We start from the raw sequence: 69,748 nt of genomic DNA on the forward strand, positions 1-69,748 counted from the left end.
CAGAGACACCTGTTTGCCCTTCATCTCCCTGACCCCTCACTCTTCCTCAGAGTTTGGCTTCTGATCAGAGTCAAAGCATCAAAAATCTGATTTAGATGATCAAAGAAGCTGCTGGGGATGATTCTCCTGAGTCAACACAAACTCTACATACACGGGGTGTGTGCCAGTGTGTCTGCGCGTCCGTGCGTGTGCGTTCTTACTGGATTAATGAATGTCATGGTCATATTGTGCTTTAAATTATTTCTTTGAGCATTTTATTTTTGAGTGTACAACATACATCTTTAATCAACAAAAACCCCAGTAATCCTTTGCACATGGTTTGATTTATTTGGGGTTTTCTGACATCAACATAGGCTCTAACACATACACACACTGTCAAAGCCTCACTGCACACTTAACATGGTTGGCTAAATGTCCCTCAGCAGGATTCACCTTTAGCAGATGGTTTTGTTACAATTAACAAGCTTCTGCCAGAACTCTGGTTGAATATTTGCCCACATCAGCAGGACAAAGTTTTGAATAGCTTGTTTTATTTTGCTTTCTGAGTTTATTTTATATTTCATGAAGTCTTTTAGCTGCTGCCAAAATGCTGATCTGAGCCATTTGAACATGTTTTTTTCACAGTTTGTTACAATTCGTTATCACATTTTTGTATATAATAAGCTTTGTTTACAAAAATGACTTCAAACCACAATAAACTGTTATTTTCTATTTTATATTGATAAATAAGTTAATGAGAATGATATCTTATTTTAAATTGTCTACGAATTAGATTTTCAGCTCTCTCTTCCAGAGTAAATGTTTCTCCTTGGTTGTTGCTTTCTGGCTCCCCCACATTTTCATTTTCAATCATTTTAATCTGACAGCAACAAAAGACTTGAAGCCAAATGGTTTGCTTTAATCCTTACATCTTAGTACTTTTGAATTTTAAATCAATATTTACTCAGATACAGCTGCTAGCACTAAGTAACAATCACATCCTTCAATTGTGTGCTATTCAACAAACAAGGAATCTGATCTGAACACTGCAGAGATAACAGAAAACAATTAAAACAGTACGACAGAAACCATTTGCTGTAAGCTTGATCAGACTTTTTGTGTAACACAGTATGAGCTCCAGTACCCTTCAGTAAAGTGTTGAAACTTGGGGCTTCCTGACCAACCTGCTAGTGGCATGAGCAACAAGTGCAGTCATATGATACATGGAGTCACACCTCTCTTCTTTTAATGAAAGCCAACCTCCTTCACATACCTCCAAACAGGACCAGTGATGATGAAAAGCAGGGTGAAGACACAAGCCCTTGAAAGTGTTGCATTTAATTATCAGTTGTGCTCTGTGCAACAAGTTGTCATTCTAGGCAGATGGCATTAAACAAAAGCCTTTGACACTTACGGAGCACATGTAAAAAATAACATCTGAATTTTACTTTGAAAGTTTACTTGAAGAAAACTAGTGTTTCACACAAAATTACACAGTAATGTTCAGACTACTTAAGTTAAATACTTTAGGACCAAAGAAATGCTGAAATTAAACTAATAAAATAAACTTTAACTCAGCAAACAAGATGACCCCAAAATATGTAAAAATAACAGAATTTCACTGGGTCTTGTAACGACTAGTCAGAGAATTTCAAATTGTAGTTATGCATTACTCACTTCCCCTTCGATCTCCCCATGTAACACTTGACCCCACTGAGGTATAAGTAAGCCTGAGAGAGACAGCTGACACACAAACTCCACATCACACACTCATCCCATCAGATTTCATGTCACATCCATAAAACCAGTCTTCATGGCTGCATGAAAAAGTGGGACACCTTTCTGACTCGAGAGGAAGGGATGAAATTCCACATCAAATTGACTGAACTGAATCCAAGAGCAGCTGCCACAAGCTGTTAATCTTGTGCTATATCCATGCCACAAATTTAAGCAATAACTTCACCGGTATGAACTCTTTTCTTTTCTTACAGGCATCTCCTCCCTCTGTGTTTTTCCATTTACAGTATTTTCATCTTCAGAGGAAATGTACTGTATATAAAGTGCTGTTTCTTGAGTAGCTGGTTAATCTGACAGGATGAGTTATTTAAATAGGAAGCATGAGGAAGTCAGGCCTTACTGTGTCAGCTTCATGTTAAAAGGTAGTGGGAGGAAAAAGAAGATTTGGGTTCAAGAGAACCCAAAGAATCTCACCAGCTCCTCAGAAATGAGAAGCTGCACTCAGAGGGATTTATTAATATTAATACCTTTGGCTTTCTACTTGGACATGACAGCAATGCTACAGCTAGAGTTATTAATGACTGTGCAGCTCTCTAATGAGAATTTCATTGTTTGATGTGTTTTGGAGGTTGATGGATGAGTACTGTTACACACAGTGAAGTCCATCGCTCCACTCGAGGTACAGAGTCTAGAGATCAGTTGTTCGGGTATAATTTATGCTGTCTTTGTTTCTGGCAACATCATCAGCGAAGAATGTGAAAGCGATTCGTTGACGTTCCTGTTAAGAGGAACTCAAGCCAAACATTATAAGGCATGTATCATTTTGAAAAATCTCAGCTGTTAATTTGTCATCAGTTGACCTCTTATTTTTATCATTTTGAAGTTAAGTTAAATTTATTCCTACAGCTTTTCAAAAAGACAACGTTAAACCTAGGACACCAGAAAAAAATGGACACAAGGAAAACATAAGTGAAGGGCAGGAACATACGGCATAGTTAATGTAGTTGACCTTGCAAGAAAAACTATTCAAGGAAATTAAAATAACATTGAAAGTAATAGCATGTATTTCTTATAGGTCTCTGTGACAGCTTAGAACTGGAAGATTTACTTAACTGACTTAAGGTTAAAAAGAAGGTGGTAAGAATATGGTTAGATGTGTGAAAAAAGTGTCAAAAAGTGTTCGGCAGTATCAGGCAAAATTCAAAAACAGCCAAGCGTTGCAGGTAAGCTAGAAGGAAGAGGCAGGGGTCAGGTGATGGCAGAGACAGGAATCAGGCTTACTTGAAGCAGGAGAAAAAAAAAAACAGCTGAGAGGAATCAAGCAGCAGCAGATTGTTCTAGACCACACATATGGTCTTCTTACATGTTATTTTCATGTTACTGGCTTCTTATTCACTGTCAGCATTTTCTTTCCACATCCACAAACATCTATACAGTTCACAAATAAACACACCACTCAAAATTACATGTAAATGCTCTGGAAAAGGTTTATTCTGACTGATTGTGGAGCTTTCCCAGTGAAGCTTCTGGGCTCTGCAGAATGAAAATGATGTGGACCTTACAGATGTCACGCACATCTGCACGTATGGAACGTCAACACAACACAAATGCATGCACACAAAAGACAGCAGAACTAATGTGACTCAGCCTGCCAGGATGTAAGCGATGAGTAAAGGAGAGACCAGGAAACAACACACGAAGGAAAATATGCTTGGATCCTGCACATCAGCCTGAGGTTTTCAAAACTGAAACCAAATTAAATTCTCATTACAAATCAAATCAAAGCATGAGAGTTAAATAGTTGGATTGGGGGGAACGAAGTTGAATTCAAGATTTCCCTGGTGTCACACCAGCACAAGCCGTCTGGAGCCTGGAGTTGAGAGCTGAGTCGTGTGTAATCGGCAGTCACTCAGGGAAACAGGGACATCAGGCATTTGTAGCCCATGAAGCCAAATGTCCTCAATAAAGCAAATAAAGTAAACATATATTTTAAAATTACATTTTGGCTGGTTTACAGATCATATCTTTACGGGTTTTTTGTTTAATTGGAAAAGGTTTAAATAAAGATCACTTTTGTGCGTTATGATGTATATTTTAATTGTATTTTTCTATTTATGAATCTAAAAAATCATCTTCCAGCTCATTGAGTTTTCCGGCAGCAACGTTAGTGTTTTGGTTGATAACACAGTTTTTTCCAAATAAATATTCAATCTTGCAGTAAAACATCAAGTTTAGCCACATAATAAAATCACAGTCTTACTCTAATCAAACTTTTTAGCATGTTTTTAGCATCATGACATTCCGGCATTTTATTCCCCTGCCATCCTTCCCAAACTTGTTGTTGCAACTTTCTTCTATTACTAAATGAAGCACTTCATTAATTTAAAAAAATGCGTTGCATCAGAACGTAATCATCCTGTAATTAGGTTTTTGTAATCATAATCACCTTTGCAGTTTGGTTGTATATGCAAGGTTGTATTTTTAGGAGCAGCTTTTTTCTGTGTAAATTTCTAAAGATTGTACACATTCAGCCAAGCTTCAAATATATAGTCAAGTTATAGTGAAGACACACTGGAGCATTTAGAGACATAAAAGCCAAACATTTCTTTCAGGACTTGGTCCAGACCAGAGTTGAAATAGAGCAGAGTTGCTCGATGTGTTAACAGGCAAATGTTTGAACGTAAAAAATTTGTTTTTAAGTTAGTTTAAGGTGAGCAAAGTTCATGTGGAACAGAGGATCTTAATAAATACTGTAAAACTCAAGCTTTTTAAAGGAGTACACAAAGTGCTCTTGTCACAAGGAGTACTACTCAACCTATTGTATGTAAGCAGCTGTAATGTATTCTGTAGCTGTGGGAGAAGCTTTGCTGAAATGGTTTCATAAAATAATCTTACTGATTTCATCAAGCCTGTCCAGTGCTCCAAACTGAAGGATTTTAAAAGAAACAGGCATTCAGTATTGATAAAAGACTGTACGCAGTTGCATTGTGAATATTGTGCCATTATTGTTGGAATATTGTAGATTTTGGGAGTTTAGTGCATAGGACTGTTCAGCTGTCATGACCTCTGCTGCAGGAAAAACAGGTGGAACTAATAACAGCGATGGCTCTGTTCCAGCATTTATTCCAATGCAAAAAATGCCAATAAAAAGTTATTAGAAACACATGTTTGGCAGGTGAATGCACCATCTAAGGTGTAAAGGAACTCTGCTGACAGTACTCACTGAGCTATTTGTTTCATAAGAACACTGGTATCAGTTTCCATTGTTTGTTCAGTAATAATGAGCTGTTGTTAATTTTTCAATACCACATCCTTTAATAATAATAATAATAATAATAATACAAGGATAATATGCTTCCCTTTAATTTAATGTGAGACAACTTCTTAAATGATGTTCAAGAGGTAAGTTTTAAAAACCAACAAGCATCAACCAACTGTGTGTTGCGGATGTTTCCAAAAGTGCTTTGACAAGCACGCACAGACACACACACAGCCTCAGGGCTTGGCTAGGTCATTACTTATGATCACCCTGCTTGCATCATCAATACGTGAATGAGAATGAACATGTGTGCAAATGCATCAGATTACAATGGGGGTGTTTAGGAGATAATGATTCAAACAAAGCTGTTGTTTCAAATAATCACTTCAATATTGATGGCTTTAATGGGTTTATAAGCATACACTCACTACTACACCCCTCACACACACACAAACACACACAATGCATTGGGTCTAATTAATTAGTGTGTAATGAGTCTTTCACTCTGACCTCTTTTTGGAGAAAAATCGATGTAATGGAACACCTTAATTTACATTTCTGCCTTTTCCACTTATGTGTCGATGTATTTCCAACACTTTCAGACGTCATGTGAAATGAGTCGGGGGTTAATGTGACAGGTAGAAAGGAGCCAATTATGGCAGCTCATTGTTAGCACAGTGATTTGTGTAGCAAATTATTAATGGTAAATTACAAGAGGTACACAGTCTTACGAACACCATATACACTTCAAAATAAATACATGCAAATGTGAGACATTTCAAATTGAATGGCAATCAGCAGCATTTGTCAGCTACAGCAGAGGTTTTACAATCAGCCATTTGATAATCACCTCTTTAGGGGCAATGTAAGAAAACTAAGAGGCTGAAGAATCGAAACAGCAGGTAACTGTAGAGAAAAAAAATCTCAGGTGTTTGCTGTTCTAACAATTCACAGAGAAGAGTTTTTATAACAGGAAATAATGGCAACTGATACAGAAACAATATAACTGTTTCTTACATCAATATAATTGGAAGCATGTCATTGACTTACTTTAATCTCTTATATCATGTAATTTTGTGGAAACACAAAATAATTAAATAATTCAAGCTTATCTTTATTTTCTGCACAGTATTTCCACTCAAAAGATGAAGACTGTGTGTTATTAACTGCGGGTTATTTCATTTTAACAATCATCTGAGAACTGATAAATTATCCAGCTTACATGTACATATATGGGCACAATGAGTCTAAAGACAACTCCGTCAAGCCCCACCCCCATGAAGCCTGAGGATGTGTTGAATTCACCCAGATTAAAACCACAGGCTGTTTGAATCCACTGTGCACAACATGAGTTATCACCTCAGAGAAGATAAAGACAGTTGGGGTGTTGATGGAAAGTGAGTGAGTGTAAACTTGCAAACGGTATACGAGAACAAATCCTTTGTTGCTTTACAGAGTGTATCAGTCTGCTATTGTTCCGAACTACAATAACAATGCTGTATTCTTAAGACTAATTGCACAGATCCAAGAATGCAACAGCCTTTCTTAAAGTTGCAAATATTTATATTTACAGCCTGTCTGAATGTATGACTGCTCAGGTTTAACACAGGTACACTTGCACACGCTTTTGTTTTTTTTGTTTTTTTGCTCACTTGGGAAACAAAGCTATCTGTTAACACAACACAGACATATTAAAGTGTTTTAAAGTTGTAACAGCAAGAACGCTTGCAAATAATTGGTTATTTATACCTCTGGCAAGCCTCACTCAATATTAGCATTCAACTTTAGTCATCTCCATGTGATGGATCTAAATTCAATATTTTAGCTCTGTTTTTGGTCACCAAGTCCTGAAAGAAGATGGTACCTGGTGTTGAAGTGTTTGCCATTTGTTGCTCAGTTCTAGGGCCTTATTTGTTAGTTTGTTTTCTAGCAGTTAGAATTAACCATAACATTAAGTTTGGAGTTCTTAAAACTAAAAGAATCAGCTGAACGATGCTAAAATGCTTCATAAAGCAGAGGAGAAACAACAGCTTTGGCCCATAATTAAAAACCTGTTGGTTTATCACTACACGCATAACACAATCCATTTTAATTATGTTAAAATTGATTATTATTTGTTACTGCAGCTAAGTACAGCATCACCAATGTTAGAAGATTGCTAAAAACATGAAATTATGGCAAAGGTTATAATAAACTAATATCCTGTAATTCTTTGTCCAAACTGGTGTTTGCATGCTGAATCCCTTTAAATCGTATGGAAAATGTATGACAAGTGTTGAACATATACATTTCGTGTCAGTACATTTTTTCCAGCCTGTGTCTGTGTGTACTGTATCTGGCAATTGTCATTCAGACTCACACGTCTGACAAGTCAAATAAGGAACAGACAAAGTTACACAACCTCAGCCTTACAGTATATTCAATTTGCTCTTTTTCTGTTTTCCTCATCTTTCTGTGTCTTCCCACACACACCTAACTAAAAAACACACATCTACACACATCACAGAGATCAGAAGTGTGGGAAGTCTTTTTAAAACAGAGCTTCTCATTACTCAACTGGGCCTTTGAAAGAGGGATCTGGTGAATCCTGTGTTTTCGGCCGCCTCAGTTTTACACGCGTCAGCCAATCTAGGGAGGCACAGGCCTCGTTAGCCAGGTGTTAAATATTTAATACTCCCCAAACACCAGGGAAAGAGAACGTCACACTGAACAAAAACGATAGAGATATGAACAGCAAATCTGACAGAAACCCATGATGGTAGGCAGTCTGTGTTAGCCTCTGAACACGTACAGAGCAGGTAACATGGTTGAAGTATGTGTGCTTTATAACATTATGTGAGTATATGTAGACACTGATCTTGTTTCTGTTCTCATTCCATCTAGTTTGTTTTATATAATGCTACGAATGGCCCATAGAGAGAGAACCTCCTCAGTATTAGCTTTAATGTATTCAGTGTGTTCTTTCTCCTAGTCAACTCAGTAAGTCGGCATAAATCTATATGCATTAAGAAAGGTTTTGTTGGGTGAATCTTAATAAATGTAGCTGATTTAGCTCATCTCACATGCACCGATAACTATGCACTAACACAGTCTAAAGAATGCATATTTTTGAGTTTTTTTCTTAAATCTTTTCAATCAGAAGGTTTGTGAAGTCACATTTCCGCATTTCCAGCAGTTTTGCTCTTACTATGGAAAAAGCAAGTGGAAAAAGTTACTCCTCTTGTTTTCCAATATGTTGTGAAGCAATGGCCTGAAGGCCAGCTTTGTTAGTGGGACATCATGGGAGTGTCATGTCCCCCCTCTAATATAATCAGTTTCAATAAATTACAACAGCGCCTAATAGGATTAAGACCTGGTGACACTCATTTAGTCCACTTAAGTTTCTGTGTGTCTCCATCTTAGGGAAACTGGAGCAGACAGAGTGACAGCTGTCTAAACAGCATCTCTTCCTGGTGAGACCGAGGAATTACAGTGAGGACTTTTCATATCAAAGAAGCTGTCAAAAACATTCAATGAGATCTCTTCCGTTCACTTGTTGTGCTCTCTGTTTTTGTGCTATAGTAATCTGTCTGTAGGTGATTTTTCAGGAGTTTAGCAAAATGTTGCTATATTCAGCATTTAATCGTTGTCCATAATGCTAATCTAAATATTACAAAACATGAATAGTCTTGTTCTTGTCCTGTTTTCATTAGACCAGTTAACAAGGCAATTTTATTTTTATTAATCACAAAAAATATATAAAACCATCACAGTTTTAAATGATACTTTGAGATTTTTTTTTCAAGGGTTTAAAATCCGAATATTCAAAATAGAGGTCCATAAATTTTGTTGAATAGGATATAAGTTATCTTAATGTGAAGATGCTGTCAAAGCCTCTAGTAACACAGACCTATAGAATGGTGCTGGCAGCAATATTATATTCAGTCCCGTATAAGGGTTTTTGGACAGGATTCAGCCTTCTTAACAATCATCACATGCCAGCATGAAAGGTACCATGCCAGAATGTATGGGACACCACATGTTTTGACACAGCATTCATATTTTGAGCTTAAACAGCACGAAGGCTGAGGCCATGTTGGCAGCTCAGTGAGGCTGCAATGAGGCACATTGTTGGTTTGAGATAGGAAATTACGCACGGCATCTGCTCATAAACCATAAACAATTTCACTTGCAAAGATATACATTCAAACATACCTCTTGGAGTCACTTCAGTAGAAGTCAGGTGTTCATGAGAAGTCAGTCATCCTCTGTGAACAGTGAATGTTTAGCATCTGTCCTTCTGGTACAGTAGGTGTTGGGATATTTTGCTAGATAAGTGACATGTTCTACCTGCTGGTGGTGCTAAATGAAATTTATTTTTAATCATTCTGTTCTGACCATGAACATGAACAGCATCTCTTCGGTAGTTGTTAAGATATTTCAGTCTGCACCAAGTGGAGACACCCCCCAAACTGCTCCAAATGGTCGATAATCAGAAGCTACAGCAGATTCGTATTTTGCAGAAGAACTATAACCAGTTGTTGGATTGTTGTTTTTCACGGTCACAAAAATAATAAAAAAGAAATATCGTCTCCACATCTTTAGCACAAGTTAGTGTTGACCATCCACTACTTGCAAGGTTGGTGGTTTGATATCGGAAACCTTGTTCGCGTTTCAAAGTGTATAAGTGAAAGACGCTGGACCCTAAGTTACACTGACTTCTTGTTACACAGTCACATGGGGAAAGTCTGCCAAATGACTAAATGTAACAATACACTGTTAAAAGTCTTCAGAAAGATCAAGAAAACCAAATAAAAGAAGCCAAAATCAGGGTTTTACTTTAATCAAACACACTTTCTGTTTTAGAAGCCCAGTCAATCCCCATCATTGTTGATTCATACCTGCCTCCAGCCTCTGTCACGGTTCTTTGATAGTTTACAAGGTGTTCACAATTACCATGTTAAACACAGAGTTAACAGTGGTAAAACCTTTGAAGTTGTTCCGCATGTGATTGTGCAACTAATGAGACTGAGCTATAGTACAAGAGTCTGTTGTGTGATGTCAATACTGAAATGATACAGTGAGCTCAAAGCTCCCATAATCCACACACACACATTATTCTTTTACACATTCTGTCAATTGCAGCTACTCACAGGACTTCTGATGAGAAAAGACAAGATTTTACATCTTTAGCAGAATATCTAAAGCCCTTAATGTTTTTGAAAAGAAGTAAAACTGCTTTAATGAGTTTTTGGTGTATAGTCATGAGGAAAACAGTGGACAATTGTAAATTGTTTAAAGCCTATATTAAGACTCAGAGAGCACTCCCTCCCCCCGTTTGCCGTTTTAAGAAAAAATATGAGAACATTTAAACAGTTGAGCCGCTGGAATCAAACAAGAACGTGAAAGTGTTTTTTTTTTTTTGTTTTCTCAGTAAAACAATGAAATGTTGTCTTTGTGCTGTCTTAATGAAACATAGGTTTTTACATTATTTATTACTTTTTACATGGCAATCCAATATTTTATAGATCATAATAGTATATTATATTTTTTATCACTAACATCTCACATCTCAATCTGCAATAAATAAAGCTGGTAAATAAATGTAATGGATTAAAAAGCACAGTATGTGCTCTGCTTTTGTAGTGATTTAGAAATAAAAAAGCCGAATATAAATTTAAAGTAACTCAAAGTGTTCAAAGCAGTGAACTGTTTCACTGCTAAACGAAGGCTTCACACACTATATGAAATGACCTGACAGCCCTGTGAACTATCAGGTCTAAATATTTGACCTTGTTCAAGAACCACAACAGATTTGAGCTTCATCTTCTCTGTCAAGATCTGATGCAGCTGGCGAGGATGAAGTAAGAGAGACAGAAAAGTGATTCTGCCACTTGTGTACTTCTGAAGATTGGCACTGGTGTTAACTGTTCCACTTACTTAACCTCACAGTTCTGAGATCAATAATCTCCCCCAATCAATGTTGTGCAAGCTCTCTGTCTCACAGCATGCAGCCTTAGACTGGTGGCACTTGCTCATTATTGCTGCTTTCCTGTAAAGCCTGTGTCCAGGTCTTGTGCTGGTAGTGGCCAGCTTTTGTATGATCTGTTATTCAGAGACGTTTCTCTAGGTACGTCTAGTTCCCAGTATGTTGAACAGCAATTCTGCACCACATTATTGTTGTAGTGAGCCCATTATCACTGAATATGTACTGTATTTGTCTGATGTCATTTGCAATGGCAATTCAAGGTGCTTCACAACAACCTAAAAGCAACCTGCAATAAAATTAAATCAACATCACATAATGTGAAGGTGAAATTCTGCCTCAATGGGCCAGTGGGCTTTATAATGACACCCTATTATCTTTAGAGCATCAAATCAGGTAAAAAAAAAATCCCCAAAAAACAATAGAGGGATCTTTTCCCAGGACAGACGGCTTAATGCCTGTCGATTGGGCACAATTTGTCCAAGAAACAAAGGCCACATAAAGAAATCAGGTGGACTGGACTGGACTGTAGTCAGTGAGCAGATCGCTAAAGGGGGAGCCAAACCATTACGTGCTTTATTGACCAGCAGTAGAAGCAGTGGACCTGCATCTGGGAAGCACCTGATTCACAAGCACATTGCTGTGAAATGTGCAGAGAAACACCAGGCTGTGCTCCTCTCTCATGCACATCTGTGCTCTTGATGATTTGGCTTTCAACTCTGCAACCTGTCCTGGATGCAGTTTTTAACAAAACAGTTCTTCAGGACTTTTCAGAGTCTTGAATGTGTAGGCTTTCAACTGCTCCACTGTACCACTTAGCGTTTTCTCAGCATATCTATACTGAAATCGCGCTTGTTGCCCACTCTGTCACTTCCCAGCATGATCCTTCCGTGGTGCAGCTCATATGAAAGGTGAAATTATTTGTACAGTATTTATTGACTAGACTAAGATAAGAGGAACAATATGAGTAAAGTGTTTTAAATTAGATCCACCTAACCGTATGCTCTTTGGCACTGACTTTCATACACACTTATTTATTCTCAGAGGTATTTCTTTAATTGCCTGTTGATTCATTTTAATATCCTGTGTTAAAGCAGCTGAGAGAAAGAAGATGAATAAGAGGAGATTGGTTTCCTCAGTATTCTCATGGGATTAATATAATATCTTAAAATCCTGTTTTATTACCTGGCAGGAGGAAGATGTCAATGAGACTCCACACATGGAGGCCCTGCAGGGACTTTTGCAGTGCTCTCTATGGTTTTTGGGGGTGTTAGCGGGACAGAGCTACCCACTGAACAATCCTCCAAGCTAAAGATGGAGGTGAAAAGGAAAAAGGAAACTACATGCTTATGGCTTCTTTGTTTAGAGTTAGATAAGAAGATCACTACCAATTCTCAGGCCTGTACAATAGACAATGCTTCAGGCAGCAAGCAATATCCTTTTTTGAATAATTTAACAAAATTGATATAACATGTTAATTTAAGGGCTTTAGAGGGGCCGTTTCAAGATGTTTCAAACTTTTCCTTTAGTCTTTTTTCACTTTCAACTGTTCCCTTTCAGGGGTCACCACGGTGAATCCTGTGCCTTCATCTAGCCTTATCCTCTGCATCCTCTTCTCTCAGACCCACTAACTTCATGTTCTCTTATGTCCTGCACCACTCTAACATACTTCTCTGCCACTCCAGACGTCCTCATACAATACCACAGCTCCTCTCTCAGCACCGTCATACGCTTTCTCTAAATCTACGAAGACACAATGCAACTTCCAAGACTTTCTTTGTACTTCTCCATCAGCATCCTCAAAACAAGTACTGCATTTGTTTGACTCTTTCTAGGCATGAAACCATATTGCTGCTCAAAAAATGCTCACCTCTGTCCTTAGCCTAGCTTCTACTACTCTTTCCCACGACTTTATTGCTGATCAGCTTTATTCTGCTTTATTATGTAGTTGCCACAGCTCCACACATCTCCCCTCGTTGTTAAAAATGATCACGAGTACCTTCTACGTTCTTGAAGACCAAATCTGTCCATCACATTCTCTTCACCTCTGTTCCCGTCACCAACATGTCCATTAAAATCTGCACCAGTCACCACACTCTCACCTCTGGGGATGCTCTGCATCACTATATCTAACTCTCTCCAGATTTTCTCTTTCTCCTCTAACTCACATCCTACCTTTGGGACCACTAACCACTAACAACATTGAACATCACACCTTCAATTTCCAGCTTCAGACTCATCACCCTGTCTGATACTCTTTTCACCTCCAGAACATTCCTGACAAAGTCCACATTCAGGATAACTCCTGCTCTATTTCTCTTCCTATCCAAAACAACTTGAACCCTGCTCCTAAGCGTCGAGTCCTTCTACCTTTCTACCTAGTCTCCTGAACACAGTATATCCACCTCCCTTCTCCGCATCATGTCAACCAACTCTCTAGCCTTCCCTGTCATAGTCCCAACATTCAAAGTCCCCACTGTCAGTCCTACACTCATGGCTTTCCCCTTCTCCCTCTGCCTACGAACATGCCTTTCTCCTCTCCTTCTTCCACCAACAGTAACCCAATTTCCACTGTCCGCCTGTAGGTCAGGAGCACTGATGGCGGTCGTTGTTAACCCGGGCCTCAACTGATCCGGTATGGAGGTCATTGTCACGATTTGCATGTTTAATTTGTGTATGTGTTTTACATCCGATGCCCTTCCTCTGCACAAGAACAAGGCTGTGGTGGCAGGCTGTGGTGGCAGATGTGTGTGTGTGTGTGTGTGTGTATATATACACCTCATAATTCATGTATATGTGCTTTATACCGTATGATGAGGACTATGCCCATTACTATGCCAATGACTATGAGTTTCCTGCAGCCCAGCATCCAACCACTTCAGTTCTGCAATAAGTATGGAACCTGGAGGGTTTTTACTTCTGAATTAGTTCCTGTTTAAGAATGATTTGCAATTCCACCTTCGTGTTATTTAATACTGATCCTGCATAGTGCACAAAGTAATTACCAAAGAAAAAACAAAAAACTGTTCTGTTACGTATCTTAAATTGATACAAAATAAGATATTGCTAAAATGTTAATGCGTTTACAATAGCAAAATCATCTTTTGTGGTATATGTGTTTTTAATGGTTTAAGAATATACTACACATATCAGATACAAAAAGCCTTGATATATTCTCTCTACCATAAATCCTAGTAATGAGGGAGGTTTAATAGGACATTAACTTCATCAGAAAATTATAAGGTGATGATGTTATAATGCTTCTAAAACTCACCTAACTGAGCACAAGCAGGGGAGATATAAATGTGTGCATGATTACACGCGTGAACTCACACTCACAGACACACAGACACACACACACACACACACAAGTGAAATAATGTCTTTGTTAGGAAAAGATTTTAACTGAGTGTTATCAGTGATAGTGTGAGGGAACAATGTATTACAAACCAATCAAAAATAATGTTTATGGCACCACTTCTTCTGTGGTGTTGTCAAACTCAGTTGTACTCAGAATGAATAAATTTAACACTTAAGTTGCACAAACACCAAAAACAGGTTTTATTTACAAAGCACTTGTAAAGCAGGATATTTGTCTTTACTCTGAGTTCAAGACTAGTCCAGAACGGTTATTTAGACACAGAATAACCCAGGCAATGTGATGGTGTCACAAGGGAAAAACATGGACATGTTTGTGGAACCTTTAAAAAGAGAGAAAACCAAAAATAATCTTGTGTCCATGCTAACTCTTGTCCAAAAACCCACATTTTAGGTAATTAATTTGTTTGCCATTGCCAAACTTTCTTGCCCAGCATCATCTACTCAGGCCCATCTCTCCTTCCAATTGCCTTCTGTTCCATACTATTCCAAGAGTATTTTCTGCTATTGGCTGTTTTATCTTCTACCTGTTCCACGTCAATCTTTTTTGTCATCGCTGCTGTCCTGCAGTCCACAAACACTCTCCAAATGCTTGGCTCTAATAGGAGGCAACTGATCATACATATCGAAGCCAAACTTTGAGTGCAGATTTGGCAGACGGAAGAGCAACAAATGGTTCCTCAACACCTGGAAATGAAGAAAAGAGATAGGACAGAGGTGAGTAGAGCAGCAGAAGTAGATGTGTAAACCAGTAATTCCCAGCCAAGTGTGTTCGCACTACAGGGAAATTTCTGAAGTTGCCAGGGGTTTATGGAGAGACTGTGGGGCAGCTCAACTAAGTTCACACACACACAAAAAAAGATTGGGATTCCATGAAAGCTAAATGATATTATAATAAAACCAGGTAATACATGATAATAATAATAATTTGTTCATTTGTTTTAAATCTCACTTAACATGAGAGAGAGGCATATTGATAGCGACACAGGTCTTAAAGTTGGGGATGTAGTAACAGTCCAAAACGCATGCGCTTGTAGGGCAGATTGAGATCAGGAGTCTGTGACGAATGGAGAAGCAAATGACCAATGCAAGTCTAATGCCAGTGAGGTAAACTAATAAATAACAATTTGTACTTGATGTTCATGATATACAGTAGTAGCTTCCTACATCTCACAGTGAACAAGCCATGATACATCATGAATATCACATTTACAAAAACCTGACCCTGGCTCTCACCAGCTTGGAGGTGTAAAACTTGTTTGTGTGTAAAACAAATTACATAGGAAAGCCAAAGATGAAATACATACAAGAACAGGATGGTACCGAACTTTCCTAAAAAATGAACAACGAAATAGCAACCACAGATACTACAGATGATAGGGACAAACAGTCCTGACTTGGGACAGTGGTCCACAAGATAAAACACAGCAAGAAACTAACTGGTTTATCAGATAAATTTGGAGAAAAGAGAACAAGCAGAAAGTCCTGTGTGGATTGAGAAGAACATTGGGCACAATCAATAAAGATCTCACAGACTATACAGAGAGGGGAGAGAGGTAGAAAAAAGCAGTGGATACAAAGAGGAGAGGAGTACCTTGTCAGTCATGTAGTAGATTTTCCTCAGCATACTGTGTCGAGCTGCTTCAACCTCCTGAAAATGACGAGAGGATTAAAGATCAAAAACCTCACTTATGTACTAACACGCTGTGTGTCTCAGTGTTTACTAAAAACTCTCCACCTGCAGGTGTATATGTTTTGAGCTTCACTGCTCTGAAATTATATTTCAAGATGTTTCTTCTATTGTAGAACATGAACTCAAATCTCACATGAATAAAAAAATTTATAAATATAAGGGAACCAAGCTGAATTTGAAAGAGCTTGGTTAAGTCAATCAACGACATGACAAATGGATTGGTAGGAATTTCAGAATCTTGACCATTTTTAATCCAATGAGCTCATATATAAAGCAAAACATGTGAATAAATAGCTGTAAAACCACTGAGTGTTTTCCACAAATGCACCCTCTTTGTCAGTGCGGCTTCAGCATCTTCTGAATTTGGTAATTTGTTACACATATGGCTCTTTGCCCTTGGGTTTCATTGTGGCTGAAGAAAAAAAAGCCACAAAGCACAGACATGAATACATAGTCAGAAAATGAATGGACATGAGGAACAACTGATTTTATAGTGAGGTTTGACTTGTTTTATTTTATGTAGCCTTTGGGAGCAGTTTTTCAAATTAGGAAAACAATTTCCTGCACTGAGAGAAAACACAGACGGTCGCAAGAAAATGTAATGGAGCTGTTTACAATTTATTGGCTTTAACTAAAATTGGTAATGAAAAAATGCGATCTTCTCTTCTCTCAGGTCAAATATCAACAAACACACAACTTCTTAACTGCTAAAACACAAATGAGCATGATCATTTATGTTTTTACTGAACACATGCAATAAACATAAAAAAAAGTAATAGCAAAACTAGGCTTTTGATGTCATAACATGCCAGATGGAATCCAATCAATAAAACAAGAATAGAGGTGTGGTTTAGTACATCCTTAAATTATAAAAACACTCAAACAGTGTCAGTGTGCTATTCAAAAACAGCATCTGGCTGATATGAATCATGCCTCAATACCTATGATCAATAATTGTTCATTTACATGAAGCTGGAAAGGGTTACAGAGTAATTTTAAAGCCTTTAGATATTAGTCAGTCCGCGTCTATAAATGAAAACGATTTGGTACACTCCAAGTGGGCACCCAGCTAAATCACTCCAAAAGTGCAAGGCAGAATGCTCAATGAGAGTAACAGCTAAAGGCTTGAAGGGTTCATTGGAGGTGGTTAACATCACTGTTCACGAGTCAACCATATGCAAAATACTGAAGAGGCAGGTCTAATCCACAGCTCCAGGAAGAACCTGCTTGAGGTTCTTTCTGTCAAAGGTGTTTCAACCAATTATACAGTTGTTGCATTACATTTTCCACCATTACATTGTATGTCCAACGACTACTGTATTTTCAATAAAGATACTAAAGAACCTGACTGTTTGTGTTTTATCAGCTTAGAAATATTGTGTTTGTTGATATTTGAGACTATGGTGAAGATCAGATCACATATGATCAATTTATGTGGAAACCAGGAAATTACAAAGAGTGCTGCTGCTTTCTCTTGTGACTTTAAGGAATCTTTCCCACACAGTTTGTGTGCCATGAAGTGATACCTGTGCTGCAGCATCCTGAGAGAAGATGAAGGAGTTGACATGAGACAAGGCAACCACATACAGAACTGGACACCAGCAGTGCTTCAGGGTCCCCATTACCAAGGAGCGGAAGTAAAGATGGAGGAGAGGGAGGGAGTCTTCAGGGGGAGAGGTGTACCTCTCGATGGGGATGCACAACTTCAGATGACAAAGACAGTAAATACATCTAACTCTTGTATTATTTAGTCATATTTTCCACTCTAAAACTACTCAACGTTACCTGTTCCAGAGTGACTCCCAATGACCTGAGCATCCCCACGTGTTCTCCAAACACAGCCAGTCTCAAAGCAACACTGTACCTCTTCTGCAGGGGTAAGAGGATCCAACAGCCAAAGAGCTGGTCTCCAAACGACACAGCTTCATATTGTGCTAAAAGAGCTGAATATAAATCCTGGAAGGAAGCTAAACCCGGAGGAGGGAAGTTCAGGTCCAAAGAATCCAGTCTGGATGGCCTAAAAATGAAGACAAATAGTTTTATAGGATCTTTGCTACCCTTCTCCGTGGTCAATTTAGATTTTACACTGTAAGAACAAGGGTATTAACACATTGTATAGCTGTTATATCAGACCTCGTCAGCAGTCTAAACAGACCCCAGGTCAGTTTCTGAACAGGTCTTTCCAGGAACAAGTCACTGGAACACAGGAACACACAGGATAGACGGGCGAACTTGGCGACAGGAGGGATCACCTAAATATAACAAAATGTTCAGGAAGTCAAATTAACACATTAATTAGTTTGTAAATCAGACAAACTACAGCCAAAGAATCAATTACTTGACAAAAATATGCATTTATTATGGATTAACTTGGTAAATATTAAGTTATGCTTAACGTCATTCTTGCTCAAACATAAATATTTGTTGCAATTTGTTGCAGACACTTTAAGATTTGTTTTATGCTGTAAAGAGTATCTACCTTTTGAGAAAATGTTCTGATTTCAGAAAATACTTCAATACTAAAAAACACAATTTCACTTGTTAATTCACCTTTAGAGCCTCTTCTCTCCACATCTCCAACAGCAGCAACCACTGCAGAGAGTGGGTCACAGTCTGCAGAGACCCCACAGGAAGCTCCTCCACCGCTAACCCTCCACTATCAGACACCCCTGTTCTTTCATACAGACTGACAAGTGGCAGGAAAGGCCAATCAGATGGCAGGATGGGCCCCCTGAGCTCTGGGAGTAAATGGGAATTAATCCAAGGGTTGCGGCCAAGGAAAGAATCTCGGGACACCAGTACGGATGACTCCAGATGGGCCAGGTGAGTGAGGAAGCAGCCTCGTATGGATGGCAGCTGGACACAGGCTTCTCTCAGGAGAGTGCCAGCAATCTGGAGTGAAGGAGATCTATGTTGTTTTGTTTCCTCGTGAAGCTTAAGCTCTTCCAGCTCTATAGCCTCAGGTCCTCCGCTGTGGCCCTCTCTGTAAAGTAAACAAGCCTAAATTGTCTAATACTGTGATAAATAGAAAGCAAGGACGTCACTTTCAGTGGAAATGGCTCTTTGGTTAATATGATCCTAATTCAAAGAAATCCACTTTTAAAAATAATTTAATGTAATAAATTACATTACAATTATAAGCTAATTTATCGAGCAGTGTTCTGAACAAAGTGAGCAAAACAAAAACAAATGACAAAATTTTTGGCCCCTCTGCCCTTGTTGGAACTTTCTGAAACTCAATCCAAAAATAAATGTAGTATAATGGTTTAAACATACGATATAAAGTTTTTGCTAAAGATGATGGAGGAGAGCAGTTCATGTGCCAGGTATTCGCTGCCTGGTAATAACCATGGAAGCAGAACCAGTGCCACCTGGTGGTACAGCGATGCATGTTTGGCCACTTTTGGGTTGGTGGGAACCTGAAAAAAGTAAAAATTTAACTTAATGATAATGAAATATATCAGGTTATTCTAAATGAAACCTGAGCTTACACCAAGACAGAGTAAGATCAGACTGTTAGTAAGTGGGGGTCTGATTTGAGTTGGAACGTACCAGTCTGTGTGCCAGGCGGAGCAGCAGGTAGAGGAGGTTGTGTTCATGTCGGAGAATCCAGGCCCTGGTGTGAGACAGGGGGGGTGTAGCCTGACTGCAGCTACGCAGGTAGCCAATCACATGCTCTGACAGGAGGAGGCCGGTGAACTAGGAAGTAAGAAGGGAAAATATCAATATAATAAGAGAATATAAATATAATAAGAGAAATGGGGAAAAAAATGTAATATACATGATTTTGTTCATGTCATCACAAGATGGCAGCAAAGTATATGTTCCTAGCTCAGTGTCTGCACTAGACTGCCTAGAGGCTACACCTAACGACTACCCTGGAAGATTGTTACTGATGTGTGGTTTGCAGAGTTGTAAATCTGATCAAAAGAAGTGGCCGATATATTAAATGGATTCAAAGGTGACTGTACCTTGGAGCTGAGACCTTTGTGGATGCCTGTGATTGTTTCCAAGAGTAGCCCTAGTCCTGTGAGAAGAGGAAAGGGGGAGCTGGCAACAACCAGCCCAGGTAGACCACTCCGGTTTGGGCGGGCCAAACCAGGTAGGCTAGGTGTGGTCTCTGGGCCCAGATGAGTAGACTGGACATTACACACTACTGAAGAAGGCCTGAAAATGTAAAATAGGTTTACGCACAGTACAGTTAAATGTACATTTGATAAAGACTCTGATGAGTCTTTTTGCTTATAAAACATCAAAGTCTCATTTTTATATGGCTTTATTGTTTTTATCTGGTAGTAAAGGAAGGAATAAGATCCTAAACTGAAATTACTATTTCTCTCACAGCAAGTTGCACTTACTTGATGTTCTTTATAAGGCCTTGCACAAAAGGGTGAGACATTAGAGGGAGGAGGACCTCAGATGTCAGTTGCTCCAGCTCTTGAAGAGTCTCCACTGGCTTAAAACAACTCTACAGAAAAAACAATTCATGATTTAATTTTATTATTAATTATTTAATACAGTATTATGTCTACATTTTGTTAGTGTTGGTGGAGCTAATGCATGCCAAAAATCTTTCCTAGTTGACTGTATTAAATGTCCTAGGATTCCTCAGTTCACCAAGCACTGAGTTCAACCACATTGACATCTTGAGGGTTCCTCATATATTTTCCATTATCTGAATTTAAAGAATCTAAATCACCCATACAACTATGATTTACAATGTAGGAAATGGTACCTGTTTGGAGATCTGATGGTAGTAAGCTTCCAGGTAGACCAGGTAAGCAGGTATCAGAGTCAGACTGCTGTCTTTCTGAACTGGATTGTCAAGACTCTTCACAAAGCCCTTCAAATGTCCCAACAAGGATGCCTGCAACCCTGTGACGTGACCCCATGACACAACAGGAGGTGGAGGGCATTCTTTTCCCATAGAGCTGAGAGTGGTGAGAAACAAATGTCACAACAGTGATACAAAGGAGTGCTCTGTGATGGTAGCATGCGGTAGCATGGTTTATTGAGCCCCTTTCAGTCTTCATCTATTGCATTTATGTGTACCTGACCATGTCAGCCTGTAGCTCCTGGTGGCATCCAGCAGTGTGTGTAACCTGTGTGAGCAGAGAAAGCAGTGCCAGGACTCGCTGGAGCTGCAGAGGCAACAGAGGATCTGAAGGGATCAGTGCTCGGTGAACAGACTGCAATGTTTTCACTAAGGCTGGATACAGGTTTCTGAGGAAAAATGACAACAGTACAGGAATCAAATATGAGCACTGTGAGAAAACAAAATACAAAATAAGCATCTATGGAGTAACAAGCAGGACAATTATGTTTGGGACTTAAGTTAAAAATGAGCTAAAGAGAGTTTTAAAATGATTATTTTCATAATGTTACATTAGATATCACTGAATTAATTAATGTGTGCTTCTGCAAGTTTGTTCTATAGAATTTCTAACAGTAGCTGTCCAGGTGTCCAAACATAAAAACTAAAAGACATGAAATTACATGTATAAATTGCAGGCCTGTCCGTAGCCGGCCGCTACAGCCCACAACCTGTAGGCCTCTGTGGTGATCCTGAGGGCCTCAGTGGGGTCCAGCAACAGCTCACTAGGTTCAGCGCTCAGCAGACATGACAGACGCTCACTAACCCCCAGAGAGTTTAACTGGGGGGAAGAAAGATTGATGTTAGGAAACTATTGCCATTATCCAAAATGTTGAACGGATGCACATAATTTGAAACAACTTTGTACGTCCAGATTTGACTAAAGATTTATATAAAGCGCTGCAGGGTGTACCGCTGAGCTGTTCTCGTTTGTTAGTGTCATGGTTCACTGTTCTGCTCTGCTAAGATTAGTAGGATGTCAGAGTATTCACAAAATCCTACACAACTGTCTTGCAAATAGCCTCAATCTATCTATGACTTAATATAAAGTCACTTAAATGTGCTAAAATATATCACATTTAATGTTTCACTGTTTAATGCTTTGTATTTTATAGCATACATAAGGGAAGCTGTCTGTAACTTCCACACACAAGTGCACACCTTTATGACGACGTAATCAGTTTTTCATGAAATCTCAAAATCATAGGGTTAATCAATGATAATCTCCTGTTCATTCGAAGCAGCCGATTGCAGAATCATTGTAACAATAAAAGTCTGTAACAATTACCAGTCTGGCACAGGCATGTCTGCCAGAAGCAGCCAAAACTCTTAATAACTTCATGGCGCTGGCTAGTGGGAGTCCATGAACAGACTGAGGATTGGGTGAAGTTGGTGGAGGCCAGGAGGTGGGAAGGAAGCTGGACATTACTGTTTCCATCAATCGAGGACAGTCCAGCACCTGAGAGTTAAATATAGACAATAGTAGCTCAGTGGCTGAGTAAATGATTTAAGTGTGACTAAACCGGTTAATGTACTTACCTGGGTGGCTGATGAAGATGAGTGCCTAGTGATGCGAGTCAGGACATCTAGGACATCCTGGACAACTCGAGACGATGGTATTACTACTTCAAGAATGTAACGTAGCCTGGGGAGTAGTTTCATCTTTAACAGACCCTAAAACACACAGTAAAAAAGGCTGTAATTTCGCTACAGAAAATCAATTGGTTAAAAGGGATGAGATAAAAGATATAAGAGATAAAAGAGATAAAAAAGGAATTTTGCTCATTCACCTTAATGACATCCTGCCTGGCCACTTCATGATCACTCTTCCTCTCTTCCTTCTCTCTGTTGGTCTCCTTCATACTTTCGTCCAGCCCTTCATCCTCCTCATCTTCCTCCTCCTGGGCAGATGGTAGCAGAGGGAAGGTGGACAGGCCTTGAAACCAGGAGAAGGTACAGTCCAAACCCTCCTGAGACAAGTGGGAATTGGAAGAACTAGACATTATTTTGAGATCATTTATTATTATTTTGAAATTGGAGATATAAATCAGCTTGTAAAAGAATAAAAGAAGGTGTAATATTCAGAACCTACTTCGTCTTCTGCACAAACTAGAAGTGCTTTAAGAGTGTGCACAGCTGCAGACATCACGCCCACCACACTGTCATCCAGTGCAAAGCGAAGTAGGAAGAGCAGGCCGGCATCGAGCAGAGTGGACATCACATTGCCCTTTAGTACTGACAGGTACTCTCCAGCACGTGCCTGGAGGTTAAAAGAAAATGCAGCATAAATGAGTAGAGATACAGTAGATATGCGTTACACCTACTTTGTGTTTGTTTGTGTACCTTTGAGAGGATTTTAGCTAGAGTGCTGAGGGCCAGACTCCTCTGCTGGATGACTTGACTCCGAGACAATAAGAAGAGCTCCTGCAGAGAGTAACCTCCCCGCTGAAGAGAAATCCTCAATGTCAAGAATGTCAAACAAACTTAAGGCTACCCTAGTTTTTAGATTCTATACCTACACTCCGTATTATTTATTACAATTCTGTTAAAAACTGGCATAATTCTTTCTCAATGCTATAATGGGAATTGTATTCAAGAGCATCTAAGTTTAAGAATTTCACGTAACTGCACCAGGAGAACCAAAAACACTAAACGAAAACAAAAAGACACATTTTGAATGGGATTAATTTCCTACTGACTTCAGGCTCCTCTCCATGGTGGTGCAGACCCAGGTGGGTGGGCAAATCCTCAGTGGGTAGGATCAAGCTACCAGCAAAGTCAAAACGAGCCTGCATGGCCTATCAGGACACACAGAACCACATGACACAGTGGCTGAGTTAAGTGAATAAACTGTAATGGAAAATGCAGAAGGTTAATCAAAAACCATTTCTTACTTTCTTGGTTCCTTTCCTTCTTGGTGTGGGCAAGTCTCTCATCCACTCCAGCTTCTCTGGCTCCAGTTTATCCATGTGAACCCATTCTTTCTGAGGTTTTACTGGCACATCGTCCACTAAATTCACACACACACACAGTGGGGCAGAATCCCATTGAGTAACAAGGTACAATTGCTTATATGACAGACAAACAGAATGACATAAAAGATGAGTTATATCTGTCTTCATATGATCTTATAGCAATATTTCAATCAAGACTGGTAAGATTCTCCAAATGGTGTGCAGTAGCTTTAAGTGCCCACTCGTGGCTCAGCCTTTCTACTAATCACGCAAAGTTATCAGCTTTATGTCTGGATTTTAGCCATGCAGCACAAGCATCCCACATTAGTTCTAAAATTAAAAGTTGGATGCTTAAGAGAGCAGAGAGAGGTAAGTAAATTAAAGGGCAAAACATTCAGAAAGATAAAGGCAGGAATGAAGGAACAGAAGTTTGGCAGACAGCCACGTATGCAGATGATCGATCAGATTTTTATTACAAAGTATCAGCAAAAGAAGTCAACTTCACAACGTTGAATGAAGCAAGAGGTAACTTAAAAAAAAAAAAACAGCTTAGTCATGCACAGAGCCTACATGCCATTGGTCCACTAAAATTTCACTAGCAGCAGAGAGCAAGAAATGACAAACTAGAAGTGATAGAGTTTATTTTCAATCCATCATACCAGTCATAGCAGGTGGAGCTGACAGTCCCTCCTCCCCCTCTTCCACTTCCATCTCCACTTCTTGGGGCTTCTGAAACAGCACAGCAGCACTGGTGGAGTCAGATTCTCTCCTTGCACTTTCAAGAGGAATAGTTCCTTCGTTGCTTTTGGCCTCGGGCTGTTGGGATGGGGAGACAGAGGATGGGACGTTCTGCATTTTGCAAGATCTAACAAACTCTACCAGTCTTGGATCTGGGAAGCAGAAATAATCATGTTACAAACTGCGGTACAAACAAAAATGAAAAGTACAGTTTTGAACTTCACTTTACTTGACTCGATAGAAACTCAGCACATGAACATATATTAAATACTTATTGATTATCATTTGGACAAACATCTCACTACCAAGCTGGAATAAAAGTTTCTTCTGCTCCTCTATTATTTCGCACTCAGACAGTGCCTGCAGTTTGGCCTGGTTCTCCACGTGGATCCTTAAGGTCTCTCCTGGGCTATCTGGGCCCATAAGACCTTGACCAGTCACCAACCTAGGACCTGAGACTTTAGGCAGTTCTAGTAAACAGAGATAAGCAAATAGTCAAAGACAAAAGGCAAAAAATGTCAAGAGGGTTGTGTTTGGTAAAAACACTTAAATAAGTTCACTTATCACACTGATGTGTATCCATACTAGTCTCAGGGGGCAGGTTCTGCTCACTGGGTTTTGGGGTCTGAGCAGCTTCGGGTGCAGCATGTAAAGGTGTTACGTTTTCCTTAAGCCTCTGAGCAGCAATCTGACGAGCAAAGATACTCTTTTTCCCACCATTTAAAGACAGAGGCACCTGGTTTTAAGGAGAAGTTCACTTAGAATATTAAAATGCATGAAATGCATGATTGTATAACTATAACTAAATTATTTCTTTGTACCTGACTGCTGGTTTCTGAGCGGTGCAGTACTTTAGGGAAAGCCATGCCCGTAAATACAGGTAGAGACACTGGAGTGGAGCTGGTATCTCTCTCCTTGAACACAAATATGTAACAGCCAACACAGAAAAGATGCTACTGTGCATAGTGCACGATCATTTATACAAAATTCAGTTTTATTTACTAAGTTGATTTTTGCAAATGGCACTTACAACAATCCGGGAGAGAACAACACTGATATGAGTGTCGTGCCTGTCTAGTCTGTCCTCAGCATTCTCATCTTCAAAGGTGACTTGACTGGCTTTGAAGCGGGACTTCTTTGAAGGGGCTGGTGTCAAAGAAGGGAGTTCATCTGGAAGATCTACACGAAGGATAGGAGTTTAACATCAGGTCTAGGGGTTCTGCATTAAATAATCTTTTAGATAAAAACTCCACACTGTTGTTATTTGTTATCTATACCTACCTTCACCTACAGGAACAAATAACATATGTGTTAAATTAATGTCTATTAGGTAGCCTGCTTGACTAATAATAAGCCTGGAAAATATGTGGATGGTCAAATTTTCAATAATACTCAATACAAAAAAATAACCAAATATATCTTTACCTTCTATGGTGACCACATCTCTCTGACTTCCTTCATCCTCCCTGTTATGATCACCTGCTTCACCTCTTCTCTTGTCAGGTCTGCGGACCACATTGGCAGCAGATGGAGCACCGGAGATCAGAAACTGCTCCTGCTCTCTCAAGAGGTCAGCCTCTGAGTCAGTTGGGTTGGGACGCCGCAGCATCCCTCTGAAGGTCACAAGACGTTATTAATGACACAGATATTATTGCCATAGTTAATTCTACTTCTTTTTGCAAATTGTGTCTCTCCATAATTCTCTGCCTGTCCCAAACCCGCAGTTTTTCTAGCTAATCTCTCCACCTAACCTAAGCTTTAACACTGTTTAAGACATAAGACTGTCCCAATTGGAGAGAGAGGAGATCATTTCAGATGGGGTCCAAGGCTGGTGGTTACCCACAAACCTAACGACTGTAACCCTGGTGTCAAATAAATGAAATTTAATCCAAACTAAACCCCATTAAAGCGGACCTCTGTCTCATCATACTTAAGTTAGTTCATACGCTTCATTTAACATTATACATCTGTGCATGTTTTGAGCGTGAACTTGTTTAGTGTTAGCTTATTTTATTGCTATTTAATGTTATCTATGAATGTAGGAAATAACCAACTAAACACAGAAAACACACGTGTGGCGTTAGGCATTTTTGAGTCAAAATGATTTAACGCTAAAGTTAACTTAATGCACCGTACAGTTAGCGTTAGTTTTATGTTAGCCTTAAATCTTAAACCTCAATATGTTTAAAATAATATGATCCAAACCACGAACTTACAGTATCAACACAAAGCGCTTGTCTGTATTGGTTAAAATATTAACAGTTGCGTTTGCTAACCTTCAGTCTAATGTTGGATCCGCGATGCACAACACTCAGTACAACCGGGGTGGAAGGAACGCACGGAAGAGTTTTAATGTAACACCAAACTCAAATTTCAAAATAAAGGTTGTGGCACAATTGAGAGATGGGCGACGGTTCGACTTTGTTCTGACGGGATACACAACCTTCTCGCAACGGTTTTAATGTTTTTAGGTTTAGATGGCATATATATCAGTCTGAGCTACTGGCAAACATTTGTATATGTCTCCTTGCTTATTTATATCGCGGAAAACCATGTGTTTGCACGACCATTATGCGTTATCCTTTCTCCGTCTTTCAGGAAACTGGGCAGCGCTCAGGTTCGATGAACACGATGGCGCGTTGTTTTTTTATGATGCATGGTTTTATTAGGTATATTGTCATCTTCGCTGACTGCATCATGGTCAACCTCTGCTGCCTCTGCTGCGGTGAAATCCCTCAACCCCGCCCCCCTCCGCCCGGACAGGTGGGAGGACCACAACGGGATCCCCGCTCCGTGCAGCAGCAGCCGCAGCCCGCTGGCTCCGGACCAGACTCTGTGGGGCTAATGGGGGCACTAAAAGTGGGAGCACACAGAGGTCCATTTAGAAAGGAGCACGTGAATAATAAACAGTGATATTATCATGTACCTTTGACAAGTGAAAAGTGCAGCATGCTCTTTTCTGAACTGGACACGGCGGCCAGCGCTCCGAATGATGCTGAGAGAGAGGAGCTGGAGGAAGAGGTGGAGGAGGACTCACCGGCTGAGAGTGATGTCCTGGAGGAGGTAGGTGTGGACATTCTCTTTTTTTATTTTTTTTACTTAAACCTCGATAGTGGCAGAACATCATCTGGGAATAATTCTAATCAGTGGAAAAATAAAAAAGCAACTGCAAGATGCATGTTTTAATACATTCTTTAAATATGTAAAATGGTTCAATGCAGAGTAATAGGTTTTTTCCTTTAATATCCTCACCACAGTGCAGCTGCTTGCACCTACACCTAGACATCATCTCTGTTTGCTGAAATGTCATACTAGTCAATTTCACATAGCGGCAGTAACCCAGTGATGTAGAAAGGGACTGGCAAACTCTGTGGTGGTGATATTAAGCCAACAAAACAATTGTTTTGCAAAGCCACAATTTTAGGTGTTGATTAATCTTTAAGTTTATGTTTTCATTTATTCCACTATGTCCACTATGTCTTTGAGTAATTACTTCATTCAGCAGAGTTGAGGGAGAATTGGCTTCAATTTAAAGGCTAGGACCTGTCTTATACTCTACAGTACATTCAAGTACAATTTAGCTACTACTCCACAAATGTCACATTTAGGTATCTTCAGCTGCCATTTAGTTACACTGCTTAAAAACTATTGGTGTGACCAAGGATGCATGTACATCATCCCTTATTTTTGTAAAGTTTAATGATTACCATTTGAACATATTCTAGAGACACAAGGTATATATTACTGAAAAGGTCGTCATCTCTGCTGCATGAGAAATGAGTCCCTGTTTGCCGCATGAATAACCAAGATGGAACCAGCAAGGAGACATCCCCACCCCTGTGTCTGTGCAATAATGGATGGCTGGCTGTCAGCATAAATCCCTTCACTCCATAAAACACTAGAGGTAGTCCACAACAACACAAGATCTTATGGGGAGGAATGTCACCACAAGAAAAAGACAAAAATTTTAGAAAGTACCATATTCATTCAGAAATTGTCATACACGGGGCCCCGGTTCATTTTCGATGCTACAAACTCTCCCAAACTGTGCACTTTGTGGCTACTTACATTAAATTTTTACAGTCCTGGTTTAATCTTTTTGTGTATAAAGGGCTCCGCTCTAGCTTATTTTATTGTTAGTGCTACTGATTAAATGGCACTGGGCCAGTGTCTTTACTGAACAGGACGTTAGTTCAGTATTGCAAATGTGAGCATTTTCCATTTATCTGCTCAGAGCTAAACTCATCAGAGAAGTGTAGAGCAAAAAGATGTGTGTGTAGGTGTGTTTAACTTGTGGTGGAACAAGTATTCAGATATTTTACCTGTTTAACACAACAATTAATAGTTTAATGCCTATTAATTATTAATTATAGCTGCATATACATATGTAAATGCTTAAAGTTAAATTTTTCCACTTCAATTTTGGAAAGTAGTGAAAAAGACCTCTTGCCAAAAATAATACATTCAAATTACTTGTTTTTACAGTCTAAAAGTCAAAAGGTACTTCATTTTCAAAAAATAAATGTTTGTGTCATTTTTGTTCTGCTATGGTTAGATAATTTTCTCTGTCCAGGGTGAGGACAAGGCTGTTTTTAAAACTAAATATATGATTTATTTATATATAAATATTTGGCTGTCAGCTGCATTGACACACAGCCTCTGAGATGGGTTTATTCGAATACCACTGAGCCTCTTTAGTTTGATTTACTTTGTGCTTAGTTATGGAAAAGCCTGGCAATTTCCAGTGCTGTCATGTTAATTTGCATTTCTACTGCAAGTTATGTTTCAGAGCCTCACTGCTTTAAGTTTTACTTATCACTCTGTCTCTGCAGCAGCGTCCAGTGAAGCAGTCCCTGGGTGCTTGTGTCTGCCAGGAGTCCCACTGGCGTTGCCTTGTGCTCTCCCTTCTCATGTACAGCTGCCTGGGCACAGTGGCTTGGTGTCAGCTGACCCGAATCACCAAAATCACCTTTAACCCAACACTCATCCCATCCTTTACCTCCTCCTTAACCTCCTCCCTGCGTGGGGCCTCTGGGATGGGTGTCGGAGGACACTCGATGATCTACCACGACAGCCCCTGTTCTGACGGTTACATCTACATCCCTCTGGCCTTCCTGCTCATGCTCTATGTGTTATACATGGTGGAGTGCTGGCACTGCAGAGCCAGAAGTGAGATGCAGTGCAAAGCAGATGTGGACAGTGTATATGAGCGTGTGCTCCGGATGCAGCAAGCCCAGCCCTGCATATGGTGGAAGGCTATCAGCTACCACTTTGTCAGACGGACTCGGCAAGTCACTCGATACCGTAACGGGGATGCCTATACCACCACACAGGTGTACCATGAGAGAGTAAACACACATGTGGCTGAGGGGGAGTTTGACTTTAGCCACTGTGGGATGAAAGATGTGTCATGTGACCTCAAAGGTTTGGAGGGGCACCCGGCAACACGGCTACATTTCACCAAGTGTTTCAGCTTCACCGAGGCTGGTCCAGAAAATGATTACCTCAACCAGAGGGCCAGGTTCTTCTCTGAAATTGAGGGTTTAGATGATTACATGGAGGCCAGGGAGGGGATGCAGCTGAAGAATTTGGACTTTAGAGAAAACTTGATAGCCTATGTAGACCCAGACAGCATGCCTTGGTATAATTCCCAGGTTGCCTTCTGGCTGGCAGCTCTTCTCATGCTGTCCTGGCCTCTGAGAGTGCTTGTAGAGTACCGCACTGCTTATGTGCACTATCGCATAGAGAAACTATTTGGGTTAGAGTACAGCCACAGCAGCCCCTCTCCTCTAGAGGGAGACAGGCCTGTGGGGAATAATACTGCTTGTGTTATTCCAAGAGTAGACACACTGGATAGCACTGAAATGGAGTGGCACATATGCTGTAACCGCCAGAGGATTCCCAGCTACTCAGAGGCAATGCTGATAAACATGGGCACAGCAGAGTCTAACTCTTTACAAGACACTGAATACACCTCATCCTCAAACTGCTTCCTTTTAGATGGCAACCAGACTACTCAAAGCTACGGTGCTCTCCAAAGCCAGGATGACTGTGAGCAAGGCAGCGAGCAGATTGGACGAGAAAACGAAGAAGGCAGGAGGAGTACCATTACCAGCTCTAGCTGTTCCTCCATCTTCTCCTGCCGGGGAACACTGGTCCATTCCCACCTCTCCTCAGACACGTCTCGATTCTCTCTGTGCCGCATGTACGGCTCCCACCGCACCGTGACTCTGTGGAGGAGCCGCAGCAGCAACTTGACGGAGCCCTGCTGCACAGAAGAGCAGTGCTGCAGGTCTGACTCCAGCCAGTTGGCTCTTAATGACAGTCCACCCACTTACAGAGATGCCCACTTTTTCCCAGTTCTCATTGTGCGCTCTGAGGGCTGTAGCAGTGAGGATAGTAGGGAAGTAAGGCGTTATTATATACGAAGGGGATCATCCTGTGTGGAGACGTCTCTGTGAAAACATAAAGAGACTTATTGATAAGTCATGATCAAATATGAATAACACGTGATTCTTAGTAAAAATATATACGAAGTATTGTGACATAAAAAGGCTTAAATACAAACTTTATATTTTTAAGGTTTGAGTTCTTGAATTGAATTACATGTATCCACATTATTACAGCAAAATGCTGTCATAACAGCTGCAGTTGTAGGATAAACAAAGTGTGTTTTTTCTAAATGCAGTTGGATATTCTTACTTTGGCATTGTCATAATTAATTTGACACAGCAACAATCTGTAATACACATAAATATATGTGTATATTTATACTTATAAATTTTTTAATTAAAAATCAACTGTTGAATCACATGAAAAGGAACATATATGTCATGTATCCCCCTGTCCTTATCACCCACAATTTTCAGAAATCCAGGGAAAGAAAACTTCACCAGTTCTCACACTGACCTTGTTTGCGTGTGTTAAGTATATATGTGGAAAAACACAAGAGGCACGTGCAAGAATAATAACAAAAAAGAAGAAAAGTTGCATGTTGCATCAAAGTTTTTTTTCTCTTAGTTTATTAATGGACAGAAAATGAAACCAAAGATATTATGTCATCTATTATTTTATTAAACCAAACAGAGCATTAATGAGAGCTATGCTGAGTGAAGAACATAAAGTGTAAGCAAAGTAGGTGTCTCAAAGTTGAAGATTTACCATCAGTCAAGTGACTACATGAATCAGTTTACCTGTATCTTGGAATTTTTACAAGTGTAAGTGCATTAAAAGTTGAGTACATGACAGATGGCATTGTGGGTTTTCTCTTATTGTATGACAGTTGTATGATAGTGCATGTTCACAAACATCAAAGCGGTCATATTATGAATCACATAATTCTGGCAAATTATTTTTTAATGAAAGATCACAAACAGATTCCCATTCGTACTGTTTATAACTTCCCTGAATGTTTAAGGTTAAAGAGGTGAAAAGAGATCACTATTAAATTCAGCCGCTCTCAGACTCACAGCTCAAGAACAAGGAGAAACACTGTCAATTTTTTGATGTTCTACTTCAGGAGTCAGCAACCTTTTTGAAACTGAGAGCTACTTCTTGGGTACTGATTAATGCAAAGGGCTACCAGTTTGATATGCACTTTTGAAATAACACATTTGCTCAATTTACTGTTAATTATATGGTATTATTAATAATTAATTAAATTAAAGATATTCATCTATGGGAAGACAATGGTCATGTTACTGATTTCTTACAATAACTATCAAATGTGTTTTAAAAAAGAATAACAACAAAAGAATTTGATGCAGCTCATTGGTAAGTGGCTCTATGGTGAGCTATTTTTAAAACAGTCCCACGGGCTACTCTTGTGGTCCTTGTGGGCTACCTGGTGCCCACGGATACCATGTTGGTGACCCATGTTCTACTTTATTCTAGAAGTCACAAATTAGAGAGGCCTCATTGTCTTTTATGCCAAAGACTCCAGGATAAATGATAAGACATTAGTTGACAAAGGTTTGTTTTGACCAAGCATCCTCATTGTAGAGATTTGTTTTTCGGTAAAGCCATAAATTTAAATACTTTGTTTTTCTGGTAATAGTATAGTATCATAGAATTTTTCTGTCGCCTAACCACTAAATGTCACAATATGCGAAGACAATCATTGTTCTGAAGTATGTACATGTGTAACAATGTGCGTTCTAAATGCGTTTAATTCAAATCTACCTATTTTCCATAGTGCATATATGTAATTGTACTTTTACTTGATTATTTAATGCTAATTTATAGGCTGCTTCTAGTCCACAGAATTTAAAAGGGAAATATTTTATACTGTATACTTCACTAGACTTAATCTACTTTGTTAAGCGCTTAATTTAAGCGCTTAATTTAACATACCTGTTAACATACCTGTTAAATTAAGATTTTACATTAAATATACATTAAGCTCTGTACAATATAATGCAAGACTATACTATAAATCTGCTCTTTAGTAGGCCTCAGATGATCTAAAATGGGTTCTATATTGATGAACAGATTGAAAAAGTTAAGAAATAACCTACAGTATAATATAACACTGAAAGAGCTGCAATGCAAAATAAGTACTTGAACTGATATTTTAAATACCTTTTGCTGATATGGCTTCTCTACTTGTTTCCATAACATTCTGAATGCAGAGCTTTTATTTACGTAATGGAGTATTTTGATAGTACAGTCTAGTTTTGCATAAGTTAATTATGTAAGTTCTTCTTCCACTGCTGGAGGAAAGAGAACATAAAGTCTCCTGTAGTACTGTTGATATTTTTAGCAAATGAACGTAACCGTGGCACGTCTTACATAAATGTTTATGAAAAGTATTTGACACGTGACAGGGGTCTGGCCCTCTCTCGTCCAATCAACGCTCGATTTGAGCGGTAACGGCTTCCTCGCCGACGTCACTTCCTTCGCGCGCGGGATCGCGCTAACTGCAGCTAGCCACTTCACTGACAAGTGATAACTATCCACCATCTTTACGGTTTACCAACACACTGGAAAGAACGCTGTATTCAGGCTCACAATTGTTACTATTCCCCCTGTATACTGTATGAAGTCTCTTCGAAAACCGGTCGCATGTAGTTTCAGCCCTGTAGAGAAAGAAAAAGAAGAGGGATGGTGTTGTTGATATCAACGACGAGCACGGATGTGTGTTGTGTCACCAGCCACAGCACGTAAGTTACTTGCTAACCAGCGAGACTTTTTCGCGGAACTTCTCATCTGCTATGCGTTTGAACCCTTGGTTTAGTTCAGCTCGACATTAAGCCGGACTTCTGTCGTTAGTGCTGGGCTGCGATGAAGCTACAATGTGATGTCGAGGTGGTGAATCGGATGCTCCCCGCGTTTGGGATGAAAAGTCGAGGCAAGGGGACGAGAGCGGTGCTCTCCATCGGAAAGCACTTGGACAAGACGAGTCAACGCAGCAACATCTATATGATGATCTGTACAGCTAAAGACAGAGCAGGCTCAAAGTACAAGGTCTGTTTAAGATCTCCTGTTATTCTTCTCTACTGGCACATCATTAGGTGACATCAAAGGTGTAATGTGAACTGTAAACATGCTGTACTGTGTGTTAAATGTTACTTTTTATATTTAATTTTTAATATGTATTCACGAGTCTGTAAACACATTTTTAGGGTGGAATTATGTTTCATTGACTGAACTCTTTTCAAGCATGTGTTTTTACAAGTAAGACTGTATTTTTGTATTTTAACCCAAGATTAAATGTACCCAAATTAACCCTCCGCATTTACAGAAAGTTAACATCGTAAATATATGACAATTAAAGATAAACGGTTTTATACACAAAATGTATCTCTCAAGCACCAAATCGACAACCTAATCGAAAATCTGAAATATTGTCATCTTAATAGCAGTTACAGTAAACATTTTGAATCTATAGGTCACATCACAACAAAGCATTTATAACATTTACTTGCTATGCCTCCTTTAAGATCATTAAAAATATATTTTTTTAATTGTTTAATCTATTATTAAATTTTTGCTCTTTGCCAGGTAGTTTTTTAATTATTAATTATGGATGGCATTTTAAATAAACGCTATATAAATTTTGTAGGTATTCTCAGAATATTGGGAAAACCCTGTTTGACCGATAATAAAAAATACAGTTAGTATGACAATAAATCTGTGCACAATTCAATTGCCAGTGAAAACCAGCAGATGTTCTGCTTTATCATCTTTTTTTTTAAATAGACTTTATACTCAGGCATTAGCATAATATGCTCATATAATAATGGCAACAGTTATCAACTGTATTTTTTTTTAATGTAAGTCAATCTTTATCACTTATACTTCTTAAAATATTAATCATCGTCTTATCCAGAGTGGCCTTGACTGGAAACCCTACAAGTGTTGTTGGCCTGAAATGCTATCTTCAGTGGTTCGTCTGATTTAAGACTTCATAGGTTGGCAAATAAGCCAAGCAATGACGTTGGTCTAAACCAGCTTGCTGATGTATGCTTTAGTATTCCTGTCTAAACTTGTAGAATAGGGTGAATCACTCAATTCCTGTCTACATGTTGTGAAATGTATTTTTCAGTTAATTGTGTTTTTTAACTTTCTCTTGCAGCTAAAAGACAACATAGAGAAGTTCTTCACATGGTTTGTGGAGGAAGGCAAGGCCACTGTGAGATTAAAGGAACCTGCTGTTGACATTTGTTTGAGTAAGGTATGTCAGCCATCATGGTGTAATTACACTCCAAATATGAAAATGTTTTAATAAGAAATACGATATTCAGGTTTAACTGTAGCAGCGTCACTCTCATTTCCTCAAAATAATCGAATCACAGATGATTCAAAAGTTTTTTACAGTGGTGTTTATCCTTTTTTGGCTAAAGAATAACACATCAGATGACACAGAAAGACACAAGAGCTGGTCATTCATTTAACACCTACACTCACACACACATATGTTTTGACTGCAGCTGATGCTTGCACAGACATCATTGTACTAGCAGACTCATTGTTTACAGTTGCTGTAAAGCTGTTGTGGTTGACCTTTCACCCTGAGTTTAGCATAGTTATGTCACATTATTCAGAAGGATACTCATAAATTCAGAACACTTGACATTTTGCATACTTTACTGCATTGTAAATTGAAATTGAAGTTTGGGGGGGTATTTTGTTAAGTTGACAAATAGAACGTTTTTCATCTAGAACTGAATTTACAACAAAATATGTCTGAAGGGGTCTGAGTACTTTCCAAAGAAAGATTGGCTTCCCATCTTAGTAAGGCATATTAGGAAGGAAAAGATAAGTTCTGAAATTGTAAAAATTGTGTAAACTAAACTATTTCATAGACACCATGAAGAAACTGACATGAGTATATAAACACATCCTTTAGGTGATTTTTTTCGGGGGGGAGGGTCTTAGGTCTATTATTATTTTTTAACTATTGGGTTAGAAAACTATTCATGAGATTTCATATAATACCTGTATTTTACATCCTTAGTCACTCATCTAATTCCCAACAGAAAACAAGCTCACCATTTCCATTCAAAGGAAGTTTGTCAAGACACTCTAGGCCAGTGAATTTAGGTTAGATATTTCAAGGAATTTTGTTGTACACAATCACTTGCCAAGATTTTATTCCAATACACTTCGTGTATTTTATGTATTTACAGGCTGATGCAAATAGCTTGAAGAACTTCCTCTCAGCTGCTCGTTTGGCAGACAGAGGAAGTGACACAAGCAGCCTTCCGCTCTCCACACTCACACCTGTTCGTGCCAGGGATGTAGAGCAGCCAAAGAAGAAACTGACCATTGTGTCCAAGAAGGACTACCCCCTCACCTCCAACTTCCCCTACTCCCTGGAGCAGCTGCAGGTGTCCTACTGTAAACTGTCACGTGTGGACATGCGAATGCTGTCCCTCAAAGGTAGTGTCACTCGACTAAGTTGTTGGCTTAACACGGAAAATTTGACGAAAGCGAGCCCACACTTAACAGTTGTAGAGCCGACTGTGGATGTGATAAGGTTGGGACGATTGGTCTAACCTAGTTGGTCCTTATTTGTGCCAGTTTGGATGAGTCAGCAGAGAAAATCCTTAAGTGTCCAACCTTTAGTCTTAGGCTTAGTTTCTGCCAGACTCTACCAAAACCAAAGGAGACCTACAGTAACTGGATCTTCAGCAGATCTACAGCAACTTATTTTACCTGGATTTTGCTATGTAGGCTTTATAGACCAAATTGTTCTTACCTTTCCACCAGGATCTTTTAGCTTTTTTATTTATTTAATTTGTATCCAAAAATTGTACCATTGTTAAAAAGCGAAAATTCCTGGTTGCCGCTGTGCTTATTTAGCAAAGAAACTAGCCCTTCTTGTGGGATTGCAGGCTGGTCTTCCTATAGAACTTCCAGTTGTTCTCCAGTTATTAGGTGTATGTCAGTTTACTCAATTGTCAGGTGTGTGCTGTTACCAGACTGTCAGAGACTAGAAATTGGTGAAATTTGGTGGAAACACTCTTTAATTTTGAAGTGTTCAGTCTCAAGGGTTAGTTAGTGTTCAGGTGCATCCCCTGCCTAAGTTTATTTGTGGGACTGCATTTTTAAATGGCTGGAGCATTTCCAATTGTTTTCTGTTGTTTTTCCTTTTGCAGCTTTACGCAAGCTAGACCTCAGTAACAACCACATCAAGAAGCTGCCTTCTACAATTGGTGACCTCAGCTGCCTCTCTGAGCTTGTTCTCCACAACAACCACCTGGAAGCCTTCAGCGAGGCCCTCTGCCTCTCCACCCTGCAACGGACCCTCCAGCTTCTAGACCTCAGCCAGAATCGACTACAGTCTCTGCCCACACAGTTCTGCCAACTTAGAGAACTTGTAAACCTCAAATTGGATGACAATGAGCTTGTTTGTTTCCCATTTCACATTGGCCGACTATCAAAATTAAGATTCCTGTCGGCAGCGCATAACCAGTTGTCTGTACTGCCCAGTGACTTTCGTAAACTGAGTCTGGAGAACCTGGACTTATTCGGAAACCCATTTATGCAGCCCAATCCTCTGGACCACACAATGCAGCTCACTTTCCCCCTTCCACTACAAGAGATGGCCTCCAGAGCTGTGGCCACCCTCAGGTAAGAATTAAAATTTTTTTTCTTTTGTGGACTGTCTGGTTTACAAGTTGTCACAGTTTCTCTCTAATTCAATTTACAGGATACCATACGGACCTCACCTCATCCCTGCCCACTTGTGTCGGGACCTTGAAATAGCCAAGACCTGTGACTGCAGTTGTGTCTGCATCAATTTTTACATCAAGACAGCAGTCAGCATGAACCTGCACCAAGTCTCTCACACAGTGGTCCTAGTGGATGACATGGGAGGGACAGATGCACCAGTCCAGCAACACTTCTGCTCCCTCTCCTGCTACTCTGAATTTTTAGACAACTCCCTCCAGAGAGGAATCAGATGAACAAGAACAAACTCTGTTTTTATTCAAACGCACAGTTTGAAAACTAACAGTTCAGAAATGTGCAGTGGATACTACAGTTCTTTTATACTGTATCTGTCATTAATCTGACGAGACAATGGCGAGGATTCTGCAGTGGTAAATAGCTCAGTGGTACGGTTTTCTGGTAACGCTTTAAATTAAAGGACAGTGTTGTATTGCCTCTGTTAAGGCTTTTAAGTGCTTCAAGCTGCATGTTTTAAAAATTATATTTAACATATATTGCACTTCCCACATATCAAAGATGGACTAAGGCAAGCAGAAGTACATTCACAGCTGCTCCGCCTGTATGTGCAAGGCACTGATACGATACTGTTATTTTTTTTGTTGTTTTTTCTGCATCAGAACAAAATCCGGTTCCCCTTACTGACCTACTTTTGTTACACGGGATAAATAAATTAGATAAATTCCATGAACACAGTGCCTCAGGGGTTACAAATGTCAGCTGAAGAAGTGCTAATACCCACAGCTTTTACATATATATGGAAAATTTAATAAAATAAAAGTATTCATTCTCGTGTCCTATAAGGTTTATTCTGGTAAACTGAAAGTGTTTACTGCATATGTACTTTTTGTCTCAGGAGAAAGGTTGGACTTTAAACATATGAGTAGTCTTCCAAGTAAAGTAACTCCAGACTTATATCAGACTAATAAATTAGAAAATACTGCAAAAAAAACCAAAACAATCACTTGTAAAAGAATTCTTAATTCGTTTTCCCAAAGGTGATACTCAGTGTTAACCGGATTTGCCAGAGGTGCTAGAAAACATTTTGCTACTAATCTGAGGGAAATTGATTTTCCTTTATAAATAAGTGGTGTCGTGGTCTCATTGCATCACTGTATTCTTGGCATTCCTTATGATACACGTGATCGGTGAGACAGCAATTCAACAACCCTCAAGGTATCAGGAGTTTAATGATTCCACAGAGTTCTAATTCTAGTGATTCGCTACCATGATTTAGAACAGAACAAGCCTTTTGGATGAGGAGTAAAACAAACTGGACTTCAAGTCCAGTTACCACTGATTAGCACCTTTTGATAAACTATGACCTGGATGATTGGGAATCTCCACAACTTGCATACAGTCCTCAGTCTAGCTCATACATCATGGTGTTTTGGAAAGTAATCCCAGCAGTGGTTGAATGATCACTGATGATCTTTTCATTTCCATCTTCATCAATTTCCCTTAATATGACAGGAGGTGGCTTCGTGACATTCTTTGTGGGCAGGCCATCTTCGCCTGTGTCCTCCTGCTTTGCCGAGCCCATGACCATTTCTTCAGAAACGAGAGTGGCCCTGTTACCTAAATCTACTGTGTTTGATTTGTTCGCTTCATCTAAAGCAGGGACTTCGCTGAACTCTTTAATGCACTGGGAAATGCAACTGCCCCTCACAACATTGTGGCTTGAAGCAGTTGACTTAGAAGACACAACAGCACATGTCTGAGACTCGTCACTGGATATAAGATCCACGAGTACAGCATCTGCTTTCACCTAGACGAGAAAATGTAGGAGATGTGATTTAAATTAGTTACAGAGATTCCTACTGTTGATTCATTCCAATAGTTAGAACTTGTCTAAATGAGCTCACCTTTAGGGTTGCATCTACAGTCTCCTCTGTCTTTTCATTCTTTTCCTCGATGTTTGGAGTCTTTATTTTTGGTATTAACCCCAAACAAGACTCCAAATTGACATCACCATCCTCTTGTATGCAATCACTTTCAGTTTTAGGTGAAACCCCCAGTATGTTATTTGAAGTTACTGACTTTGTTTCTTTCATGGATAAGCCTTTCTGCTTGTCAGAATCAGTATCGCACTGAAAACCTGTTACACCAAAATAATTTCGCTCTGCTGCTCTGTCACATTCACCCCCTCTTGAATTGTGTTTTATGAACATTTTGTTGTCATCTTGTTTGTCCTGCTTTTTCTTTTGGTTCAATTGTTCACTCTCTCCCCCATTTTCCTGCTCCTGCTCTTTGTGTTTCTCCTCCTCCTCCAATCCACTTTCATTAATGTCACTTTTTGGTTCATCAGCTCCCCCCTCCTCCTCCACACTTTCTTGTCCTTTTCTGTTCTGCTGTCTTGAATCTTCATCCACACCCACTACATTTTTCTTCACGTCTACAGTGTCTTGGGTGTTGCTCATCTGCTCCTCACCTTTCTTGTGATCTCTTTCTTCTTCATTGTTCTCCTTTGACAGTTGCTTTAAATCCCCCTCTTTAACTTTTATTTCTTGCTTTTCCTTATCTTCTCTAACATCACTTTTTTGCTCCTCATTTTTGTTGCCTTCCCTTCTCTCCATTTCCTTCAATATATCCTCCTCTTCGACTTCACATTTCTCCCCCTGCCTCTTACCATCACTTATACTCTGAACATCACAAACAGTTTCGGCAGACCCTAAAGCAAAAGGAAAAGCCTCATTAGATGGAATAACTGGCAGTGTGACAGTCATCTGTCCTCTCTGTTTGTTGAACTTTGCCTCTCCTTTATCTTCATCCACAGGGTAGGCTAAAGGTAGGACAAGTCTGTAGGCTGGTTTCTTAGTTTCCAGCAGCAGGCTTTTCTCTTTTACCTCAAGACTTGCATGTGTGACAGACTTCAAAAGTGGCAAGTTGATGGTGACCACTACCTCTTTGGGCCTGGGACTCTGGACTGAGTCTCTGGAACATCTAAAGTCCTGTAGATCAACAACAGATCGATATTTTACTGTGTAGCTGGGCTTTGTGGGCTCTTTGCTTATCTGAGGCTGGATCTGGACGCTCCCAAGTTTAGCATCACTGGTGCTAATTGTTGGAGGGGACTCTTTGGGTTTGGTCTGTGAGGATGTGGTAGGTCTCTTTTCATCTGGGTATGGGAAGGCAAGGGGGTCAGGCTTTTCTGGGGGCTTCTTGGCCTTGTAGTCAGGGTTGGGTTTTCGAATAACACAAGGCTGAGGGGTGCCCTTGTACTGGATATTCATCTCTCTTAAGTTGTTTTTGTCCAGAGTCACTTTGAAAACCTTCTCAATTTGCTGAACGGCTGTGCTGTCCAACATTTTCATGAATGTCTTGTTTTTGCTTGCCACGTGGAGAGTGTCTTGGTGGAAAACAACATCATAAATCATGATCTTGTTACCTTTTGAATCGCTGTCTGTTCTCCCGGGGTGCAGACTGTGAGGCAGGGACCAGCACTGTCCTCTGCGGCCATCCTCCGAAACGCCAGACTTGTACTCAGGTTTTCCGACCCTATCATTGCCACAGATGTTGATAAAACACTTCTGCTTGCCGTTCACACTTGTCTTGAGAGCCCTAAATGGTGTGGGGTGAATGAACTCGATGCAGTTTCCTCTCTCTTGCTCTAAGATTTTGATCTCCTCTTCATACTTTTTCTTATTCTCGGGGTCTGATATTTCTCTGGCGTACTCGCACAGCATTTTCTTAAATTTTTCGTCCTTAAATGCTTTTGCTAATCTGTCGATTTCATCCACGGTCATGTTTAGTTCGCTCAGTTTTTCTCCGACCTCCATGCTGCACGTTGTCACCCAAGAGCCGTGACCTAAACAAAATTCAGTAAGTCAAGCTAAATTTGCGCAAAAAACGTCTATTGCTATGAGTTTTAGCTGACTACAAACTCCAGCAAAGAACTGCGTCTAAATTGTGTTTTTGTAACCATAGCAACGCGAGAGCCAATGGTGCAACAACAATACACCTCCCCCAAGAAACATTTTCTAGTAGTAGGCCCATACTGGTTTGATAATTATTTAAATTAGTTAATAAGAAAAGTAAGAAATAAAACAGAACAGTACGATGCACCTGGTTGATTTTAGTCAAAGCCTAATATAAAAGGTTCTGAATTTGTATAATACGTTATGTAGTTAAACTAAGAAATGTCACCGTTATTTTTTAACAAATAACAAAAGATCATGTGCTTCCTACATAACACCCCTTACAACAAACAGATTGTAAATAAGGAATATGGTTTTGTCATTAACTAGGCTAATGATCTCAAGTAACCTACCTACTTAACGGTATTTTCTCACGTTTATTTACTTCTATTTCTGAGCAGCTTGTTTTATATGTATAAAATGATTTATTCCTCAGTTTATCATCTTTAAGGTCAAAATATATGTTCTAAAAGTATGAAAATGAAAATTAAAATAGCAACATAATTTTACCCTGTCACTGAAATGGCCTAATATTTCCTGTTTACAATTCCATTTTATCTTATACTAATATTACACAGAGTTAAGCAATAACGTTTTTGTTGGATGCTTAGTAGTTTTGTTGGAAGTTTAGACTTATTCTTATTATTTTCCACTCAAAAATAGGGTTCAAATTGTTTGCAAATCATTTAATTATCTTTTACTTTCATTTCACACAGCCCCCTAACTTTTCTGGAAATGGGGTCATAGAATGTACTTACAAACAAATAAATTTTCCTGATTACAAATAATTTTGACAAAGGAGAAACTAAGAATTATCCAACTTACTGTCATATTCATAGCCTTTTAGTATTTTTTTGAAGTACTCTGTTCACATCTGCATTCAGTAGCCACCTCACTAGATTCACTACAGTAGTTCTGCCATAAATTCTACTTTTACAAGATTAAGCTTTTCCAGTTCTTACGTTGAAACTGTGAGAAAGATAACAATTCTACAATTTTTTTACTATTAACATAGTTGGTGGTGGAGTCGTACTGGACATTAATATTATTTAAAATACAATTTTAAATGCATGAGGGGACCTCACAATAAAACACTGAAAGTTTCATTATTAACATGTCCAAGTGTCTTTTCCTCAGTGATGGCAATTTTAACAATTTACTAACAGCAGGTGTCGCTGGAGACCACGGCTCAAGTGGCGCACGGCCACTGTGTATGTCGGTCAGTAAGTCAAAGGGGCGGGTATTCAGGGTAGAGATGTGATTGGTCGCACCCCCAACAGTTCCTATTTTTCACTGTCTGATTGGAAGGAGTGTGCTGTTACTAGGTGCCGGTCCGCTGATTATGAATGTATGCTTGTTTAGATTAGAGGCATCACCAAGAGTCAGCAGCATCTTAATGGTTTATTGTTTACATCGTGAAAGTCCTAGTTGTATCCTCTCAGTTCCTCCTCTATGGCCTATGTCTTTATCCATGCTCAGAAGTGTATCACACTGACTGCTTTTGACCAGATAAAGATTTTTGAATTATGTCTTAAGCAAGAGTCACACCCTATATCAACCCTATTGGATTGTTGTTCCCACAAGACAGAGCTGAACAAGCTCAACAAGAAGCTTTTAATGAAATTCAGTACAAAACATACAAGTCTTGGGTCTGTTTTTGTCAGCTCTGACTCAACAAGCATTCTGGCTCTGAGCTAATGAACAGGACACAGTGTCCCTTGTCTCACCAGAGAGCTTTTTTAAAACTGAAAAAATTCTTTGACCCAGCAGGGAGCAACCCACAACATAGTCAGCACAACAGGAATCTGAGCTGTCCAAGTGAGGCTGGTTGTGGAGGACAGTCACACAGTGTGACAAAAACAGGAAGTGGTCAAGCACTGATGGACAAACTGTATCCATCCTTAGTGTACTTTTATCTCACGTCTTTGATTACATATTGAAAAATAACATACAATTCACATAAAATGACTCATTTAAGGTTTTATTACAAATATGTATTAAATAATATGAAAAATTAGCAGGAAGATATAATCTGGTATAATCATAGTACTATTGATTAATATTATTTACACTGTGATGTCAACATTTTCCCAAATTATACCAAATAAATGCATTTCATTGTACAACAAATAATACATTCACATAGACATATATATTAGTTTCAACACAAAGAAAGGGTTTTGTACAAAGGGTTGAGAGGATAAAGTGTATGAGACAAACTTTATACATAAGCTTTGGCAAGAGTGTACACACATTATCAGTAAACGAAATGAAAAGAATCATTTAGAGAAAAATGTACAAATTAGCAATTAAAAGGAAAAAAAAGAGTCCAGTGCATGTTTTATTCTTTCATCCCCATGAGTTAAAGAGCAACAGCCGTTTGTGCGGGGCTATGTCCCTGTAATATCTGGGAGTGAGCAAGATGGCAGGGTCTACTTTGAACTGGCAGGTACCAGCATGCTTAATGTGGCAAGTCCAGGTTTTGAGAGAGATGCTTTGCCAGCAGCCATTTTGTTCAGGCTCCGAACATCCGCCTGCCAGGAGGGAATTTTCTTTGTGGTCATGTGGCGGCGGGCATGTTTAGTGAGATGATCACTGCGCATGAATCGCCGGTCACACACGAGACACACAAACTTTTTCTCCCCGGTATGTGTTCGCCGGTGACGTGAAAGCTCGTCAGAACGGGCAAACCTTTTGTCACAGCCATCCCAGCTGCAGCTGAAAGGCTTTTCGCCTAAGAGTGGAAAGGAGAGAAAAACAGGGAGAGTAGGGAGTAAGCAAGTGATTCACAGTGCAGTCATAAAAACTTTTCTTAAGCAAAACAATGATCTCATTCTCTTCCCATCAAGAAAAACAAGGCCAAGGAAAGAATGCTTTACAAACAGGATGTAATACTCATCTAATGTAGTCACACTTTATTCAGCATCCTTATGATTCCAACCACACTGAACTCTCATTTATGCTGTAAATGCCCACCTGTGTGTGTTCGAAGGTGAGCCTTGAGGTGTGAGCTCTTGAAGTATGTCTTCCTGCAGCCTGCAAAGGTGCAGACATAATTTCTCCTCCGGGAGAAGTCCATCTTTGTGGTTGTTGTGCTGCCGCAGGGCCCTGTCGGCATGTACACAGGGGCCGGGGCGAGAGGTAGCAGCTTTGTGTTGCCCAGGGTCATGACAGTCTGAGAACAGTGAGGAGCTTGGGGGACTGAGGACTGAGGGACAACCAGCATCACTGTACCCTGGGGCACTGCAGAGCCCACAATGAGGGACTGGTGGACAGCGGCGGTGTTAGCTGAGTTTGGCTGGGGGAGGATGGGTGTGGTGGTTGTCCGAATTCCACTACTGGATGTTTGAACTGTGCTCGGGATAAAGGCTGAGATTATTCCTGGTTGACTGCTGACAGGGAACATGTGGCAGATTATTTGATGGCTGTTGACCGGAGGCGGAGACAGCGTTGTGGGAACAGGGGGAGTGGGTGGGCTGGTTTGTGGCTGGGTGTTGACAGGAGTGGAGGTGGAGGTACTATCTAAACAGAGTTTTGCTGGACTGGTCTGCTGGTCTGTTTTTGAGGCTGTGAGAAGAGCAGGAGGGGATGGAGGTGTGGTTATCTGCTCCGTCTTTGTCATGCGTTGTTGCTGCTGCATCTGTTGCTGTTGTAGCACTGGTTGTTTCTGGCAGACTGTTGTGGCTGTTACTGTTTCTCTAGTTTTCTCTGTATTTGGGGCCACTGGAATGCGGTGCTGGCAGGGGATGCTGTCTGCTGTGTGACGGATGACACTAGTTGCCATAGCCCTGCAGGGCCGTGGCGGAGGAGGGAGGGATGGGTTTTTTTCAGCAATGGGTGCTAGGACAGGTTGATGGACCCCAGATCCACAACGTTGTGAGGACACACCCAGACTGGAGCTCGAATGGAGAACAGTGTTAGATGTTGAATTTTCAACAAAGCTGGGACTGTGAGGAGGAGTCATACACTAGAAAGAGAAGGGAGATAAGAGGATAGGGGAATTAAAATTCAATTCAATTTCACTTATAGCATGGTTTCTATCTTTTGGATTTACAAGGATCTGTGTTTGCAGTGATAAGCATCACAGGTGACAAGGAGGTAAACACAAGAATGATAATTACAGCAATGTAAGCTGTGATATAAGTTTATGACCCTGCATCCGCAAGGATATAGTTAAACTCCTTTACTGTAGTCTGTAAGTCTTTCCTGACTGCAGCATTTCTCACCTGCAGACTTTTGTTAGACAATAATGCTGTAAGTGATAGTATGTTAAAAGAGGGCACAGGATTGACTTTAAGAGTGGATTCCCCCAACTCCAGAAGTGTTTGCTAGCAGCGTATTTTCTTAAACAACCTCATCTCATGCACAACATCTAAACCAGAATGCTGATCATGTCATCTGTGACCCTTCAAGCTCTTTGGCAATTAAGAGGCAACAGCTGGGAATGTCTGCTCTACATTCTATTGTGGGATAAAATCACTGATGGGATAACATCAGCTCACATCATGATAACTCACTTAGAGGAACCTCATTACACCATAACCTTACTGTAAACTCTGGCTTTTGAGACTTAAAAGAATATTCCAAAAAATAAGGTGGATCACCAGATATCACCACCACCAATGACAAGTAGAATGAAAGCTTGCTGTGCATGTCATGTCATGTCCTAATGACACAGACGAGACCAGCCTTAACCTAATCTCAAGCCACACATTCACATAAATGAAGCACTGAGACCAAGGAAGACCAAAGGATAGGAAGGATCTTCTGGGTGGTCAGACCAAAAACTCAAAACTCTTATACCTGCAGGGATTAGAGAGCCAAACAAAAAATCTGACCGTGCCACCAGCTGGTATGTAATCAAACAGAACTTATTTTGGCTTTCTTGTGTTTGCATCTCAGTCATTTTACCCTACAGTCATTTAATATAATAATACTTGCAATCATAATTCTGACTTGTCTGTTGTTTGGCCAGCAAGAAGGAATAACCCCTATTATTACACATCTTTTATATGACTTATTTCATTGATAATTTTACAGTATTCTTTCAAAATTCAGTCATCTGATTGTAGTCTAATAAATCAATGTTCAGCTGTGTTTGCCAAAATTCCAACAACTTAAAAAGGCCACAGAGTTCAATGCAAACTTTGACATTCAGGTATATTTTCACTACTATTAAATCAGTTGTGTTATGGTTTTACAGCTCTGTGTGATTTCAGTGCCAATCTCACAAATACATATTCTTCAAAGGCCCTACACCTGTAGAGTATGTTAAGCATCTTACCAAAGAGGAAAGGGACACAAAGTCCTTTGGGGGCTCTGGAAGTTCTGGCAGTAGGAGGGAGTCACAGGAGTCTGAAGCCGGGGTGAGGGGTCGGGGCTTGCAGGGGCTTGGCCTGTTGCTGCTGAACAGACCCTGGCCCCAAGAGCTCATGCACACCAATGCTTCAGCTGCCTCCAGATCTGTGTACTCCAGGCCAGGGGTTCCACTAGAGAAAGACTGCTCACTGTCATACTGCCTTTGCTTTGTGTAGGATCGAGGATGATTCATGTACTCAATCTGAAAGGAACCACAAATAAACATTAGACAAAGGAAGCAAAATGAAAGTACTTCAGTGTTTCCACAATATTTGCTTGATGTGAGTGTTTTCAACTTGCATGAACTTTGACTCAGATCTTATCATGGCACAAATGCAAGCACAAGGAGGTTTCTAGCCAATAAGCAGAACGGATGAACTTCCAGTTTGTATTTGCTCAGTCACTGTTCCTTTATCTGTAATTCCCGGGCCTAACTGCACGACGCTGCCAATAGTGGAAAGGGGGTGTTGGTGACTACACCCCAGCACAGCACGTACTGCTGTGGCTGCGAGCCAGTGCACCTCCCATTGCCAAATATAGACCAAACAGTGACGTGCTGCCGAGATGAGCCATGTGAAATCCCCATAAAGCGGTTTGCATCAGGAAGTAGGCTTATTACATTACAACTCCTTTTGAAATATATATTTTTACCGCAAACAAGCACATTATTAATGTTCCAATAAGACACAACTAAAGCAAAGTAATTTCCAACGCTGACAGGTTTTCGTAAATGTAAGAATTATATTTTTATTTCAAATGATGACAAATACGTACACTTCCTTTGTAAGACTGAATAAAAAGCAACATGACTCAATAAGCTGCTCTGTAAATGTGCAATTTATAAACATTTTATCCAGTAATTTGCAAGTCGCTCACTTTACATGAGATTAATTACATAAAACTATTACAGTTACATAAATATGGAATTTAGCTGAGAGATAAAGTTTGGCTGCATACCGTTACTGAAATGTCACATCCCTTAGTAAACAACTAGATGTTAAATGGATTACAATAACAAAACAAATGTTGCATTAAGCTAAAACAATTTTGTTTAAAATGTCTTACCCCTTTTAAGTCCATCTCTAAAAAATTTTGCGATGGCATCAGCAAATAAAAATTTAAATATCACTTGTTGTTGTTAAAGCCAGTATAGAACAAAGAGACGGCAGTTGCCAGCACTATGGCCTGTACCGGGGATGGGTTGAGGTCGTTTTTTTTTCCACTGACTGGCTCCCTTTTCTCTCAGCTGTGTGTGTAAAACATGGGGATGAGAAAAAAAAGAAAAACAAACCTCATAACACGCACCCGCGGGTGGCAACACTAAGCCAATCACAGTCGAGTGTGTGCGGAACTGTGGCCAATAGGAGAGCGAAGGGCGCGTGAACAATGCGTGCTCGCGGGACGGTTGGAGGAAATGGGGTGCGTGGCCGTTGGTGGGCGTGGCCACAAGAGTCAGCAGAGTCAGAGTAAACCCGATGAACTGCCAGCCGCTTAACTAGGCGAAAGGTCGTTTCAGTGTATGCTGCGTTCACAGGGGTGGGAAGACCCTCGTGAAAACATCCTGGCAGCGTGATTCGACACTGTAAAACCCAGCAAAAGAAACCAGTCACTCTCCATTTAGTAAAAAAGGAATTTTAACTTTTGCCAAAGAAAAAACACTACTCGGCCGTGATAAGTCGCATTAGAAAAATAAATCACAAAACATATAGCCTGCATTATTTTTCCCCATTTTAAGGCTAAGACTTTATTAAAACTATTAGCATTTATCTAATATTTTGATGTAAATTGGTTTTATTGTATCAGATTTTTTTGTGGCTTTGTGGGTTGATTACAAAGTATTCATTTACTGAGGTCCTCAAAATCTTTACAAAGACATCATCAGAGGTGGTACCACTGGTACTAAGACTACAAGTGAGACATTTATTATTATTTTTTTACTTGAGTAAATGTACTAGGTAGTAGGTTTTAAATTATTCCCAAATTAAAGTGAAATTAAAACAAACTAACCTTAAAAAAACAAGAAGCAAAAACGTGTCAAAGTTTGTGAACTCAACATGCAAAGCTTTTTCTTTGGTTAATTAACAATTTTTTTACCAGTCTTTTAACAAATTCACAAGTCAGATTTGTAGAATAAGCATAGCATAACTTCTTCTTGCACACAGAAAAGGTCAATTCAAGGAAACCTAATCACTTTCAAGCTGACAGGGAGGGGGGCCTGCAGGAAAGTCATTTGTCCTCCATTCCCACAACATGTAAATGCAACACCAGTGCTTTATGAAGCGCGGGTTTCTGTCTTGTTTTTGGAGCTGTTTGAGCTGTGCTTGAATGGGATCACTATAACTAGTTACCAGTAGCTTAAAAATAGTCTGTGATTATGACTTATATGTTGCTTGTGGTAAATCAATAAGTCAGGTCACCTAAAAGATGCTGGAAATTAAACTCCGTAATTATATAATAAATTAGACAATAATGTAAATGGTGAGGTTTTTAAACCTTGTCTTGCCTGTGGGATTATCTGGCGTAGACAAATTCACGTGCATATAAATTAGTCTATGATTTATACATTTAACCATTTTACAGTTACTTTAAAATAAGATTTTCCACATGCATTTGAGGCACTCCTCTGCTGGTGTGGAAGCAAAGAATATTGTGCTTTGTTCTCCTGATACTAAATATTCAGTTTAAACTTTATGTACATGCTCATCCATGTTGGGCTTTTTTTCTCTGTTCCTGTATATGTCAGAAAATTCAAATGGGTTTGGACTTACTGTACATTACCTGTTTCATCATCCACTACACCCTAATTTAGCAAAAATATGTCAGAAATCAGGACAAAGTTCTGGAACCCATGATATGAGAAGGCAACACTTTATTGCTTTTAAAATATTAACTATTCAGTACAAGCAGGTGTTTTAGTGAACACAAGCCTATGCACATGACCCAAAATATTTTATATTTTCTCTCCAATCACTGTTATAAGATAGAATGTTCACAAATTGACACCATTTGACCATTCTTTGGGTTATGTCACTCTTCTACTGCTTGGCTTGCCTGGGGCAGAAGGGAGTGTAGCAGGTGTGTTTGCATGACCCTAGCGGTGCCTGGCTGCTAACGAAGGCCATGCCTTAGTATGACTCACGTAAGCATGACCTCAGGGAGCAATGTGGGTTTGGAGCTGTAACAGCACGGTTTCAGTGCCAGCAGTTAGCAAGAAGAGAGGGGACGAGGGTGGAGTTACGGGGAAAACAAGTTAGCACACAGGCATGACAGGCAGCCCAGGACTAAGTACAGCAGCATGTTTGTGATATAAGTGGGGCAGTCAGCTTCAACTTAGTTAGGGAATCTGGAGGAAAGGTTACGTTGGCCCTATCTGGGCCTCCACAAGCACACCTCCCACATCCAGCCAACTCCCCCAGAATAGGAACACCACAAGTGGACTCGGAAAAGGGGTAGTTGCCCCTGCAGGGTTAAATATACCACCCAGTATCTATATTTCAATATCAGAGCTCGGACAGGCAGCCACAGCCAGTGTCTTATAGACACATATGGTACTTTCTCATGTGTATACACTAAAAAAAAAAGTTCCTTCTGTTTTCTTTTGACACATTAACCGTTATGCTTGTATATTAGCATTTTTTGTAATTTTTTACATTTGTGTAAAAACACACATTTACAACCAGAGTTGTTTTTGGACTGTCTGAACCCACACTGAAAACCTTTCAAGTCTGGAAGCCTTGAAGATACAATAAGGAACTAAAGTACCCAGATACATGTATCACACATTATCTTGACTGGAATACGTGATTTAATTAATCGTCTTTATATTTGGATTCGTTATTTTATACATCTGTTGGGATAGCAAAGAGGAGACAACAGCAAATGAACAACAGCAACAAAGTTTGAAATATTTTGGTCTTGTGAAATCCTTCCACTCCACTATTGTCACTGGTTTACATTTGGTTTTGATGGAATGCAGAGCCACAATGGATTTTGTACATTATCAAATCTTGGCTTTTATAGTTCTGAATTAGTTTTTCCTATTTTTGTACTATTTCTTTACATTGTATGACATTAATGTTTCAATTTGTTGCAATTGCTTTATGGGCTAATTTGAATATGTAGAAAATACTCTAAACCCCCCCAATCTGTGCAAAGTGGCATCTGGGTGAAAGGACACAGAGAGTAAAAAGATCCCAGGCTGTGTTGAGCATGTCTAAAGAAGGATCCTTTAGCTTTCCTTTCATCCTTTCTTTCATCCTTACTTTTGCCCCTCTGTTTTTGTTTTCTTTATTTTCTTTTTAAATTTCAGATCAATGCAAATACTGGGTATGGACAGAATTGAAAAAAAAGAAAGAAAACAAAGCTCTCCCCTTTGCTTAAGCATGAAATGCATGATAAAGAAGCACAGTTCTAAAAACAAACAAACAAAAAAAAAGATTTTTTTACTACAACCAACGTTCAAACAGAGCATAAAATTCTAACACAAAAACTATTGTGCTCAAATTGAGAAGCCAAAGTAATTAGAGTTGATATGTGTGACTACTTTTACTGAAACAAGGAGAGACAAATCCCTATATTTACCACAGACTCTACAGCATTTTATACCAAAGTCACATATGCATACTATAAACAAGCACTAGTACAAAAAATATAAGAGATAAAAAGGTAAATATTGAACTTTTGAACTCACAATAAACCAATATCACATGGCAACAAAAGCAAAGCATTTGGAAAGCAGTGCAAAGGGTATCTTTGTAAATGTTTGTGGATGTGACTTTCATCAAGGTTTAATATAGACAAATGTAATTACATTTTTGCAAAAAACAATCCCTTTGAGGCTGAAGTGGTTCATACTCAGTGGAGACTTGAATTCAGAAATGAGGACAATCTTTTCCATTTTTTAAGTGGCAAGTTTATGTGAATTTCATTGTAATATTGTATCAGCAGATTGATAGTTCATAAACAAATAAAAATGCATTGTGTGAATTATGATTCATTATTCGTTATTCATTATTATAAACTGTTAACACACCTAGCAGTACAAGAGCACAACTTGTGTCAGGTTGAGGTGTGGGAATACCTTGCAATTACTTTTACTAGTAAAATCGAAATATAATTTATTTCTATATACTGAATTACTTATGCTGGAAAGGACTTAATTGTTCGATTGTTCATAACAGATTCATGAACGATTCTTGTGTATTTATAGATGAACATTTCTTGAAAATAAACCACCATAACCCATCTCTTACACTCAAGACTGTAGTGGAGGATGCTTTGTTTACCAGGCAACATGTGGCTCTACCCCTCTCTAGAACTGTACAATGACCTGGCTTCTGATTGGTCAGACTAGGATTCTATAGTCAATCTGTTGCTATGAGACTTACTGGCTGCTAATTCGTCTGTTGTCTTGGCAACAGGAGGTAAAGGAGGCAGGTTTGAAGCCTCCCTGGAGGAGCTCCCCTAGAGATAGTCTGAGCATGTGTGGTGTCTAATGATTAAGGCTCAGAAAAACGTGATATCAAATAATACACTTTGAATACAATTGTGTTTTGTTGTCATGCTCAGGGATGAAGCGATGGCTTCCTACACAATGGTCTATGAAAGTATATGCTGTTCTAATCATTATCTCAAGTTTCAGATACCTACAGAAGTCTACTGAACTGTTTTGTGAACAGTTTTAAGTCTCTAAATGACTCAGGCCTTTGTGTATTATTCTATGAAGTCTTTTGTATATAAAAGTCATCCAAAAGTAGAAATAAAATATGGGCTGATATATGGGCTGATTTTATGCACAGATTAAAGCTGGACACCTGCTGAGCTACTTGTCCCTGTGTTCAGAGTTAATAAGATTTCAGCAGAAGCAAATTAAGACTGAAGGCCTGTCACATAATTCCATCAGATAAAGTACACAGTGCATTTTCTCTTGTAAAGCAAATTTTTTTGTTAAATCTAAAAAGAAGATATACATGTATACAGTACATGTATGTGTGGGAATTTTGACCTTCATTTCAACTTCATTTCTAATAGCAGAAGCATATGCAGACAAAATTGTTACATAATTTTCTTATTTTTAGTATGTTGTTTGTTTTAGATATGTTTTCTAGGGATAAAAATAAAAGGCTTTTTTCTTCAACATGCTCTACAACATTTTGTGAATGTCATTAGATACTTGTTTTGTGTTTTAGAAGCATAAACTTTGAGTGTAGCTGTGATTTCCTGATTTGATTACTGTAAACCTTACAGTGTTTATTTAATTTGCTTGTAACCGCTAATTTATTGACTGTTAAGGTTAACGTATCCAAACTATATTCATGTAATCATTTGTAGTATGATATAAAAGCTCAACACAGTGTGAGTGTCTTGGAAGAACACAGGTTGTGCTGTAACGGTGTGGGCACGGTAGTGTGAGTACTTCTAATCCTATTGAATAGATCATAGAAGCTATTTTCAGGACCTACACACTGAACCACAGATGCACAATAAAAATGTATTTCATACTGATATTTTACCAATTTCGTGCATGGTGACTGAATAACTTCACTGGAGGAGGGATTTTTTTGGAGTTGTTCTATAAAAATTACTATGAATCATCCAAAAACATATTGCAACACACTGACTCAGACAATAAAGACAATGCAGACTTGTTTATCTCAGTGAGTAAGAATTTAATTGAATTTGAAAGTCTGCTTTGCTTTGATAAATAAAACTGAAAAAACATACAAAGTATTGTATGGAGAGCATGATTACTATATGCAGCACTATGATCACAAAATAGCATTGCTTTGGCATTCATTTCCTATTTGTGTACTGGTGTTGTTGACGAAATCTAGCTAAGAGTCAATTTAGTATGAAATTTAAAGGACATGTTATCACTGTCCAGGTACAAATGTGGGACAGGATGAATGTAGCTCAGAGGTAACTAAACGATTAGTGCTGAAGGAGGAATGTGTTTAGTTTTCTCCATAACCAACTAGAGCACAACATGGGGTGTTTGAAGAGCATTGAAGCAGGTCCATTTATGTCTGGTCTGCCTGGGGTATATTATCCTGTCACCAGAGATGTCAAGATCTCAGCAGCAGAGAGATTAATTGTTTTGACTGAATATAACGTGACTAAGTCGATCTAACAAAAGAGAGTTTACTTCCATGTCTCCAGTAGTCTCAATATCAAGTAACACCATTGCGACTGCAGAGATGGGTGAGATTCCGTTATATTTAAGGTATTGATGCAACAGTGAATAATTTAACATTTGTTCATGGACAATGAACTCTCGGTGTTTGGTTGTTCTCATTTTCAATTAATTTCAATAATGAAAGCATGGTGACCAAGTATCAAATGAATAGAATTTTAAACTTAGGCTAAGGGCTGTGTGCCGTACAAAAGTAATATTTGGTATAAGGAAAAATAAACACACAAAGAATATACCATATAGCACAATTACTTGTAGATTTGTACAATTTTAAATGAATCACAAAATCAACAATAACCTTTTTAAACAGGAGAAGGATTATAGGAAATGTGCAGAGCAAGTTGAAAGTGGAAACGATTTTTCATTCAAATGATGAGATTAAAAGTTTGGGCTGCATCCCAAATGTGTCCAGTGCCCATATCCATATATCACTTAGCTTGGATAATCCCATGTCATTCAAGTTTCAGGTTATATCAGCTATGTGAGATTTGAATAAAGTGTTAGCAAGAAAATATGATGGCAAAAAAGAGAAACCTTATATGTGGGCTGTGAGCCTGGCCAAGCTCCCTCGGCCTGTTGAACAGAAGAACAGAAGCTGCATCTTGACACCAGCTGTGGGTTTAAACAAGGACATTTCTGAACTGACGCCTCAAATGGGGAGAATGAGAGAGACAGTGAACAATAGAGCAGATGGCCTTGCACTTAAGGGCAACAGGCCAAGACAACGTTGGCATGGTCAGCTAGTTAAATTATAACTAAATATCTTCAGGTCTTCCTGTACCTACACACCTCAACCTTTACAGAGTGTGTTTTTTATAATTCTGCCTGACTGTACAGCCTCATAATGGTCTGCAGCCACACCTACTCGGGTGTTCTCTGGATTGAGGCAATAATGCTCATTATGCTGTGTACAGCACTGAATCTCATGTTGAAACCATCAACAGTTGTTTATATATTTCATTCAAAACCACAACATCAATATCATGGTGTCACTATAAGGAAAAGTTAACCAAAGGCATGATGATCTGGCAGAACAAATACAAAGTCAGCCCATTTAATAGTTGTTGAGATATTTCAATTTAGACCAAAGTGGTGGACAGAGCATTCTCTTTTGAAATACAATTCCTATAAAAAAGAGAGAAAATGGTAGCCTACTTTATCACGTGTTTATGTTGGAATTTATGGCCAGGTTTATGACAGAACTGTTTCTCTGCACCAGACTGGCCCGTCATGCCTGTTTCCTGCCCACAGGGTTAGAGTTGATGCCCAGACATCTGTTCCTGTGGACAGACAAGGAAACACTGGCACGGTCACAGTTAATCTCAGCTATAGAACATCACCTCAGCAGACTTAGTTTTATTTAATGAAACAATTAAAAAAATCTAAGTGTAAAGTCTAATGTATGAAATGAGTATGAACAAAAAGTAACAGACAAAAACAAACCAGGTACTGGGGAGCTTTTATTGGGTAAAATCTCTTTACAAAAACAACAACAATACAATTGAAAGCATGTTTATAATATTTTGTCCCCTGGCATGTAATGGTAAAATAACTTCATACAAAAAGAAACAAAAACATTTAATTAGTATGAATAATAGAAATTTGGATATATAGTAAAAAATGACCCACATCCATTCTCTTAATAAATATATACACATTACGTACTGAGATACAAAAGGAGGGCTCATACAGATCCCTTTTTTCAGTGGGTATATACAATGTTCCATAAAAAAATCTGATTTACCAGTTCGTACGTGTTATATATTGTAGTTATGGCAATAATTGAGTTTTTCTGAATGTGTCTGAACCTAAGTATAATATTGCACTTCCAGAACAGTCTTATATCTTATAATAATCCCTTAACATTCATTGACATATTTTAATCATCATACTACTCTACAAATAGAGGGGTATGTGTGTTTTAGCATTGTTATGAATATATTTAGTTTATTTATTTAACTCTTTAATACTTACAGACTATTATTTTAATTGATGTGAGGAAAGCCATCTCATCAAGTGATTTCATTCACAGGCAATATGTACCCTGTGCTAAAAATACATCAAACAATATTCTACCCTAGATGTATAATGGTTGAAGAAAGTTTACACACTAAATACTGCCATGTTGTTAAGTATTAATACACTGAACCACTGGGGCTCCATCGATAATTTGCTGTCTTCATTTTGTTGGCCAAATACCGAACTTTACAGAATATAATCAGTGCTATTGCTTTAGGAAGGGAAGGGTGAGCTGTTTCTCCTCAAAAAATTCAAATATGTGAGAAACAATGCTGGTTGCATAGCATGAGGTATAGCACCACCACAATGGCTCTGCACATTTTGAACAAAATTTACAAACGAAGGCATTAATATTTGAGGCACAGCTCAGACTCACTAAATACAAAACAAGGATAAAGACAAATAAAAATATCCTGACTTGTTAATTCACAACCAAAGTCATAAAATTAATTAAAATTTTAACTTGCTGTCTATTAAGAGCTACTGCTTTTTAAATATGTATTTTTGGTCTTTGTGTTTTAAAATCATTTTGACACTAATACAGCACAGACACAACATGATTTTTACTTTTGAATCATGTCCATCATCACGTCAAAGGTGGACGTGTAAACTACGCCTTAATTTGTCCTCCAGCTCTCTGTTCAGGATGACATCACTTCCTCATGTCCAATCAGATTTCAGTGAGGGTGAGTTTGTACATGCCGCCCAGCTCCTCCATCGTGATCTGAAAGGTGTCTTCATTTGAATAGTGTTTGATGATGTTGTCGTCCATGTGAACTAGAATACTGTTGTAAGACAGATATTGAGTTAATGTCATGTACTTCATCCCTGCCCACTAAAAAGCAAATATTTGGATATCCAAACTTTAGCAATGTCAATCAATCACCTATTGTGATTATATTGTGTGTGACCTCCCTGTAAAAGGGAAGTAGCAGGGTTGAGTCAATCGTGAATGTGGGAAAAGCCCATAGAGTTATATTGACATCTTTACTATTGGCGTGAAAATTCAGCCACAGCTTAATTTTGAATAAAACTGAGGAAAACAAAGTTGAGAAAAAGTATTTGATGTTTGTCAATTTGTTCACGTTCACAAGGTTTCAGACACTGTATGAATACCACTAATACTCACCCCTTTTTACACTTCTTATACACCTTTCCAACCTTATCCAGAGGCAACTCATATTTCTCTGAAATCTGTGAAACAATACAAATCAAGGAAAATTATTGAAAGAGAAATAAAAACATCAACACAGATTATCCACAGAACCGCCTGTTGTTTTGTGTCTAATCACCCTTACCTCTGTAAGGTTATCAATGTTATACTATTGCATGACCCTTGTACTCCAAAAGTACTCAATGACTGCAAAATTAACTGCACGTGTCTTCACACTCCCTCCTCTCTATTTGTAACTCTGTGATACTCCCACCTCCTCTTTTCTACAACTAGCAGCTCCTTTTGTCCTCTATCTTGACTTTATCACCCCCTGCACCTTTTTAATACCCTTTACACCCTCGCTACATCCCTTTCCCTAACCCTCTCCTTGCTCTTACACCCACACCCTACATTATTTGAGGGCCCTGTCAAGGCTCATTTACCCTGACACTGTCATTTAAACAGAGAGAAAACCTGGTGTCAAGCAGTAGTTTGCTAAAGCCATCATGTGAAACAGTAACATGAAGTGCAGCACAAGCCTTTTCCAGCACAATGAACTTAGGACAACTTACAGCTTCCACAAGACCTTTCAGCGTGGGATTCTTCAGCATGAGGGCATCAAACACCTCCTCAGTCTCCTTGCGCACATACAGCAGAACTGTGTAGTAAAAAGACAGGCATCAAAGCAAAGCCAAATATGCTAATGAACTGGAAACAAACCCTTATCTGACCTCAGACAGAAGTAAGTGCATTTGCGTCAGACCAAACAGTCGATTGATACTTTTGTTCATTTGTGCAGGTCTCAGGGTTTGTGCATTAACATTCTTTACTGCATTTCCATCTGCATTTTGTATCAGTAAAGCTCAAGGATACACATTCAAATGTGTTAAACATATGTTTTTTACCATATGCTTAATCCATTAGTAGATTTGTACATATATAGCTGGAAGTCATATGACTTAAATACTCCCAATACCAAACTTCATAAGCAATCATCCAGAGTCAAAGAAGTGGGATAAGGCCCAGACAAAGCACATTCACCTTACAACACCAGGAAGGTTGTAAAAACATACATATTGTACCCAAACAGAAGGACAGACCCACCTCTCATTCACTGTACTCTGTCTTCTCTAAATTGATTTTCTCATATTGTTTTTTTCAAACTGTTTGCAGGAACTTGTGATATTTGTGCTCTCTAAATATGGCCTCTATTTAAAGATCTGAATCGGAGTTACATCACATCATTCTAAACTGTATGATAATTACATTCATGTCTCATTTTAAATTGAATGATTTAAATCATTCAGGTTAGGTACAAAAAGCCAACTATACAACTTTGCCTATAAAAGAGATAAATTTGACTGACTTGTCATGCTGAATATCTGTAGACATGTCTGAGTGACTGACAGAATTTCTTTAAAGCATTTCTTTATATTTTAGTATTGGAAAAAGCCTGCTGTGTGGCTATGAATAGAATATGGAGTAAAGGGCACAACCTTGTTTACATGTGTGCACATAGCGATCAGTGGTATTTGGTTGGGTCAGTGGAGGCCTATGGAACATAAGTGTCTATTGAAAGACCTGGAATAATCACATGGCCCCAGAGAAGTGGTATCGCCCACAGCAAACACATGTGCACGTACATGCATGTGCATGCACTTTAACACACTGACTTATTTAGAGAAGAACACAGTTCAAAGACCATTGATCAGCATGTGAAAAAGACACACACACACACACACACACACAGACACACAGAGAGACACAGTACCTTTCTTTGGTTCCTCCACTCTTGGCATCTTGTTTGCGGGTGAACCAAACTCATCATCACTGAAGGGTAATCTCTTCATGCCTGAGCTATAATGGACCAACACAAAATCCTGCTTTAATAACCTAAACGACAAACACTCACATGCACTCATGTTTGCACTCAAAGGTCCACACACTTTCCTAGAAACAATATATGTATCTCTGTATCCTTTTTACTGGGAAGGTACCAAAAGTTGTCTGGGTTCAAAACATTTAAAAGCAATTTTGAAAAGAGCACATGAGAAAGGGTTTCAATGAACTCACCTATCCTCTCCTTCTTCTGCTGGGAAAGGCTGAGAGAGAAACAGAGAGACAGAAAGTTATTCAAATGGAACATAAAAGTAAAAAACAAACCAAACATTTACAGAAAATATAGCCTTTGAAATGATCATATCTGACATTAAAATGCCCTTAACATAGTTTTAATCATCAAACTTTACACCAGCAACTTCCAACTCTTCATGTTGACGGCTAAGTAAGTCAACCAGTTCAAAAGCTGTTAGTAGCCACGTCCAAAAAGTTTTCTGTGTTGACTTTTTCCTTATCACTGAGAAGTGCTAACTGTCAACACAAACAACAATACAGCTGTATACTCTATGTGTGGAGCAAAGCCTGCAGATACAGGTGGAAAATAGTAATCACAGTACCCCTTGACAGGGGGTCACAGGTTTTGTTTTGGAGACAAGATCAGATTTTAGATTTTTAGACATTTGTAGATACTAAAAGCAACAGTTAAAATTCAACAGATCACAAATGATATTATAAAGAGAAATGTACTGTCATATGTGATATAAAAAAACTGGTGGAAGAAGTGAATATTGCCTAAAAAATATAAAAGCAAAAACACAATTTTTATACACCTTCCTTCTGAACGTTCTCAGCGAATGGATTAAACCTAATCATTATTTAAAGACATGTATGAGCTCAGGGGTTTTATTTAATTCTTGGAAACCTGCTGTTTTTTAAGGCTTTTGCAGACACCAGTGTTATTAGAATATATTTAGAAAGAGACCCCAGTAAGCTCAGAGTTTATCAGAAACTGATAGCTCAGCGTGCACAGTTCAATCAGGTCTGCTGACACTGGCAACACCAAAAATAACTTCCTGTCCACCCCCAAGCCTTGCTGCTAGTAGAGTAAACTAAGTGAGAGTGGTAATGGGGGTGAAAGCTTAGTTTTAGTTCTTGTGCTCAGGGGGAGATGCTCTAAACGTGACCAGCAGGGGGTGCCTAAAGTTCACAAATAGAGAAATTTCTCAATGAGGGAAAATCCTTTTTCCTGCAGTTATGTTCAATATAAATAAACCAGCTCATCATTCATGTCTCCTTAGAGAAAATCGGCATGATACCTAAAAACCGGATTGATGTGCAACCCTGTGGCTGTCATATGACATCCTCATCCTGAAAAGAAGGAGCAAAGTGACACTGATGAAAGCATGACACACTTCATGCATGATCCAGCTTTTATGCACAGGGTGTTGGTTATCTATTACTGCTGAGTGTTTTTTCTGCTCTGTCTGTCTCTTATCTCATACATACAGCACAATATCAGCACATCAATAACTAAACTGCAGTACTCTCTTTAACTCCAAATTGACCTATTTCCTTTGTCCTGGGCATATGAAGAGAACGAGGTGCTAGTACAGGTAGTTCTCAGGTTTGTATTGAGTCACTGGTAAATGATTCATCTTGTGAGTAAGCAGTCTGAAGTGCAGGCATTAGTACATGGGACTCATATCGAAGCTTGAAACCAGAACTCGCTGTTCCTGCCAGCTACAAAGCAAGAGGTCACCTCAGCCCAGCTGGCTGATGAGTGGGTGGAAGATGAAAAACAAACTGTTTATGGGGCACCTAAGATGCTATGAGTGATACATAACCGTAGCAAAAACATGTTAGATCCCAGAAATTATATACACAAAGAAACATTCTGTGCATTACTTAACAATTGTGTCTGTGATTTGCACTTACATGGCGCTGGAAGGTGGAGAAATGAATGTCAGGAATGAAAAGAACAGGCTGGGTCTCATAATCTGTCATCATCTTGAAGATAGTCACATCATTGCGTTTCTGGAGGATGGGAACTTTGACATCCACAACTGTGAAGAAAAAAAGGTCACAACGATAAATAAAATTTAAAAAGGCTTTAAATCTGGATTTTTATGGCCACTTGAGGGCAGCACAACATGTTGGAACAACACTGGCACTGTATCACTTCATACAGTTAATACAGCAAATCTGTATGTAACATGATAATAATATGTATTTTCAGAAAATACAGATAAAAAGTAACATTTACTGAAACATTTACTGTAATATAAATCTAATATTGACTTATTTTGCTTAGGGAATTATCTGGCTCTTTAGCTGCACAGTTTCAAATGTTTCCCATAATTTGAAATGTTTTTAGTGCCATCGTATCTGAACCCGTCTTCATGACTTGTTTTCTAATGACATGTATAATGGCTCCTACAGTATCATTGTATTTTGTCTAAATGAAATTAGTTTCTAATGTGTTTTTCAACACAGATGAGTAATACTCATTTGAAGAGTCAGAAAGAAAACTAGATCGGATTGTTCTCAAATCCCCTGTTTGAAAATATTAAAGAATGAAGTGTTCCTGAGTGACTCACAGTTTAGACTAGGGGTGAGATCGGTCATCTTCCCTTTCCGGCGGGACTGCTTCCTCTCCTCATCTCGGATCTTCCTCTCAGCGCCCTTGTCACAGAAGACTTTGATCTGGCAGTACGCGCGGTGGATGGGCTTGTTGCTGCGGTTGTTGTAGCTGTAGGTGTCAATCTGCAGGTTCAGAGGAAGACCCTTCACCCCCTTCTGAGAGGAGAAGTCTGTGCTCAGGCAGTTTACTGAGATGAAGATCTTTTCAGATGGGGAGAAGGAAGAAGACAGCACAAATGAGACAAAGGCAAAGGAAACAGATGGCAAAGAGAAAATGTCCAATTTCACCAGTAAAAGTCAGAGAAATTAACCATAAAAAAAAGATTTCTTAGTTATATAGAAGGCGGCTTTAGAGACTATCTCATTGTTCAATGGCTACAACTAAATCACAAGGACACTACAGTTTTGACTTTGATTAGTTTGGCACTTATGTTAGTATCACTGTATAATTAAAAAGTCATTCTGCATGGGAGGCCTCTCAGGGACAGAGTGCATTCAGTGTTGAGTGTTGCCCTCTACTGATCACCTTTAGTAATCACAGGCACAACGTGGAGACACTCCTTTGTCCCATGGTGCTTGTATTGAAAACAGGTTATCATTGTGTCAACAAAACACACATCATAACAGAACGCTGGAAACACCTAACAGAGAGCATCCAAGGTGTAAATAGCAGATATTGCACATAATACACATATTTTGAAGAGGTCAACAACTTTTTTGTAAAAATAACATATCTTTGTAAAAATATTTGGATTGCTGTGCACTTAGCATTTAAAATCTTTAAATCAACAATATTTTCTGTGATTTATAAGTACAATCTCTCAACTTAGGCGCAAAGTTAAATATTGATTTTTGTAGGTGCTTGTGACATTGCAACCCTTTTTAAATTGTGCTAAAACCCACAAAGAATTGCAGAAAAGAAATGGAAGATTCCAGTGAATTGGCTTAGGGCAGGTAAATATAAGGGATGTGCTGCCCTTTGCAAATACACCACAATTACATATATACTGCAGGGTAAACCCCCGTAGGAAAACCCACACATACACACATCTTCATGTGTTATTTAACACCACATGGATGAGACGATCAAACAGCCCGGCTTTTGAAAACACACAGACAGGGAAGTCATGAACACACACAAGGGTAAACATCTTATGGACACAGGCCTGGAGTCAGGAGACAGTTGGACCCACATCCTGGTGTGTGTGTGGGTGTGTGTGTGTGTGTGTGTGTGTGTGTGTGTGTGTGTGTGTGTCTGACTTAATTTATCTTAAGCGCAGCCTACAGAGAGCACAGCGCTGGAGATGATCCATGGCGCCATCTTGTCACTTTGTTTTTTAACCAGTCAGTCATCATCCATCCCAGGTTGATGGAGAAACTGTGTCAACTATTGTAAAACATTAAGAGTGGACGACCAGACAAGAGTTCCTCCTTTCTGTCACCTTTCCTTTCCAATGGACAATATTTTAATTGCCAACTGACCAATCAGGTTGTCACCTACCCTGCTGGGTTTTCTTCATTCCTGCGCTCTTTGTTGCTCTGGTCTGATGTTTCAGAAATATCTTAACGTGCTGCATTACAACAGCAGTGACAAAGCAGGTTGAACCAGTCAAGAGCGTATGTGTGCAGACCGCAGGAAAACTACATAGACACACGCACATACACACACACACTATGTCCCTACGCAACCTAAATAAACACAAGAGGTGGTGTGATGACGTGACAGCATCCTCACTCCTCTATCTAAGCCCCTATTTTTGTTTAACGACTATTTCAGTGGATCACAACGAACAAAGTAGCTGATGATCACCAACAAAAGGGTTATGAACACCTGAACCCTTAATTCCAGTCTGTGGCAAATACCACAGGGGGTCTTAAATAAGAGGAACAGTCTATTTTTGGCTTAAGTGTTTAAGTGTATTTATGTGAAAAGTTCAGGGCTCATATTAAGAGTACAAGAGAAGGAAGTACATGAAGACTTTGGGTCACCAGTGATCCTGAGAACCAAACATCGTACTTGTTTTTCCATGAACACCAAAGCGGAAACAAGAGCTTTCATAAATCAGATTTTTGTTTTTATCCAAATGTGCTGCTGTGTGTCTGTGTGTGTACAGTAATGTTTTCCGATTGTCTTACTTTGGCCTCCTCATTAGTGTCCCAGGTGAAGGATATAGCATTGTAGGAAATCTCTTCGATGTTGCCGATGGTGTTGAAGCTCTCCTTGTAGTCAGCTGTAACAACAAACAAGTTTATTAATCTTGTTAAGCAGTAGAATGAGATATAAAACTTGACAAACAATATCAAAAGCATATTAATTGCACCAAAATTCATTCAGAAACCAGATTTTCACCAGAAGTCCACATCAAAACACTGTAAATGCTTAAATAAAAAAGTACAGAAGAAAACTTCTTCTCTGAGTTAACAAGTAAATCATAAAAAGACTGACTGCAGTGGTTCGTACCGATGTCGAGACACCTCTGTTTGGCAGTGTGCTGTCTGGAGTGCCAGTACTTCCAGTGTTTCAGCTGATCATCTCGGCACTTCTCCTCTCCAAACACCACCATCACTACACTCTGGAAATGTTACATCGCACATACAAATACAGCTTAATGATGATATGTATCATGTCATTACCGGCACTAGGGTGTTGGGTAATACAGGCTTATTTTATCATTCTTTCTTACTCTGACTTTGGTGATGGGTTGCTGAATGCCTTTGTTGTCAATCTCCCTGAGGGTGATTGGGTAAAACTGGCCCTTGTTGAGGTATGTCATCGTCCCGTCACCTGTCTTCTGACGCAGAGACTTGGACGCCTCAAGAGTATACTCAAAGTTATTCCTAAAATACAAGAAAATAAAGAAGGGAGTTGAGTTGAGTGAAAAACACTAAGCAAGTAAAACTTCAATTAATCTTAATAGGTTTAATAAGTTTGACATCAGACAGAAATTAAACCGTATGTTTATCCCTATTATGGCATGCCTCATTGATCTGCCCAAGCTAAACTGTGACCTAAAATCAGAGCGGTGTGAGACAGGGCCAGGTAAAGCCAGTGCATGCAGCCTCTTGTCTTTCACACAGAGGGGAGTCAGGCATCTCCCCAGTGACTCAGATGAATGAGGCAATACTGAGTTTGCGTCAGAAGCTGAATATAGTTGGACGGTGGGCCCGTGGCAGAGTGTCTTACCCCTGCACGGTGTCAAACTGACTGTAGTCCTCAGGCGTCATGGAGGTCATGCGTAACTGGAGATCCCCTGGGAAGGAAAACACCTGCAGCACACAAAGAAAAACATAGAGAAAAGGCTGAAAGTGTGAAGTAAGAAACAGGAAAAAGAAGATGCTAAACAGCCACTTTTTTTCTATTGTAAATCATACATTTTCCTTTTTTTTAAATTAGGTATTTAAATGATAGTGCTTCTTAGGATTTTTCTCTTCCTTCCACCACTCTTTACAGTTTGTGTACATTTTATTAGGCTTTTCTTCTGTCTCATCTCATCTCATTTGTTTCACTTAAAATCTCCCTATGCTGTGTTGCTAACCCCCCTCACCTCCTCCTGCACTGTGGTTTTGTTGGGTTACTCTTTTCTAAGGTAATCCCCCTCCAGGTTAAAAAGAGGAGAGAGAAAGGGCTTTGGCTATTGTACGAGAAAAGTACAGCATTTTATTGTGTTGGTGAGACAATGGCATAATAACACACTGGCTGCTATTTTGGCAAGTTCAAATAAAACCAGGGAAGGCTGAGCCCACCACTGGCTCCATGGGATCAGGTGAATATCCTATTGTCTGATAGGAGAGATCTGAGAGAGGAAAGGAGAGGAAAGTGAAGGAGAGGAGGAGGAGGGGAGGTTATAGGGAAAGCATTAGCGAGGTTTAGAAAGAGGGGGATAAAAACACTCACTTCCTGGGAACCATCTTTGAAACTCTCAGAGAAGGTAGTGTCGGGGGGCGTGCGAGCCTGATTGCTGGGGCTGAACTGGACTGTGTTGTGGGCAAGCTGGCGGTCAAAGGCAGCCACATGGCTGTCGGTTTCGGCGCAGTTGTTTGGCACGGTCACTGAGAAGCCATGAGTGGGCACTTCCGTCTTGACGGGTGGGTAATTTGGCACAGCAGCAATAGAAACTGTGACGGTCGTGTCTGAATAGACGAAAAACATCAATTTCACATTTTCTGTTTCTAAGCCACTTGCATCTGTTTATGTTAATGACTCTGAACAGACCTGGTGAATGGAAATGGGCTCTCTTTTCCGGGGCCAGCTGAAGAATATTGAAGGGCCCCTTAAGGACCTGGATCCTGTTCTCCATACTAGCTTCTTGGAGTGGAGCTATGGAGTGCCCGGTCTGAATCTGGTGTCTGTAACAATAGAAAATAGCACATATGCAGTACTGGATTAACAGTAGCATGTTGTATTTTGGTGTTAAAATAATAATTAAAGCTCTGCTCACAAAGTGTCTAAACTACTTTAGAAATCTTCCCTCATTTGAATCTTGTTGAGTCCTATTAGCCAAAACCTGAAAAATGTAAAAACTTGTGTTATGTAATCTGTACTACTCCACACTACAATACTCAAAAATGACTTTGACACTTATATTGTTACTCATATTATGTTATTGTATATCTTAGTATATGTTTATATATATATGTATGTATTTATATTTTTTACAAATATTTTTTGTTATTTTAACTCATTCTACTTTGTATTTAAGTGATGTGTTCATGTGATTTTTAAAAAATAATTAGCTTCATTTTTGTTTAGCTGCACAACCAACTGTTTCTGTTGCTGATCTCAGTGAGAGTATCTGATGAAGCCATGCTTATAAAGCCTGGGGTTTTATGTTAAGCTTTAAGATAACTATTTGATCAGATTTACACAGATCTTAATAAATGGGCTGCTGACCTGCACTCCACAACATTCAGCTCAACCTCTCCTTTCCCTTCATGTCATGGTTCCCCACTGCAGCACTTTTATTTTTAAATGGGGGTTAGTATCATGTGAGTGCTGTTGCTTACCTTTTGTTGGGATCCACATCAGAGACCAGCGCATCTGGCTTGCTCTGGGGTATTGTTCTCTTTTCCCTGGGCACCTGTATAGGAGGGTAAACACAGCCGCTCAGCATCTGACCACATCACATCCAACGACTCGGGTCACCCTGCTGTCTGTATAGGCAGCTAGATCAGTTACATGACATAAGCTCTGTCTCACAGATGTTGCTCAATGGTCAGCGGTCAGTGTAAACAGAAATCATATAGGAAAAGATTTGGTAATTGCACGTAGACCCACTGTAAATTAAAGCTATATGTTTCAACAACATTAAAGTAATTTCTGACATTTGATACCTTATAGTAATCATAGAGCAGGCCGAGAGCAGCAGCACTGTCCTCGTCTCCATTTATGCTCATCATAGCCTTGGTGGCGGCTGTCAGTGGGTTCTCCAGAAACGATTTCCACGCTTCATCTTCGTTTGTGAAGGAACGACGCTGGCCGCCATAACCTGGCTCGTTCTGGAAGACCAGGACTGCACGCTTACTGTGAGAAGATGGTTTTATGAGTTACTGTGTACGAACCAGTTATTAAGAGATCAATGTTTCTGTTAATGCAGAATGCCTGTGTTATGACAATAAAACTGCATGGTCACTAGTACTTGAACATTTACATGTTTAAAAAAGCAGGTATGGGATCTGGGATCTAAAATTAATCTCCCTTGATTGTCTCCTCAAGCATTCAACAGATTGATTCTTCTTACTGACTGTGTATGAGTTCACAAAGTCAAATCCTACAATCACACCCTTGTTCAAAACAGACAAACAGGTTATAAGACAAAGATCAACCATGTAGATGTTCTTTATCTATGAGACCTGTTGTTCAAGCTTTTCCATGATTGTGCAACAAATCTCAGCCATCGAACTGCAGAGGTGTCTTGAGATAAAGATGCTCTACAGGCTCGTCCAGTGTGACGACTCCAGCTCGGGAAACACTCATTGGTCGAGGGGCTGACCGCAAGTGACGCATCTGACTCTGCTACATTCCTGTGTTTTAACACCCCTGTGCTACTGTTTTTTACGGAAACCTGTTTGTGAAAAACAATCACGTTTTTTTTTGCCGAGCCTGTATCTTCGCCCTCCTCTTCGATCTTGTGAGGTTTATTTTGTGAACAGAACTGAGAGGGACTGATAAAAATACACCAGCTTGTTTTTGTTGTGATCTAAATATGTTAATTTAAGCTGAGTAAAGGCAGGTGAAAGCCTTAAATTTAAATGGAAATGAAAAATTAGGACTTAGGTTGAAGGAGTGAAACAATACTGAATGTTTAAACAGTGACGTTGCCGCTTACAGTAAATTTAAATGTTTGTTGAGCTTCTGTTTACATAGAGGTGCTAAGACTAATGACTAAAACAAAGTAAAGTCATTAGTCAGGCTTTGTTATTAAAGTTTCATTAAGATCATCAGTTTTACTTGAAAAGCATGCACCAGTAAAGCATCTTCTATCATCCATCTCCAGAGTTTATGCCAAAACCAAGTAATTATGACGAAGTGTAAATGGACAGGCTCAGTTTCCACGTTGGGTAGCTACAACAAATACAGCTTTTTCACTCTCAATGGTCAAAGTGATAATTAGTAATCCTATATCTAATTGTGCTATTCAAAAAAAAAATGCAACCTGATAAGATTCATTAGTTTTTGCAAATAAAACTCTATGGAAATGTAATCCTTCACTAAAACAAAGGAGAGTTTGTTTTTCAGATCAAAATTACATTTTACTTTTAGAAGCAGTAAGGCAACATCACTTCACAAAAATCACATTAAAATAATTTGTTATGTGCATAAGCACACACAAACACACAGACACACAAAAAACACAAATATCTGTTTTTCTGTATAAACGTTTAGACAGTCTCGCTAATTCGTGCTTCATTAATTTAAAAAAACATGTGACTCATGTGGAGTAAAATCCACTAAAACCTCATATACCCCAGTGCTTGCTTACATTGTCTGTCGGGCCAACGCCTAACAGGTGTACAGTTTCACTCCCCTCAAAAGTCTCCTTGTCACTGCCCTCAAAAAAACATACAGAATATAGACAACTGATCACAACTCACAACAAAAAATATAATTAACTTTATAGATTTTTAGGGAGCTGTTGATCCGACTGTTACATATACGCAAAAACATCTAAAGAGACAGTTGTCTTTAGGTGACAGCTCCCTGCTGAGGTCCAGGTCTTATTCCTGAACAAATATTATTCACACTATCCACATAACTGTTAGAGCTTAAAGCAAAATCAAACACTAAACCGCCCATCGCCATCACGGGACAGTTTTCATTCTAACATGCGCCTCTGCTCGCACGACAGGTGGAGATACACCTGTACAGGCTTGAACATGACAGGTGAAATCAGCGGAGTTACACCATGGGAAATGAGATATAGTCACTTTCGGGCTTGGCAGCCAGACTTAGAGTGAACCTTAGGAAAACAAACCAAGAGCTACCACAGTACTAAAAACGTTTAAAGTCTACACAAATACCAGAAGACATGTTAAGAGACAGCAGCTGGAGGTCAGAGGTGGACCACAGCGCAACTTCGGCTTTTTAAATCCGTGTGTATCATGGACTCAAATCCAACCCAAAATCCAAAAAGAGAGCACAAATATCCTGCAAAACATTTAGAGTTATATAGTGACAACCAGCTCGTTCTGCAGGCTAAAAGTGGAGAGTCAGGACAACTTACTTGTCATGCTCCTGTGACATCTCGGTCGGTCGAACTGGACTTTCTAGTTGGTACTGAAAATCCGATCCGTCTTCTTTACCGTGGTGAACTCCGCCGCAAACGCTGGATGAGGGCCGCGGCAACAAACAAGGTCTCCCCTACTAAGAGAACGGGTTTTGTC

At 39.3% G+C, this 69,748-nt stretch overlaps 6 protein-coding genes across 15 annotated transcripts in view; 2 read left to right on the top strand and 4 right to left on the bottom strand.

Annotated features, from left to right (window-relative positions):
• Positions 1 to 14,477: 14,477 nt before the first annotated feature.
• rpap1 (RNA polymerase II associated protein 1) lies at positions 14,478 to 26,960 on the bottom strand. Of its 4 annotated transcripts, none has more exons than XM_067480798.1 (27): positions 26,853 to 26,960; positions 26,002 to 26,189; positions 25,607 to 25,755; positions 25,398 to 25,490; positions 25,189 to 25,312; positions 24,879 to 25,046; positions 24,498 to 24,728; positions 23,779 to 23,894; positions 23,584 to 23,682; positions 23,228 to 23,329; positions 22,977 to 23,144; positions 22,675 to 22,854; positions 22,424 to 22,558; positions 22,173 to 22,343; positions 21,508 to 21,665; positions 21,064 to 21,234; positions 20,747 to 20,942; positions 20,370 to 20,479; positions 19,983 to 20,178; positions 19,564 to 19,710; positions 19,288 to 19,430; positions 18,562 to 18,994; positions 18,145 to 18,263; positions 17,797 to 18,028; positions 17,538 to 17,714; positions 15,913 to 15,969; positions 14,478 to 15,005 (listed from the first exon to the last, which is right to left on the bottom strand). In XM_067480798.1, the coding sequence occupies exons 2-27, from the start codon at positions 26,183 to 26,185 to the stop codon at positions 14,856 to 14,858; spliced, it is 4,209 nt and encodes a 1,402-aa protein (XP_067336899.1). In that variant the 5' UTR covers positions 26,186 to 26,189; positions 26,853 to 26,960; the 3' UTR covers positions 14,478 to 14,855. The 4 variants fall into 4 exon arrangements, with proteins under 4 accessions (XP_067336899.1, XP_067336898.1, XP_067336896.1 ...); XM_067480797.1 differs by having other exon boundaries at positions 24,882 to 25,046; positions 25,162 to 25,312; XM_067480795.1 differs by having other exon boundaries at positions 25,162 to 25,312.
• A 157-nt stretch (positions 26,961 to 27,117) lies between these two features.
• Positions 27,118 to 32,484, top strand: si:dkey-13p1.4 (transmembrane protein 151B). 2 transcript variants are annotated; one of them, XM_067480807.1, is made up of 3 exons: positions 27,118 to 27,639; positions 28,302 to 28,480; positions 29,409 to 32,484. In XM_067480807.1, exon 3 carries the CDS (start codon positions 29,487 to 29,489, stop codon positions 31,035 to 31,037), a length of 1,551 nt encoding a protein of 516 aa, XP_067336908.1. In that variant the 5' UTR covers positions 27,118 to 27,639; positions 28,302 to 28,480; positions 29,409 to 29,486; the 3' UTR covers positions 31,038 to 32,484. The 2 variants fall into 2 exon arrangements, with proteins under 2 accessions (XP_067336908.1, XP_067336907.1); XM_067480806.1 differs by lacking the exon at positions 28,302 to 28,480.
• A 1,033-nt stretch (positions 32,485 to 33,517) lies between these two features.
• On the top strand, positions 33,518 to 38,537 carry lrr1 (leucine rich repeat protein 1). The gene is made up of 6 exons (XM_067480811.1): positions 33,518 to 33,737; positions 33,847 to 34,041; positions 35,153 to 35,251; positions 36,207 to 36,459; positions 37,179 to 37,653; positions 37,733 to 38,537. Exons 2-6 carry the CDS (start codon positions 33,859 to 33,861, stop codon positions 37,986 to 37,988), a joined length of 1,266 nt encoding a protein of 421 aa, XP_067336912.1. The 5' UTR covers positions 33,518 to 33,737; positions 33,847 to 33,858; the 3' UTR covers positions 37,989 to 38,537.
• Positions 38,538 to 38,685: 148 nt separating this feature from the next.
• Positions 38,686 to 43,480, bottom strand: dnaaf2 (dynein axonemal assembly factor 2). Its single transcript, XM_067480800.1, has 2 exons — positions 39,615 to 43,480; positions 38,686 to 39,517 (listed from the first exon to the last, which is right to left on the bottom strand). Exons 1-2 carry the CDS (start codon positions 41,526 to 41,528, stop codon positions 39,113 to 39,115), a joined length of 2,319 nt encoding a protein of 772 aa, XP_067336901.1. The 5' UTR covers positions 41,529 to 43,480; the 3' UTR covers positions 38,686 to 39,112.
• Positions 43,481 to 43,631: 151 nt separating this feature from the next.
• On the bottom strand, positions 43,632 to 48,283 carry LOC137101872 (Krueppel-like factor 11). 2 transcript variants are annotated; one of them, XM_067480809.1, is made up of 4 exons: positions 48,090 to 48,283; positions 46,951 to 47,226; positions 44,643 to 45,633; positions 43,632 to 44,400 (listed from the first exon to the last, which is right to left on the bottom strand). In XM_067480809.1, exons 1-4 carry the CDS (start codon positions 48,126 to 48,128, stop codon positions 44,099 to 44,101), a joined length of 1,608 nt encoding a protein of 535 aa, XP_067336910.1. In that variant the 5' UTR covers positions 48,129 to 48,283; the 3' UTR covers positions 43,632 to 44,098. The 2 variants fall into 2 exon arrangements, with proteins under 2 accessions (XP_067336910.1, XP_067336911.1); XM_067480810.1 differs by lacking the exon at positions 48,090 to 48,283 and adding an exon at positions 47,325 to 47,994.
• Positions 48,284 to 55,658: 7,375 nt separating this feature from the next.
• Positions 55,659 to 69,748, bottom strand: part of grhl1 (grainyhead-like transcription factor 1) — a 14,107-nt gene continuing 17 nt past the window's right edge. Inside the window, exons 1-17 of one of the 5 annotated variants that reach the window (XM_067480803.1) lie at positions 69,386 to 69,529; positions 68,848 to 68,916; positions 67,199 to 67,388; positions 66,872 to 66,945; positions 66,081 to 66,214; positions 65,763 to 65,998; positions 65,052 to 65,134; positions 64,552 to 64,705; positions 64,314 to 64,440; positions 64,004 to 64,098; positions 61,825 to 62,068; positions 61,163 to 61,290; positions 59,462 to 59,490; positions 59,160 to 59,245; positions 57,961 to 58,046; positions 57,365 to 57,429; positions 55,659 to 57,020 (exon numbers count right to left, since the gene is read on the bottom strand). In XM_067480803.1, coding sequence (XP_067336904.1) covers positions 56,906 to 57,020; positions 57,365 to 57,429; positions 57,961 to 58,046; positions 59,160 to 59,245; positions 59,462 to 59,490; positions 61,163 to 61,290; positions 61,825 to 62,068; positions 64,004 to 64,098; positions 64,314 to 64,440; positions 64,552 to 64,705; positions 65,052 to 65,134; positions 65,763 to 65,998; positions 66,081 to 66,214; positions 66,872 to 66,945; positions 67,199 to 67,264 — 1,722 coding nt within the window. In that variant the 5' untranslated portion in view covers positions 67,265 to 67,388; positions 68,848 to 68,916; positions 69,386 to 69,529 and the 3' untranslated portion in view covers positions 55,659 to 56,905. Of the gene's footprint in view, positions 57,021 to 57,364; positions 57,430 to 57,960; positions 58,047 to 59,159; positions 59,246 to 59,461; positions 59,491 to 61,162; positions 61,291 to 61,824; positions 62,069 to 64,003; positions 64,099 to 64,313; positions 64,441 to 64,551; positions 64,706 to 65,051; positions 65,135 to 65,762; positions 65,999 to 66,080; positions 66,215 to 66,871; positions 66,946 to 67,198; positions 67,389 to 67,717; positions 67,876 to 68,847; positions 68,917 to 69,385; positions 69,534 to 69,588 lie in introns of those variants that run through there. The other 4 variants (XM_067480801.1, XM_067480802.1, XM_067480804.1 and 1 more) reach the window with 4 other exon arrangements.

The sequence above is a fragment of the Channa argus genome, chromosome 16, assembly GCF_033026475.1.
Source record: "Channa argus isolate prfri chromosome 16, Channa argus male v1.0, whole genome shotgun sequence".
NCBI lineage: Eukaryota > Metazoa > Chordata > Actinopteri > Anabantiformes > Channidae > Channa > Channa argus.

Excerpts from the sequence above, each read along its gene's own strand:
- lrr1 (XM_067480811.1), top strand. The coding sequence starts at position 33,859 with ATGAAGCTACAATGTGATGTCGAGGTGGTGAATCGGATGCTCCCCGCG. Across the intron at positions 36,460-37,178 it reads GCGAATGCTGTCCCTCAAAG|CTTTACGCAAGCTAGACCTC; the intron begins GTAGTGTCACTC and ends TTCCTTTTGCAG. Across the intron at positions 37,654-37,732 it reads AGAGCTGTGGCCACCCTCAG|GATACCATACGGACCTCACC; the intron begins GTAAGAATTAAA and ends TTCAATTTACAG.
- dnaaf2 (XM_067480800.1), bottom strand. The coding sequence starts at position 41,528 with ATGGAGGTCGGAGAAAAACTGAGCGAACTAAACATGACCGTGGATGAA. Across the intron at positions 39,518-39,614 it reads CTGTAGATGCAACCCTAAAG|GTGAAAGCAGATGCTGTACT; the intron begins GTGAGCTCATTT and ends TTTCTCGTCTAG.
- si:dkey-13p1.4 (XM_067480806.1), top strand. The coding sequence starts at position 27,526 with ATGCTCTTTTCTGAACTGGACACGGCGGCCAGCGCTCCGAATGATGCT. Across the intron at positions 27,640-29,408 it reads AGAGTGATGTCCTGGAGGAG|CAGCGTCCAGTGAAGCAGTC; the intron begins GTAGGTGTGGAC and ends CTGTCTCTGCAG.
- rpap1 (XM_067480795.1), bottom strand. The coding sequence starts at position 26,185 with ATGCTGCGGCGTCCCAACCCAACTGACTCAGAGGCTGACCTCTTGAGA. Across the intron at positions 23,330-23,583 it reads ACCATGGAGAGGAGCCTGAA|CGGGGAGGTTACTCTCTGCA; the intron begins GTCAGTAGGAAA and ends ATTTCTCTTCAG. Across the intron at positions 18,995-19,287 it reads TTTAGCAAAAACTTTATATC|AGAGGGCCACAGCGGAGGAC; the intron begins GTATGTTTAAAC and ends TTTACTTTACAG.
- LOC137101872 (XM_067480809.1), bottom strand. The coding sequence starts at position 48,128 with ATGCCATCGCAAAATTTTTTAGAGATGGACTTAAAAGGG. Across the intron at positions 47,227-48,089 it reads TAGAGATGGACTTAAAAGGG|ATTGAGTACATGAATCATCC; the intron begins GTAAGACATTTT and ends GGTTCCTTTCAG. Across the intron at positions 45,634-46,950 it reads TTGTGTCCCTTTCCTCTTTG|TGTATGACTCCTCCTCACAG; the intron begins GTAAGATGCTTA and ends TTCTCTTTCTAG.